This window comes from Argentina anserina, chromosome 4 (genome assembly GCF_933775445.1).
Source record: "Argentina anserina chromosome 4, drPotAnse1.1, whole genome shotgun sequence".
Classification (NCBI taxonomy): Eukaryota; Viridiplantae; Streptophyta; class Magnoliopsida; order Rosales; family Rosaceae; genus Argentina; species Argentina anserina.
Window position 1 is genome coordinate 17,650,538 of NC_065875.1, and position 55,236 is coordinate 17,705,773.

Consider the following 55,236-nt stretch of genomic DNA (forward strand, 5'->3'; position numbering starts at 1 on the left):
CATGGAAGTTGTAGAGCTCGTCGATACGAGTTTGAGGACATGTCACGCGTTCAAAACGGACGTCGGACGTGAAAGTTATTAACGACGGAAGTTAGTTTCCGATTTAGAAAAGAGTATAAAAGGAAACATTTCTCAAGTAGGGTTTCTATTTTCGGAAACCCACTTCTTCCCTCGCCCCCCGCGCCTCCCTCTTTCCCTCTTTCTCCCCCGAGCCTCTCTCCCTCCGAAAGACCCTCCACCGGCGATCTCGCCGTTCAGCCCTTCGTAGCTTGCACCGCCTCGCTCTACGGCTTCGCGAGGCCCTCCTCACCAAACCCCAAGCTCGACGCACCTCCCCTCGCCGCCGGGAAACTTGCGTGACGATCCGAAGCTCGTGCGTTCCTCCGTTGTGCTCCTCCACCAACTCGGTGCTCAAGGCGAGCTCACCTCCGCCTCCTCTCACCTTTGGAGCCCCCCACGACGAGGGTTGAGCCTCGATTCACCGCACACGCTCGCCACTGCTCGAATCGACGTCGCCGGCCTCTCAAACATCACCGACGACGAATCGAAGCCTCCACCGTTCGATCTAGGTATGAATTGATGAAATTGAATGTTTATGTGTGATTGTGTGGTGTTTTTGGATCGATTGGGAGAAATTTGGAGGAGAATCGATGGTGTAGGTGGAGTGTTGAACACCGTCGCCTTAGGCGGCGCGTGTGAGTGCATGAGGTGGTCTAGAGGCGGCCTTGGGCCGTGCAGGGGTAGAGGAGAGGGAGAGAAATGGGGCGGCGGTGGCGTGCTACGCGCCGAGCCTAAAGCTCGGCGCGTGGGCCCCACGCACTGCCACAGTGAGTGGCGCGTGAGCGTCACGCGCGGTCGCCGGCGAGTAGTGCGTGTACTCCACGCGCCGCCACGTGCGACGGCGCGTGAACAGTGATTTCAAACAGTAAATTGTAAAAATTTATTTTTACGACGGTGAATGTAAAAAGGTGATTTACGTACGGTAAATGTAAATTTATTTTACATACGGTAAATGTAAATGTAAATTACTTTCAGTAAATATAAAAAGTAATTTCAGAAGGGTAATTCAGTAATTATTATTTACTGAGACAGTATTTACATTTGAATAGTATTCATACGTACAGAAATACGTAAACAGTATGTACATGTACATGAATACGTAATTTATGTGTATTTATATAGGAATACGTGAATAGTAAATACATGAATAGTAAATTCGTAAAACAAGAAATTGCTGAACAATAACATATTATTACTTTTTTGGCATTTAAAGGTTTATGTAACGATTCTAAATTCTTTTCTTATCTGTTCAAAGTGATCGATAAATCAAGGAAAAGAATTACTTTCGGAAATTGTGGAATTACGCACGAGATTATAAGGTGAGTAAAATTTCACATATTTACGAATCTACCCTTCCGGAGATTCAAGATTATGCAAAAGTTAAAAAAATGAAATATGACATGTATTTGATATAGTGGAATATATATATTCGTATTAATGGTAAATACGTACATATATATAGTTTGCTATATTATTTACTGTCATGATTCTGTTGTAAATATATTCATTTTGATGATGAGATTATATATTGAGCATGTCGATTTAATGGTACAATATGAGGCGATGATTATTGTATGTGGTTTTAACATGGAGTTGTTAAAACGTTTTGTCTTCGGACGTGATTGATGTCTTCGGATGAGTTTTTGTCTTCAGACGTGTTTGATGTCTTCGGACGAGTTTTGTCTTCGGACCAGTTTGGCATGTCGGAACCTAGCCTTTAACCGGGCGAAAGTTACGTTATATTTAGAACTCTAGTCTGTCTGCCGGGATACTGCATATGAGGTAACAGATGAGTTATCGGCTTATTTACTATTTAGAAAAATAGACCGAGTCGTTCGACCCAGCCTTTGTCAATCCGAGCACTGCGCGCGACGCCGCATCATTCCGCCGCCGTCAGAGCAGCTCCGGCCAGCGCACCAGCCCCGTCATGATCGCCACCTCATCGCCGTCCTCCCTGCGGCTATAGTTATTCCTATCTGCAACGGAGGAGAGAGAATCGAGGGAGAGAAAGGCCGACTGTTCCAAATTCCCTTCCGACGAGTTGCAGCGTTTGCCGGCGTCTCCGGCCACCGATTGGACTACCTTTGGTATCAATCTTCGTCTCCTCTTCATGATCTACAAGTCTATGTAATAGGTTTTTGGATTTGATTGAGTTTTGAAAATTTCCAATTATTGGGTTCATGCTGTTCTTCGTCGTTTTATGAGGATGGAGTCGATTCCGACATTTCTGGGTTTGGAGGAGGCTTGGGATTCAACTTGGTGAAGCTTCAAGTTGATTAGGAAGATTTCTAGATTGAGTTTATTATCAACTTTGATTTGGTGAATTCTGCTGCATTGCTTGTGAGAAAGCTTGTGCTAGTTTGGATTAAAAGGTGAGTTGCAGCTTTGAATTCAAAATATGGTTCGATTATAGTACTGCTGTAGTTTGTTTTGGTGATGGAGTTCCTTGGTGCTTCAGAATCTTGAAGTCGATTTGAAGGAATTGAACAGGGGGCTGCCAGCTTAGAAGAATCATTCTTGGTGAGGCTAAATTGCAGAAAGGAGCAATTCTGCCTCCAAGGTAAATTGCAGCCTTGAATTCAAGTGATGTGATTGTAGGGTTGCAGTGATTTTCTATTTTTGTAGTGGATTCGGAAGTTGAGAATATGTGAAGATAAAATTGGTGGAGATAACTTATATTCTGTGAATTGGTTCAATTCTTAATCAAACTATGTAAAAGGAGTTCTCTTGGTTATAATCGTGGAATTGAAGTTGCAAGGAGAGCCCTACTGGACTATCGTGTATTCTTGTCTGTGTATGTCTGATCATTGATAATAGTCAAAGCTAGTTTTGGTAGCTTTGGAAACTAAGCGTAAATTGAACTGCAGTTTTGAGATTATGATCACAAAGGGAGTTATGGGTTTATTTGTATATATGGAGAGTTGGTATCATTACTGAGAATGGGACTTAATTATACAAGCTTGCTGTTTATTATGTGAATGGGTAGAGTTAACTTGATGGAAAATAAATGGATGCAAGCTTTGTACAAAGAAGTTAAAGAATTGATATTTTCTTGATTTAAAAGAATTGGTGGGTGCCCTTAGTAGTTTTGGGCACACCCTGTGTAATAAAAATGGCTGCTTGGTATTGATCAAATTTCCTTTGATTAAAGGATGGATATATGATTTAGTGTACTATTGTGTAAAAAAAAATGTGAGCAAGAATTATGGCTTGGGATCAAGTAAGATTCTTGTATGAAACCATGATTAGGGTTTAAGCACTTGAGTGGGTTCTTGCATACCTTGTTTGCTTATTTACCTTTAGGATGAAATGGTATAAATGAAAATGGGTGTCTATCTAAGTAGCACGGATATGGACACGAGTGTCCGTATTGGACACGTCAAATGAAAAACAATTTGGACACGCACACGTGATGGACATGTTAATTAAATATTAATTTTAATATTTATATATATTTAATAATTAAAAAAAGGAATTGTGTTACACTTATCAATATGTAGTAGACTAGTAGGTATATACAAGGAACCATTGCATATAATATTCTATTTATGTAAGAATGAAGCATATAAGTTGTAGTCAAACTTCAAAAATATTTTTACTAAAGTGAAAATTCATGGTAATTAATTGGTCAAACTTGAATCTCATGTCTTTGGTATAATTCCTCACTTGATGTTCACTTGCACGGTTGCACCCAATTATCTCCTCCTCCAAAACAAGAATTCCCAGATCGACGTTCTTATCTAACAAACCCCTTTTCGGCCTCATTATCCAGATCCCAAATCAACCTTACAGCCAAGATCACAGATAAACCTCACTGCCCGTTTCTTCATTCTTCAACACCGAATAAACCCTAAATCTAGAAATCGAGATATGATTTAAGTAAGGTAGAAATTAGAAAGAGAAATAGAAAGAGAAAGAGGAGAGAGACTTCACCTTGCTGACGAGATCGTCGTTGGCGGTAGTGACGACCTGGAGAAAAAGGCTCGGGGACGACGGCGGTACGGTCGAAGTTGGAGATCGGAGGTCAAAGGTCGAACTTGTCGGGGTTATGATGTAGGTTGCATAACGATTCTGATAGAGAAGACGCAAGGATAAACCATTGTGTCCCCTTTAATGGCGAGTCCTATGCGGATACGCCCGTGTCCAAAATTCAATTCGTGTATCCAAGGCGGGTCCGAAATTCAATTTGCGTGTCGGCCCGTATTTGATCATGTCATTGTCGGACACGCGATACGTGACCAAGGTAGCGTGTCCGTGCTACTTAGGTGTCTATAATAATTTTGTTTAATTACTATGCAACAAATATTGAAGTAAATGTAATATATGAGTATGGATTGATATTACATTATCGATTTGTATTCGTTAAAAGCATGTTTCTGCTTTGATTTGGTCAATGATGGTCAATTCTCGGATCAGACGATCTATTAGTCATCGTGTTGCATATGACTGTGGTTAAGTCATTAATGACTATTATGTCGGACTAGGGACTCCAGTTGCCCGGTGAACGGAAGTGGAAAGTTTGTGACTCACAGAGTTGGCGAAGGAAAACATTGGAATCCAGGTAGGGATTCATTATTTCTCTCAATTAGAGCTTTCCGTAATTTATTTATAAAATGGTGCATGTTGTGGTTTAGTTGTTTTAATACTTCATGTATTGACCAAACCGTGAGTGATTATGATGGCTTGAGAGCGAAAGTTGACACTGATTTCCTTGGGTTTGATCCCCTTAACCTCCAAAATGTTTAGTTACACTGGTCGTGTGAGTTCCGATCTTAAGGATGGGCTCGAAACGTGTGTGTCGCTTGGTAGTGGATGTTCTCGCTACACTTACATGTTTTTTATGGATTTGAGGTAAGGTCGTGTAGTGGGTCTATAGGAACGGCCATCAGGTAACATTTGGTTTTGGCTAGCCGTATTGAGAATCTATTCTCGAGTCTAGAGTTTTGCATTCATCATATATTCATTTATTTAAATTGGTTTGACACTAGCATGCCAAACAATATTTTTAAAGCTAATCGAAAAACCCTACACAAGTGTGTCTGCAGGTACTGTGCACTGATATGGGATAGTGGAGAATGAGGCAGGGTAGGTTATTCAGGTTCTATTAACTGTTTCTCGGTTTTCGTTGTAAATTATATTTACTTGTTTGTAGTCTTCAGAACTTAATTAAAGCTACTTTCTTGTGTTAGCTTTGTTGGTATTCATTTCTTCTAGTTTATTATTCCGGAATATCAATTGTATGAAGTTCTAGACGGACAAATGAATTTTGAGAATAATTATTTTCACCTCAAAATTATATTAAGCTTTCGTTGTGTTACTCGAAAATTTTCTTATACAAATTGTCTTGCGTTTCTTAAAAATATAAATCAGGTTTTCGGTTTACGTTTTATCGACTAGCAGCACTGTAACGTGCTTAAGCTGGTGAGTCGCAGTTTGGGGCGAATTCCTTGATAGCAAGAGTCATATCCTGACCACTGACAGACCAAGCCTTTTGGAAAATATAACCATCAAGACCATCAGGACCTGGGGCTTTGTTGGGATTCAAAGAGAAGCAAGCTGATTTGATTTCATCAGTAAAGAAGTCTTTGCTCAAATCCGCAGCTTGAATATCATCAATAGGATTCTGCACTAAAGTACTGATGTTGAGAAAAGAGGAATCCAGAGGCGTAGAAGAGTTGCACAATAAGGACTGGAAGAACCTTATTGCTTCTACTTTGATCTCATCCTCAATTCAGTGATGGAACCATCAGCCTTTGAGATAGAAATAATTTTGTTCATGTTCTGTCTTTTAACTAACATCTTGAAGAAGAAAGATGAGTTCCGATCTCCATCCTTTAACCAGAGAAGTCTCAATTTTCGTCTGAGGGAGCCTTCCTCAATAACCAAAGCAGAGGTGTAGTCTTTGAGAAGGTTGTGTTCAAGCTTTTGCATATTGCTATCAAAAGGATTGGAATCTAATTGACGATGACAATCATCCAAAAGCTTTTTAGCCTTACTCACAGCATCAAAAACATCAGTACCCTTCGGAACCATCTTCTTGAGCCCAATTTTAACCATTTTTAACTTGCAACAAACTTGGTATTGAAAAGAACCACGAACCTGAGTCTTCCAAATATTAGATACCATATGGAGAAAATCCTCTCTATCAGCAACATAATTGAATAACTTAAAGGGATACTTTTTATTCTTTTGGGAAAAACCTGACTGAATAACACCAGGAGAGTGGTCGGACAAATCAGGAGGGAGGAACTCAACATTGCTTCTAGGAAAAACATACATCCAACTAGCATTCACCATCGCACGATCCAACTTCCGAGAAATGCGATAGCTTCCTTCTTGTTTATTACACCAAGTATAAAACAACCATGTGCTCCTTAGATCTTCCAATTCAATATAATAAAGGCAATCAACAAACTCATCCATAGCCAAAATACTAGAAGGACAACCATCAACATCTTCAGAAGGAACTTTAATAACATTGAAATCCCCTGAAATCATCCAGGAAAAAGAATTGATAGGGTGAGAGATAGAAACTAGATCTACATAAAGCCTTCTCCTTGCGATATCATCATTGGAAGCATAAAACAAAAGTAACAAAGAAGTCTCTTTTAAGTGATGTGCTCATATTATCCTATATTTCTATACATCATATCCTTAGTTTATTTGTTTAGTTCTTTAATTTATGATTGATTTATGTTATTTTAGTGTGTTTATAAGTTTGTGTAAAACAGAGAAGAAAATAGGCTAAAATAAGCTAATAAAGATTAAATGGCAATCATGTTCTTTATTGTCGGAATCTGCATGTGCACAATGTCCAACGTTACCGAGCTATTGTGAGAGTTCCAGATCGAATCAGACCATAATCCGTGGGTGGCGTTGGCGCGTGAGCCCCACGCGCAGCCTGCCGGCGGGTGGCGCGTGTAACCCACGCGCCGCCACGTGCGGCGGCGCGTGAACAGTGATTCCGAGAAGGGTATTTTGGTAATTTACTTAAGTACGGTAAATGTAAATGTAAATTTTATTTACGTACGGTAAATGTAATTAAATTTTACCTACGGTAAAATGTAAATATAAATTACTTTCAGTAAATGTAAAAAGTGATTTGTAAAAGGGTAATTTAGTAAATTGTATTTACTGAGATTGTATTTACATTTAAACAGTACGTATACGTACAGAAATACGTATATAGTATTTATACGTACAGAAATACGTATATAGTATTTATACGTACATAAATACGTATTAATTATATATTGTACAGTAACCGTGAATAGTAATAGTGAACAGTAACTTCGTAAAACCGAAAATTGCTGAACAGTAACCGATTATTACTGTTTCGGCATTTAAAGGTTTACGAAACGATTCTAAATTCTTTTCTTATCTTTTCAAGGTGATCGTTAATTCGAGGAAATTAATTCTCTTCGGGAATTGTGGAATTACGCTCGACTCGATAAGGTGAGTAAAATCTCACATAATTACGACCCTTGCGGTGATTCTAAGATATTTGCAAGAGTTTTTAATATTGAAATACGACATGTATACAATATAGTGGATTCTATATATATTGTATAAATGGTAATAAGTACATATATGTATAATTTGCAATATTATATACTGTTATGAATTCATCTGGATTTGGTTAATTCGATGACAAGCATGTGAGCTTAATATGGAGTTTGTTTAACGTTTTGTCTTTGGACATGTTTTTAAATTATGACACGTATAAGATATAATGGATTATATATATATCGTATAAATGGTAAATAAATACATATATATATAGTTTGCTATATAATATACTGTTATGATTGTATTGTGATGATGTCATTTTGATGACAAGATATATCAAGCCTGTGATTTTGATTGGTACAATATGATGTGAGATTATTGTACGTGATTTTAACATTGAGATTGTTAAAATGTTGATTTGTCTTCGGCCGTGATTTGGTACAATATGATGTGAGATTATTGTACGTATTTGGCAAGTCGGAACCTAGCCTTTGGCCGGACGAAAGTTACGATACAGTTAGAGCTCTAGTCTGTCTGCCTTAGTACTGCATGTGAGGTAACGGGTGGTTATCTGCTCATGGGTACTCAGATTGTTTTGGATGTTGGGTAGCGGGTGGCTACCCAATATCGGCGGTGTATTACGAGAGGGGTAACAGATGTGTACCAGCGTTCTTGGTACCCGTATTATAAATGCATTTGGGTAACCAGAAGGGTTACTTAATATCTCATGAGCGTTTCATTTCATATTTCTTTGGGACAACCAGATGGGCCGTCCATTGTCTCATGAGGGCATTTATATTTGTTGATTTGTGATTTTTCGTATATATTGATATGCGAATTATATTTTCATTTTACTCATACGAGCTGTAAAGCTTACCGGGTTTGTGTTTACAATCCCGGTGCACCAATCCGATGGTGTAGGGGATAACTCTGCAGGTGCTGATTAGTGGAGATTGAGCGACGACTCCGGAGGCTCGAAGTCGTTCGTATCTTACTTGTGGTGAGGTTTTAGCGTGGATTTGTGTGTGAGAATTGGTGTGACTTTATTTGTGAGATTTGTGAGTGATTTGTGAGGATTATTACATTTCCATTTTATGTATGGATTATAAATTTGGGTTGTAATAATTGGTTTGTCTGAGTTGTATTGAGAACTCAGAATTGATCCGCTGTGACACTTTAATGATTTCGATTTTATTGAGATTATTTTGTGTTTAACGACTTTAGAATTTTGAGTTTTTAAACTCGAAATTTTGGGGTCGTTACACTCAAGAGAGAATGATGGTTTGTTTGATTTCCTTGTTTTCTAGAACGTAATGAGTCATGCATGTTAAATTTACACATGAGAATGATAGACTGCATAGCTATGATATATGACTTTTACCTGAGAGGGAGAGCATCATACGCTTAAGGAAAACTATGGTCTAGAGTACCTGAGAATGACATAGATATGAGAATTGTCATCTAGAGAGACGAAAGAATCTATTAGTTGCATTGATATATAAAATATGATTGTTATTAGTTGATTATGATATCCTAGGTTCTATCTTGTTTGTTTATTTTATAATTTGTTATTTGAAAATTTAAAATCTATGTTCTTAGTTTGGATCAATTAAGTTAGGATTAAATCAATTCTCAATACCTAGTTGGAACGACCTCGTACTTGCACTACTAACGATGATTCGTGCGCTTGCGAGTTTTAAATAAAATTTCACAACAAGTTTTTGACGCCGCTGTCGGGGATCGACAATTGATTTTAATTCTAATTTGATTGCTTTGATTTTTTATTTTTCTAACTTTTTTTTTCCATATCTTTTTTTGCAGCCGGTTTTGGACATCTTTATGGATGATTTTATGGCTTTATTACATATCACTGGAAAGCTCTGCGAGTCTATTTTCCAACGCAATTGACATATCGTCATTCCAAGCTTTGAGCTAAGAGATATTCGCGAAATACTAACCAATGCTCAATCTGCATGGAAATCATACAGCTTTTATTTTGCTTCCAACTCGACTTCAAATTGACTCCGTGCTACTCTTCATTCATTCTCAGGGAGCTATAAACTCTTCTATTTATATTTTTATTTTTGTTTTTTTATCTCCATGCTTTTATTTGCATTGCTTGCTTTAATTCTTTCAACATTGGGAACAATGTTAGATTTAAGTGTGGGGGAAGTGATTTTGATTTTGTTTTCTAGGTTGTTACTTTTGTGTGTTTTTTTTCTTGAGTCTTAACTAGGATGCCTTTCAACAATTATATCTAAGATGATTATATATATCTAAATTCATGTTTAAAAGTTGTTCATGCTATTGAGACTTGTTCGATATTATTCTTTAGTTAAATAGAATATATATATGTAGCATTTGATGTGTAGTAGATATGGTCTTGTTAACATGATACATAATATGAGTATGTTAGGATGAGTTGTGAGAGGTCAGAGCTGAAACATACCTGAGTTTGTTAGCATTCATGGAGAACTCAAGTTGTGTTGCCAAGTGCATTCAATTTTAATACAACAACGTCAATGATCCAGATGAAGATGCAAAAAGTACATGGATTTCTACTTTTACATTAGATATTTCAAGGTTTTCTCATTCCATATCAAGTTAGAGTCTTAAACTAAGTCTTACAAGGAAACTGAAGTCAAAGATGAGCAAGAATCTTTCCTATATAAAGGAGCACGAATTTCATATGAGAGGAGGTCTCGAGAGCACAATGTAGATACCAGAGGAGCAGAGACCATCCATCCATCTTCACCATTCTATTCTTTTATGTTTTTCTTAGTCGTATATTTTTCTAGGATTATGATGATGTCTTATCATGGCTGTTTATGTAGTTCAATGTTTTATTAATAGATTTATAATTTTTTATAATGAATGTTTAGTCACTATTTGAGTTGATGCTTTATGTTTAAGTTATTGATTGATCACCTTAAGGCTTTGCATATAGTAATTCGAAGATAAATTTGAAGCAGAGATGCAATACAATTTTGAAGCTTCATGTGATTAAGTATGGTGAATTACATTGTTACTTGAGAGAGAATGATGGTTTGCTTGATTTTCTTGTTTTCTAGAACGTAATGAGTCTTGAATGTTAAATTTATACATGAAAATGATAGATTGCATAACTAGGGTATACGACATTTACCCGAGAGGGAGAGCATCATACACTTAAGGAAAACTATAGTTTAGAGTACCTGAGAGTGTCATAGATACGAGAATTGTCATATAGATAGACGAAAGAATCTATACATAAATATGATTGTTAGTAGTTGATTTTAATACCCTAGGTTTTATCTTCTTTGTTTCTTTTATAATTTGTTATTTGAAAACCTAAAATATATGTTCTTAGTTTAAATTAATTAAGTTAAGATGAAATCGATTCTCAATCCCTAGTTAGAACGACCTCGTACTTATACACTATTATAACGAGGATTCGTGCGCTTGAGAGTTTTAAATAAAATTTCACAACATTAAACTTAAGAGAAGAAATTCTACAATGACAAAAGTGGTCAGATTCCACCAACAAAGTAACATTGAGAGTATTTGAATTCCAATCAATCCAAATTCTTCCAAAGTCACTGTAAGAGTAATTATTTACAGTATCCCAATTACCAAAGACAGCTCTAGAGATAACATCCCAATTAGTCTACTTCACTTTAATTGGTTTCCACAGTACACAACAAGTCTAGTCTCGTTTTGGAAATAAAATTCTTACAGCCAATTGATTGCTCCCTGAGTTTAGGCCGCGAAGATTCCAAAAGCCAACATTAAACATGATTAATGGAGTGTAAAGATTGTACCTGGGAATGAGAAGAAATGCCCTTCCCCATTCTGAATATCAAAGACATGTAAACTCCCAATTGTGAACTTAGGGACATATAAGTGTCCCAATTGATATTAAATAGTAGAAATAAAAGATACTAACATATTTTCTACGGTATTGTACCCAATTGCATACATGATATACTACCAAATTCACTCCCACTCTCTCTCTCTCTCTCTCTCTCTCTCTCTCTCTCTCCTGAGGTTTCAGCTTCCTCCACAACCCTAATTCTCCGACCTTCCCCACTCCAATCTCTCCACCTCCTTGCGGCCTTACACTTTGATTTCCTCCTCCAATCTATCAAATAGTTGCCGATCAATGACGCTCCGTCCAGTTGCCTATCTTCGTCTTTGGCTTTCAACGTTGCGGCATCATAGCAGAGCTCGCTCTCTCTCGAATCTTCTTCTCTACGAATCTCTAAGACTGGGCTTCACTTTCTGGGAGATTTGGTGAAGGTGATCTCTCTTCTTCCTTTAATTTGTCTTCTACATAGATTAATCTCGTTGATTCTCAGTCTCCATGCTTCAATTCTACATAGATTAATCTATTACCATGTCCCAAAATCTATTACCATAGTAGTACGTATTATTTTCACTTCCACGCAAACTTTTGGAGCGCTATCACTTCAGTAATATAATTTTTTGGAGTGTTGTGAACTAAGAATACATATGGATTTTTCGTGATTATTGGAGATCCAATAGGTTGGACGTCATCCAATATATTTTGAGAAACTAAGGTAAGAACCTATGATACAGAATTTACAGTTTCATATCTGAACTCATTGAATTCATATGCATGTATTGCCGGAAAACTTAGTTGTTTGGTGCGCATATGTTGCTCGAAGAATTACCTTTCTTTTTAGGTGGTTAGTTTAAGCATCTAGTGATGTGTATCTTTATGCTTGTAGAGATTTAGTGCATGGTTGCACTGATTTGTATGTATGAAACCTAGATGATGAAAATTTTATTGCTAATTTGATTGAAATTTCTGTGATAGTGAGAAAAAATGGGCCTCACGTTCACGAAGCTCTTAAGTTGGCTTTTCTCCAACAAAACTACGAAATCTCATGGTCTGTCTTGACACCGCAGTAAGACCACCATCTTGTACAATCTCAAGCTGGGAGAATTGTCTACACCATCCCTACCATCAGTGAGGTCTCCAAATCCCTTAGCTTTATATCAGTTAATTAAATCTCTGCAAAAGTCCGTTTGTAACTTGTAAGGCTAGATAAGTATATGTTGCTTGATCGATTTCTTGAATGGCAACTCTAGTTGCTTCTAACTTGTGATGGTATGTTTACAGTTACTAAATTCCTAAAGCATGCACCTCAAACTTTTGTTGATATATTGGTGAATATTATATTTCAATGACAAAATTTTGTTTATTATTATGATATTTTATATATTTTCTTGGGACTGTTTTGCAATTACTTCTCATTATAAGGACTAGGAGCTAAAAACAAAGTTATGTTAATGGGAACATATAAGTGTCCTTAATTAGTGTAGTGTATCTATACACATGTATGGTATTTATACTCTAGTTTGTGTTTATGATACCATGGGACCCACTCTTATATTTGGGGACACATGAATTAAGTGTCCAAGTTAGCAATAGGAACACTTTCAAAAGACACATTTGTGCTAAATGTCCCTATAGCTCAATAGAGACATATATATATGTCCCTAAAGGTATCAATGGGACACTTAAAAAATGTCCCCTTAAGCCATATTTCTAGTAGTGTGAAGTAATAAGAGAATTATCAAGGACAAAGAAATTGTTGGTCACAGCCGTAGATGAATCCAGTAAACCAGATTCACCGCCTTTAGCCAAAGACTTCTCTCGCCACATCGTTGCTCTTTAGGACACTTTCCACCACTTTTTGACCAACTCCATTTTGCACTTGCTGCTTACCCATGAGAGTCACTGAGGTATCCATGACCACATGATTAAGAGGGCAAAAGGAATTAGTGTGACCAAAAACTTTGCAACGAGAACAAAGTTTAGGCTTCCATTGATACTCCACCCTAACTTCCGCCAAAGTAGGCTCCCCAGAAGTAGAATCACCCATCATACAAAGATCAAAGGAATCCACAAGGTCTGTGGCAGCATCGATCTCAACACAAATCCTAGCAAAAGAAACCCTCTTTTGAGCTTCAGTTAGAGAATCTGCATATAAGGGTCTCCCACTTGCACTAGCAACATAACTTAAGCCCTCCGCGTTCCAATACTCTTGAGGAACATTGAAGAATTTAACCCAAATTGGAATTTTCGAGAAAGAATCCTTGGATAAAATCATTCTAGGTTGCCACCGCTTGAGAATCATGGTTTTACCAGAAAAATGCCAAGGACCACTCTCAATAACTCGCTTACAAGAAAACTCATCTTTAAATTTGAAGTAGAAACCCCTATCATTGGCCAAGGTGTCTAGAAGGCCGGAAGATCCCCAAAGTCTACGAGCAAATGAGCTGATAGCAGAGAAGGAAAGAGGTTTGTCTAGCACAGCCAACTAGACAATTTTGCCACTCTTGGCTCCCTCAATAGCAGCTTCAATAGGAGGAGTAACCACTCTCCGCGACCCTACGATACACGTGAATGGTAACGTAATTGAAAAGGCCTACGGTAACAGCGTGTCCAGCTTGTTCCTAAGGCCCAACCCAATATCACAATGTTTCTGCAATTGTACGTTTCAGAACCTCATCCAAAAGCATTTCCAAAAAAAAAAACCTCATCCAAAAGCGTGACCATGTCAAATTGTCAATAATGAAATGAAGCTATTGAGTATTGACCTATATCTTGTTGTGCCATGAGCCAATCTGCAAGTTTTACATCTGATTTGTGGAATTTGCAGGTGCCTCTGTAAATGCGAGCTTGACATCTAGTATGTTCATACCGATGATGAGGCTGCTCCAACCAATATACAAATTTCTAGTTCTAGCAATGTTTTAGGCCATTTATGTATGGATGACATACCCCTTTCTTGTATAAAAAAAATAAAAAATAAAAACCTCAGTTTCCGATTTTAATTAATTGTAACGGACTAAAGTAATGCCGGCAAGTCTGCGACTGCAAGAAAAAATGTGTGCTACTCTAAGGGGTAAAATAACCCAAAAGATATTAATGTAACACTGCAGGACATGAAATAATTATATGATGTTATCTACATAAGGAAGCCTATCAGCCTATGTTCATTTCAAGCTTCATCTGAAGAGTAGTATTGTTTTTGAGAAATTTGAGCTACCCTTTTACAAGATTTTTGAGATGGGTGGCCTATTTTCAGATGGAAAATTCGTTCTTAACATTACTAGTATTATTGTACTGTGGAGAATGTGTTCAGCAAATGAAACTCCTGCTTTTTTTGTGTTTGGCGATTCTCTTGTTGAAGCCGGGAACAACAACTATATTGTGACACTCTCCAAGGCGAATTATCTTACCAACGGAATTGATTTCGGAAAGCCTACCGGGAGATTCACAAATGGAAGAACCATCATTGACATTCTAGGCAAGTAACAAGTCAATTCTAATCCTACATTCTTGTCATCCTTCATCTCTAGTCCTTGATCTTTTTTTTTGAATTGACACATTCTAATCAACAGGGCAGGATCTGGGGTTTCAGGGATTCACTCCTCCATACTTAGCTCCCACAAAAACTGGACCAGTAATCCTGAGGGGTGTCAACTATGCATCAGGGGGAGGTGGAATTCTCAATCGAACAGGCAAAGTATTCGTAAGGATTCTACTCTACTTCTCAATTTCAGTTTCATATGAACAAATTAAAAGTATACATTAATCTAATAAGTATAAATCTTATGTAATACTGGTAGGTTGGCATAATAAACTTGGATGCACAGATAGATAACTTTGCAAATACCAGGCAAGACATTATCTCAAGCATTGGTTGTTAGCGTGATTCAAGGAGTAATTAAGGAGAAAATTAAGGGCGTGATTCAAGGAGCAAATTAAGGAGTGATTTGTGGTAGGTTAGATTATTTATAGAACATTTTTGTGAAAGCAATAATCATTCAATATATACAAATAGCATTCAGTCCTTTCTACTTGGTATCAGAGCCAATTTTTTCATGCTCTGTTTTTTTCTAAGTTTGTGTTTTTAGCGTAGTCGCCTCTCACCTGCGCATCACACGGCCTGGCAGTGGTCTTGCAGAAGCTTTTCTTGGACCCATCTAAGCTCGCTATCACCTTGGACCCGAACTCGGGCAAAGGACGGAGCTGTGCGAGCCCGGCCGATGAGGTCTGATCAGTCCAGAATTTGGTGCGAGCCCGGCCGACGAACTCGCCGTCACCTTGAACCTTCAGCACGATGCCTCTTCCGACATTCTCCTCCAAATCGGAGTAGTCCTCCTCGTAGTCGTCGCCTTCCTCTTCATCCACAACATCCCCCAGCGCCTCTTTGCCTCAAATCTAACATCCGATCCAAGCGCCACTTCGTCCTCGGCGCCCAGCTCCTCTACCAAGCCAGATCTTCCTCACTCCTCCGCCGCCGCCGTCGCATCGAGCTCTCTACCACGCCGTTGGATTTGCGATTGACGGGTTCGCCGAGCTCCGAGCTGGTGTCGACCATTTTCAGCGATTTCGGCTCCAAATTCGACCTGACCCGACCCGGACCAGATTCGACCCGCCCCGGCCCGACCCAAATTTGATAGTCTTGGTTGTCAGTGTAGGTTCACCGACACTGCACGTGCACCCAAGACATGTTCATATCAGTTTTTTTTGGTGTTTTCGCTGTATAATTTCTGATTTTTTCATTTGATTTTCAATGGGTTCTGGAGATGAAGCTGAGAGTTCTTAGATCAATGATGTTCTGAAATTTGAAGTATTTGTCAAGAGTTCTGACAGTGGTTCCTTTGGGGGAACCAAACTCAATGAGACCAGTTTCCGTAAATGGAAGAGAATTATGGCAGCTCATCTTCGAGGAATGCACAAGATGAGGTATGTAACCGGAGTAACTAAGGCTCCTAGTGAAGATGATATTGTTGCCTACACTAAGTGAGACGACGATGATGGTCTTGTAATGTCAGTCTTGTGAAAAGCTATGAATGAAGAGATAGTTGATCTGATAGAGGCATGTGACAATGCGCAGGCAATATGGAAGACATTGGAAGGCTTATATACTAATGACTCTGATTTCATATAGGTTCATGAGTTAATGTGTACAGCTTTGGCGATGCAACAGGATGGGCAACCGGTGGCGCAATATTTCACCAAACTAAAAAATATTTGGGCTAAGATTGATGTGAAACGTCCTTGCATGATCAAGAATCATGAGGATATTGTTTGGTACCAACAAGAGAAGAAGCTTGAGCGCGTTCACCATTTTCCTGAAAGATCTTGATGCAAAGCATAACAGTGCGAAAGGGAAATTGCTCAGAAAGACCGAACCCCCTAGCCTGATTACAGCTTTCACATATATCCGTAAGGATGAGTCTCAACAGGAGAGTCTTCATCACACACAAGTTGAAGTTTCCAGCCTTACTGTTCGTGCTAGATCTCCAGCACCACCCCTTCAGCAGGTAACTTTAGCTCCACTTCATCAACTAGGACCACCACCAGGCTTCGGGAATCAGCCCCGCCCTCCTTGCTCTTATTGTCATGATACTAACCATGCTCGTGCGACCTGTTGGAAACTGTATTCACACCTTAGGCTTAAGAGGCCTAATTATCGTCGCAAGGCGAAAGCAACTATTCAATTTATCTAGGAACCAAATATCTATGGTGTGGTTGGACATGATCATCATACATCAGGAGGAGTAATACCTACCGCATCCATAACTGGTCGTGGTAAAATTGGTATGGCTTTAAATATTTCTAACTTTGTTGGTTTTGATACATGGATTATTGATTCTGGTGCGTCTGATAATATGACTTATGACAAATCTTATTTAACCGTATTGTCTCCTCCACCAGTACCCTATATTACTAATGTTAATGGTGAGGCCTTCCCCGTATTAGGGAAATGGTCAGTTCGTATTACTCCCATAATAGAGCTTCATAATGTGATATATGTACATGTTTTATCTCATCATTTGATATATGTTCCTCAATTGAACACTGACGCGAAGTGTAATGTGACATTTTTTCCCATGTATGTGATTATTTCAGGATCTTCTCACCGGGGATTTAATTGGTCGGGGGTATCTGAGGGGCAGGTTGTTTCATCTGAATCAGACATATGCAGGGAAGAAACCAGGGGCACAGTCTCGGACCGCTTTAATCTCCACTTCTGATAAGTTATGTGAAGCTTGGTTATGGCATCGTCGCTTAGGGCAACCATCTTTTAGTGTTATGAAAAAATCCAAGCCTACTTTGTTTATTAGTGTGGCTGAGTCATTTTTACGTTGTGAGACATGTGTTTTGGGTAAGAGTCATCGATCTATTTATTCCCTTAGTACTTCTAATAAACGTATTCTTCCTTTCGAATTAATTAATTCTGATGTTTGGGGACCCTCCAAAGAGTCTACTATGTCAGGAATGCAGTATTATGTGTCATTTATTGATGATTACACCCGTCTTTCATGGATTGTTCTCCTCAAAACTAAAAATGAAGTTTTTCCGGCTTTTCAAGCCTTCTATACCACTGTCCAAACACAATATAATGCCACAATTAGAGTTCTTCGTTCTGATAATAGGGGGAATATGTGAATCGTGTCTTTTAGGAGTTCTTTAACACACACAGAATTGTTTATCAAACAACATGTCCTTACATACCTAAGCAGAATGGAGTTTCTGAAAGGAAAAATTGTCATTTACTTGATATGGCTCGGTGTATTCTTTTTAGTGCTCGTATGCCTAAATACCTTTGGGGTGATGCTGTCATAACTTCCGCTCACCTCATTAATCGTCTTCCCTTTCGTGTCCTTTAGGAAAAAGTTCCATATGAAGTGCTTGCATCTCGTGTCTCATTACCCTCTTTTCATAATCTTCATGCTCGTGTTTTCGGTTGTGTTGCTTTTGTCCATCTTCTAAAATATCAGAGGTCTAAGTTGGATGTCCAGGCAGTTAAATGTGTGTTTGTTGGGTATGAAGGACATCAGAAAGGGTACCGGTGCTATCATCCACCTACCAGGAAGTACTATGTCACTACGAATGTTACTTTCTTTGAGGATATGAGCTATTTTACCTCTTCTGATAATGTTCTTCAAGGAGAGAACTCATATTTTGAAGAGCTGTATCATGGAGAAGGAGAGACAAGTAAGCCAGTAGATATGGTGACAGGTTCAATTGAGATTACCAATGTGTCAGCTACACAGGCACCACCAGATGATTCCGGTGTAGTCACTCCAGAGATTTAGGTACTAGAAGATGACAACACAATTGCCCCTCATGTCTCCCGTACTATTGTTTATACACATGACCAATGATCTCCTGGTACGAAATATCAGTCATATGAGGTTAGTCATTCTATTGGGGATAATAATAGTGAGGCTAATAGTAGACAATATGTCTTGCCAAATAGGTCTACTCGGGGTCAGCTAACAAAAAAAAATGAACCTACCCTTCAAGCTAAAGCTAAGTATCCTGTGGCAAATTTTATTTCTACCAAAAAATTTTCTAAGTTAGATTAATCATTTGTGAATCAAATATATACTGTATCAGTACCTAACAAAGTGCATGATGCATTGGGAGATCCAAAATGGAGGAAAACAATGGAGGAAAAGATGGAAGCATTACAAAAGAACAATACTTGGGAGCTTGTATCTCCACCACATGGCAAGAAGACTATGGGATGTCATTGGGTGTTTACGGTGAAGCATAATCCAGATGAGTCAGTGAGTCGGTATAAAACACGCCTAGTAGCAAAGGGGTTCACCCAGACATATGGCATAGCCTATGATGAGACATTTGCACATGTTGCAAAGATAAACACTATTCGGGTATTGCTCTCTTTTGCTGCTCGCTTAAACTGGCCAGTTAGACAGTTTGATGTTAAAAATGCATTCTTTCATGGAGAACTTACAGAGGAAGTGTACATGGATCTTCCGTTTGGATATGTGACCGCCTCTCCAAGTAACTTTGTATGCAGATTGAAAAAATCTTTGTATGGTCTTAAACAGTCATCTCGTGCTTAGTTTGGAAGATTCTCACAATTCATGAGAAAAATTAGCTACAGACAGAGTAATTCAGACCACACATTATTTCTCAGACATCAACATGTATGATGGTATCTATATGTGTCAGAGGAAGTACATCCTTGATCTACTAACATAGACATATATGTTGGATTGCACTCCCATTGATACTCCTATTGAGCAGAACCATCGGTTACCAGAGTATCCAGATCAAGTGCCTACTGAAAAACCTCGTTATCAGAGGCTAGTTAGATGCCTGATTTATTTATCACATACCAGACCAGATGTTGCGTATGTAGTAAGTGTAGTGAGTCAGTTCATGCATAATCCCAGTGTGGACCACATGGAAGCTGTTATAAAGAATTTGATGTACTTGAAGTCAGCTACAGGGAGAAGAGTAATGTTTTCTAATCACAATAATATCCTTGAGGTTTGTGGCTTCACAGATGCAGACTGAGCTGAAAATATTACGGATCATAGATCTACATCAGGGTACTTTACCTTTCTTGGGGGTAATCTTGTTACATGGAAGAGTAAGAAACAAAAAGTAGTAGCTCGATCTAGTGCTGAAGCAGAGTACAGAGGTATGGCTCAGAGAGTGTGCGAATTGTTATGGCTTAGAAATTTGCTAAAATATTTGGGTATTAATGTCACGACCCCAAAATTTCGAATATGAAACTCAAATTTCGAAGTCATGAAAAACTCTAAAACAATCTCAAAAAATCGAAAATCATTTTAATGTCACAACGGATCATTACTGAGTTCAAAGTACAACTCAGTCAAATTGATTATTACAAACCAAATTTATAATTCAACATTATATCAAATGGAAATGTAAAAATCCTCTCAAATCCTCACCACAAGATAGAATAAAAACAACTTCAAGTCTTCAGAGTTGTCCGTCGATTTTTGCTAATCCATACCTGCGGAATTATCCCATACACCATCGAATAGGTGCACCAGGATTGTAAACACAAACCCGGTAAGCTTTGTAGCTCGTATGAGTAAAACAACAATGTAACTCGCGTAAAAATATATACGAAAAACCACAAATCATCCATCATAAATGCACTCATGAGTCATTAGACGGCCCATCTGGTTGTCTAATAATATGAAAATGTATGTGCTCATGAGAAATTGGGCAACCCTTCCGTTGACCCAAATGCATTTATAATACGGGTACTCATGAGCGCTGGTACACCTCTGTTACCCCTCATGTTAGTACGCCGCCGATATTGGGCAACCACATGTCACCAAATATCCAAAATATGAGTACTCATAAGCCGATAACCCATCTGTTACCTCTCATGCAGTACACCGGCAGACAGACTAGAGCTCTAACTGTAGCGTAACTGTCGCCCAACCAAGCCTAGGTTCCGACATGCCAACACGTCTGAAGACAGAAAAACACGTCCGAAGACATAACACACGTCCGAAGACAAAAAAAAATACATCCGAAGACAGAAAGACACGTCCGAAGACAGAAAATGTTTTAACAAACTCAATGTTAAAACCACGTACAATAATCATCACATGATATTGTACAAATCAAATCGACATGCTCAAATAAATAAATATCAACGCTAAAATGAACTCATTCGCAAACGGAAATTATGACAGTATATAATATAGCAAACTATATATATGTACCTATTTTACCAATTATACACATACACAATCCACTATATCATATACATATCATAGTTCATTCTTTTTAATAAAGCGTAATCATGAATCTCCGCAAGGGTAGATTCGTCACTGTGAGATTTTTAATCACCTTACAATCCTGAGCGTAATTTCCACGATTCTGAAAGTGAATCATTTACTCGATTTATCGATCACCTAGAATAGATAAGAAGTGAATTTAGAATCGTTACGTAAAACTTTAAATGCCGAAACAGTAATAATGTTTTACTGTTCAGTAATTTCTAGTTTTTACGAAATTACTGTTCACGTAATTACTATTCACGTATTAATGTACAAATACATAATAATTATGTATTCATGTACGAGTACATACTGTTTACGTATTTCTGTACGTATGCATGATATTTACGTATTCATGTACATCAAGTACTATTCAATCATAAATACTATCTCATTAAATAATAATTACTTATTTACCCTTCAGAATTTATTTTTATAATTACTGTACGTAAAAATTATTTTACATTCACTGTACGTAAATTACTTTTTACATTCACAGTACGTAAAAATAAATTTTACAAAATTACTGTTTCAAAATCACTATTCACGCACCGCCGCACGTGGCGGCGCGTGGGGTACACGCGCCACCTCCTGCGACCGCGCCGCTCACTGTGACAGTGCGTGGGGTCCACACACCTCTCCTAAAATCGGTGCGTGGCACGCCAGCGCCGCTCCCAAACCAAACGTTTCCCCTCCTCCTCCCTTCCCACGGCCTCACGCCGCCTCTAGCCCCCTTCACGCTACCTCACGCGCCGCCTAAGGTGGTGGTATCGTCACCACCCCCCTCCTCCTCCGATCATCCACCAATTCGAATCAAATCAACCAAAAATTCACAACAATCACGATAAGCTAACCCTCTCCTCAATCGGACCTTGGGACTGTCGGATCGTCGCCGGAGAAGGTCGTCGGCGTTCGATTTCAGGGTGGATTTGAATCGCGATGTGATTTGGCCCCCAATTCAATTGCAGATGGTACCAAGGGTAAGGATCGGCGTCGAGATGCTCTCCTCCGAGGTCTTGCGTCGCCGGAGACAGAGGGTTGGGTGGCGATGAGTTGTAGGAGCTTGGAATTGTCGGAGGAGCTTCGGTGCGCGAACGACGGCGTGTCACGTCCAAGGGTGGATGCTGGAGGTCGCGCGGCGCCTTTGGGATAGGTGGTGAGACCCACGGTGGCCGGTGAGGTGAGATCGCCGACATAGAGAGGGAAGGAGAGAGATCGGGGAGAGAGAAAGAGAAGAGGGAGGCGGGTGAGAGAAGGGTTTCCGAAAATGGAAACCATACTTCTAAAAAATTTCCTTTTATACCCACTTCCAAAATCGGCAACTGATTTCCGTCGTTAATAACTTTCACGTACGACGTCCGATTAGAACGTGTGACGTGTCCACGAACTCTACAACTTTCGTGAAGGAAGTTTTCACAAACGAGCAACGAAGTAAATGTCGATTCTCGCATCGCGGAAACGTAACGTTTTTCTAATTAACATTTCTGATATCGGTTCCGTTTTCAATTTACAACATCGCGAGGCAAAATATTACGGTTTATTAATCATACAAGTTTATAAAAATTCTATCAATTCAATTAAATCGATCCCGAAAAATCGGGTCATTACAATTAAGCCTAAGTGTGCTATGCAGCTATATTGTGACAACAAGGCATCTATTGATATTTCACATAATCATGTGCAACATGATTGTACAAAATATGTGGAGGTTGATCGTCACTTTATAAAGGAGAAATTAGACGAGAAGATCATTAGTTTTCCTTTTGTTCATATAGAAGAGCAACTTGCAGATATGCTCATAAAATGAGTGTTTAAGAAGGCCTTTTACGACTCACTTAGCAAGTTTGGCATGATTGATGTGTATGCGCCAACTTAAGGGGGAGTGTTAGCTTGATTCAAGGAGTAAATTAAGGGCGTGATTCAATGAGCAAATTAAGGAGTGATTTGTGGTGGTTAGATTATTTATAGAACATTTATGTGTAAGCAATAATCATTCAATATATACAAATAGCATTCAGTCCTTTCTACTTTGGTCTTCCTGCAGCTCTAGATCTACTTAGAAGATCTCTTTTCTCAGTAACAATCGGCTCGAATCATTTCCTCACTAATTACTTGACGCCAGTCATTTCCGAGGCTGAGAGGAAGTTGATACCTCCGGAAACCTTTGTTGGGATTTTGATTGCAAGACTCAAACTCCAAATCACAGTAACCATTTTTCCTTTCTAGCTATAACTTCAATATATCGCTTTCCCACATAGGACTTGAAGTTTAGTCCTTGACTCCTTGGAATTTAGCTGTATTAAGTTATTCATTTAGTGTTACATATGATGAGATATACACAGTCATTCATACTGACTACGGTTCAGTTTTATAAACAAAACATATATGGATTTGTTATGAAATGCAGAGACTGTACATTTTGGGTGCAAGGCAGATGGTTGTGGCAAATGTAGGACCAATTGGGGGCGTACCTTATCAAAGAGACCTATATCATGTTGCTGATCCAGATAGCTATGCAGAAGTACCGAATCAATTAGCACAGTCATACAATGCCAAGCTAAGAACCCTTGTCACCGACCTAAACAAGAATTTTCCGGGGGCCAAATTTGTGTATGCCGATGTTTATAGAATTGTGGACGACATAATTCAGAACTACAACTCATATGGTGAGTTGACATACAGTGTTTCGAGTTTCCACGTACTATTAATTTGCTCAAAAATTATGATACTTATCAGTCTTGTTCTATTAACAGGTTTCGAGAATACAAACTCTGCATGCCGCAGATTAGCAGGGCTCTACGGGTGGTTTTATTCTGGGATCGTTCCAAGTATGTGTTCTGGGATGCTTACCATCCTTCTGATGCGTCTAATATGATCATAGCAAGGCGTCTCTTGTATGGCGACTCCAGTAGTATTTCACCCATGAATGTTGTGCAACTCCTCCAAGCTTCTTGATCAGCACGGAAATGGAGCTCGAGGTTGTTGAGTAGTCTATCGCCGGCAAAGTTGCAGACCGAGAGAATGAAACGTTGCAAGTGTAAGAAAACCCTAAAGGCTAGGGTCTAATATTCTAATTATTGTTCAAGTATTTGTTGCATCTTGCAGCAGCTTCATTATTATCTCTATGTTTCATTTTTTTTTTTTGGGTTAGAAGTTTTAGTTGAACTTGCATGTACCAAGTTCTAAACCGAAATAAATGAGCCTGAAGTCCTAAACTAAATCAGCAACATAGTGGGAAAATTATGTTATTTGTTATGATGCATCTTTGTTATAGCGTTTTCTTTCACTAAAAACAACTATTGAAGGTAAGTACAGAAAAAAAAAAGGCTAATATAGGACTCCCATACCATTGTTCGTCCTACCTATCACTGTACTCATTAAGTGCTATAGGTTCCTTAAAAAAAAAATTAAGTGCAATAGGTGAAACTTAACTCAAAGGCTCAAAGGCTCCATGCTGATGAGGACAATAAGATGTTAGATGTGATTAAACCATGCTGCAGCAGAGCCACCATCATGCACCACCATGCTATTCCAACATGCCATGCTTGTTTCACAAGCTAGTTAACCGCATACAACTTTACCTTGTGCTTCAATATCAACCTTTCATACAATGAGCCTGCAACTGTCCCTCTGTTTTTGAATATATGTGTTTGGTAGCTAGGAATAGATAATGCAGCTAGCTCATGCCTGCTTTCCTTTATCCTAGGGGAACTCATGATCGCATGTTCTTCTGGCGCGCAAGAGAGTGTTCTGGCATGCAAAAGCAATGCAAATAATGAAGCAAATGACCTATATCTTGTGATCATGCAAAAGCAAATCTGCGGCTTTCACCGAATTCAGATACAGTTGATTTGTGGGATTTGAGCTGCCTCTATAAATGTGAGCCTGACATTTAGTCGGTCTTCACCTTATTTTAGCTAGATCGTTTTTCTTATTGATTGGAGTATAGTTCACAAGTTCATATTGATGATGAGATTGTTCCCAAGTCCCAACCAGTATACAAATTTAGAGCCATGATCTTAAACCATTTGTATATGCATGGATGATTCACCTCAGTTTCTTATTTTTGAATAAATTTTACAGGCTAATGAATCCCTGCATGAAAAAATGGATAAGAATAAACCAAACTATATATATTACTTACTACTGCAGAATCTGGATTACTGTTTAAGAATTTCACATGGGATATCCACCTTTTAGAATTCTTCTTTGAAACTTTTATACAGATACACTCACGGACTTCAGTGTGGGTTTGCAACTAGAATATGCTTCCTTTTTCACTTCGGGACTCTAAGAACAGTTCTCTTCTCACTGGGTAATTACGTTGCTAAGTTCAGCATTCAATTCTATGCTTCTGCTAAGTTTTAAGTTCTCAATCTCACCATGTTACGCCTAGCTATGACTGTAGATATTGACAAAAACTTGTTGCACAACAGAGACCTAAAGTTCAACTGTTTTTTCATGCTACCAATAACGTGTTTAATGAAATATTTGTTTGATTTTATCTACATAAATAGGCCTGCATATTGCACCTTCCAAGCTTTATCTGAAGAATAGTATTGGTTTTGAGAAATCTGAGCTACCCTGAGTTTTTACAAGTCTTTGTAATGGGAGGCCTATTTTCAGATGGAAAATTCTTACTTGGCATTATGTTTGCACTCTGGAGAATGTGTTCAGCAAAAGAAACTCCAGCTAATTTTGTGTTTGGGGATTCTCTAGTTGAAGTAGGGAACAATAACTATATTGTGACACTCTCTAAGGCTAATTATCTTCCCAATGGAATCGATTTCGGAATGCCTACTGGGAGATTCACAAATGGAAGAACCATCATTGACATTCTAGGCAAGTAACAAGTTCTAATCCTACATTCATCTCATCCTTCATCTCTAGTCCTTGATCAATTTTTGACTTGACAGATTCTAATCAACAGGTCAGAATCTGGGGTTCGAGGGATTCACTCCTCCTTACTTAGCTCCCACAACAACAGGACCCGTAATTCTGAGGGGTGTCAACTATGCTTCAGGTGGAGGTGGCATTCTTAATGAAACAGGAGAAATATTTGTAAGGATTCCTCTCTGCTTTTCAATCAATTTCATTTGATCAAGTATAACGTATACATTAAGCTAATGAAATGGAAATCGTCGGTAATCTTTGATAGGTTGGTAGACTTAACATGGATGCACAGATAGATTACTTTGCAAATACCGGGGAAGACATCATCTCAAGCATTGGTCTTCCTGCGGCTGTGAATTTACTTAGAAGAGCTCTCTTCACAGTATCAATTGGCTCTAATGACTTCATCAACAACTACTTGGCGCCTGTTATTCTGAGCCTGTGAGGAAGTCAATACCTCCGGAAACCTTTGTTGGCATTTTGATTGCAAGATTCAGACTACAACTTACAGTATATATTTTCCTTTGTTATAACTCTTTTATCTCTTTCCTATGTATTAATAAATTAGAGATATACCCAATATTCGAGCCCCTCTTTTAAATCAAACTCACACCCAAATGTTTTTTTCAATCTAAACCCAAATTCTTTTTCTACAAGCCTATTTTGTCGTTTTGTTCATTTTGGTTTCCTTAATCGTATCAACTATTTATTGTACATGTTTAATTCAATCCTATCATTGATTTTTCATTACTTTAAATTGCTTAAAGATTTGATTTCAAATTTTTCTTGAGAAAAAATTCTTTATATAGCTCATGTTAGAGTTTCAGAATACAAACATTGATCAAGCTTTTATAGATCGTACGAGAGAAAACAAAGGTTGTTGTGTACTTGTATCATTCATCGTTTTTTTCAATTTTTAAATCTACTAATAAGGTATGTATGTTATCTATGATATATATATATATATTTTTTTTCTCAAATCTTTTCTTTTCGTATCATTGTACCATGAATTTTTGTGTGATAAACCTTTTGTTCTAGGTTTCAACTTTAATATTTTTTCACTCTCTACAGTTACCTAATAGATAGAAACATGCATATTGATATAAATGTTCAACATATCGAAGAGATCTTTAAAATTAGAGAATCACTAACAAGCAGGTTGATGTAAAAATTACCTAATAGATAGATACATGCAGATTAGTATAAATTTAAAATTCAACCTATGAATGAGATTTTTGGAATGATAAAATACCTAACAAACGGGTTGATATAAAATTTTATATAAGAGATGTTAGCTTTAAAAATAAATACCTAAGTTTTAGGTTGTAATTAAAAATAAAAACCTACTAAATAGGAATAAAAAAAATTATATCTCTACTTCAAACTAAGGTTGTAAATAAATAGCTAAAATGAAAAAAATTACCTATGAAATTATAAATTATAAATTATTCAACAAAAGGAAAAAAAGAAGAAGAAAAAGGAAAGTTCAAATCACCATAAAGTGATTTCGACTTTGAATTGATTTTAATTTAAAAACTTCTGAATTCTAAATATGTAATTAAGGAAATTATCTATTATTTCTAAATTTGTGATGAGTAAAAGAAAATCTATAATTAAGGTAGTTAATGAGAGATAATTTACTGATTCACTAATCATTTTTATATTATATTTTAATAGTGACATTTTGTAATTTAGATTTAAACAAATGGTTATAATTCAGTGCATAATGAAGAAAAAAATATGTGAGTTTCTCTTAAAAGAGCTTCTGAAAATTGGGTATATATTAAAATACCTCATAATACTTTGAGTTTGGTCTAGGGAATTTAGGTACATTAAGTTATTCATTGACTATTATGATGAGAATTGCATACTGATTCAACATAGTTTTGTCAAGTTAAGCTATACTGAACTATGGTTCAGTTTTATCAACATTGTTTTGATATGACATGCAGAGACTGTACAATTTGGGTGCAAGGAAGATGGTTATAGTAAATATAGGACCTATTGGCTGTATACCATATCAGAGGGAAGTAAATCTGTTATCTGATCCAGATAGATGTGCTGAATTTTCGAATCAATTAGCACGTTCATTCAACACAAAGCTAAGAACCCTTGTCACCGAGCTAAACATGAATCTTCCAGCTGCCGAGTTTGTGTATGCAGATGTCTATAGAATTGTGGAATACATAACTGAGAACTACAACTCATATGGTGAGACATAATTGTGAGCTTTCACTGTTAACTTGGTCGAATAGTAATGAAACTAATTAGTTTTGTTCCATTGATAGGTTTTGAGAATTCCAACTCTGCATGCTGCAGAGTCGCAGGGCGCTACGGGGATAAATTCCATGCGGTCCTCAGCCATCGAAAGTTTGCGAAGACAGATCAAAGTATGTGTTTTGGGACGCTTACCATCCTTCTGATGCTTCAAATGTGATCATATCAAGGTGTCTTCTGTATGGGAACTCCAGAGATATTTCACCAATAAATATAGTGCAACTCCTGCAAGCTTCTTAAACTGCACTCAATTGGAGGTTACTGGTTCATTAAGCATTAGAAACTAGTAGTGAGGTTGCAGCCGGAGGGAATGGAATGTTTTTAGTGTAAGAAATGCTTAGAAGTGTCCTATTATGGTTTGATTAATTTGTCTGTAATAAGCTTCATTATCTCCTAATTGAACTTTTTTTTCATTTATTTATCAACAGAACATGAACGAAACGTTGAAAGAGACGCCTAAAATTGACTAAAATAAAATAAAAATTAGGGTGTGTTCTTTAACATTTTTTAAAACTATTTTTGTAAAACTATTTTGCAAAATGAAAACGGATGATTAAATTGCAAATTTTTAAGATCATAGTATTTGTTCGGTTGGAGTATTCTAAAATCTGAATCTCTAGTTCAAAAAGACACTTCACCTCCAAATCTCCAGATCTCCCAATTCAGTTGTTAATTCATCTAGCCGATAAGAAAATTCAGCTGTAACTAAGCAGAAATGCAGAAGCTTTCACCCCAGATCATTTCAACTTGCAAGTTCTTCATGATATTGCAAGTTTCAATTGATTGAAAAATATGAGGATCTTTTAAGCTACAGTAGATGATATAGATTTAAAGAGAAGACCTCTCTAAGTACCAGTTGAAATTATGGGCCTTGTAGCGCACAGAGAAAGACGAAGGAGAGGGGAGAAGAGTCTCGACTGTGGTGTTGTTTTCAAAAACAAGGAAAATGACAAATAATCGTTTCTCATATTCATTCAGAATTTCTGAGTTGTATCTTGGAATTCATTTTTGTGGTTCATTGTTTTTAAATTTGAAAAACAGAAAAAACGGTATTGCTGTATTTTATAGAGGAATGATACCGGATGACACCTTAGCATCTAAGTCCCCCAAAATTTGAAGCTCAAAGGCTTCAACCTACGTCGCCTAATCTCATAGAGGATAATGATTGGATTTTTCAAAGCCTTGAGCTATATATACATGTATTTTATCCATAATCAACAACATAAATCCTGTCATTAACAAGTAAAACATAGCTTGCATTTACTTTTTGGTTAACACAAGCAGAATTTTAATGTTCGGTGTGACATAACTCTATTAGCTCTCGCCTCTCAGTGTGATGAGGGTGACGCGACCTTAGAAGATGAAAGTCTTCTTTGAGCTCTACTTAATACTCATAAGGATCACTATCCTATGTGCAACCAGGCACCAACTAGACGCACTTGATTCAATTTTATGCAATTTGATATCATCCTTCTTTTTACTTTTTGCAATTTGTTTTATGCAACATCAAATCATCAATATGAAGGGCCGTTGGCATAGGCTTATGACCAGCCATAATCAGCGTGACTATTAGCACACTTAGGCTCAAAAGCAACCCAACCCCGCAATACAGGCATGAAGCCCGCCACACCAGCTGTGTAACGAGCCACCCCGCGTCTCGAACCGACTATAGAGGCGCCCTCACACGTATCTCAAATGAAGCTCCAGAAAAACCTCAACTGCAGTTAGTTCCACATCGGATGATGAGTGAATGATCTACCTCAACTCAACCATAAAAGGTCAAACCCTTGACCTCATAAGGTAAGCAAACTAAACCACTTACTGTTACTCTATAGAAATTACTATCTATCTGACTTAAGCATCAAAGAATTAAAGACAACACCGCCGTGGTCTCCACTCTAACGAGTTGTGCTACTTGTGACAAGAATAAGAGTAAAGAGCACAGCGTAGTCAATGCATGAGTAGTGGAGTGTATTGCCATAGCACATTATACTACATTAACATTGGCACCGTCTGTGAGAAACCGTAACAAAAGGTTCCCGTGATACACATGCAACACCTCGCAAAGCAATTGTATTTCCAAATGAGCACCCCCAACTCCCCGCCACCCACCCCGGCCGATGGTCATGTGGAGGACATCACAGACCTTAACTTAAACCATCTCCTACCCTCCACGAACGATCTCATAATCCTCACCCCCACCCTTGGGACTGTTGCGAGCACTAGCGCGACGCCTGACCCTGTGGCCGCTGCAAGGTTAGCAAACATGGAAAATGACCTCGCAGAAAGTAAGCAGAGAAAGGCGATCGAGAGCGAGAAGGCTGCAGCTTTGCGGGCCGAACTTGACAAGATGTGTAACGACCCCAAAATTTCAAGCTTAAAAACTCAAAATTTCAAAGTCGTTAAACACCAAACAATCTCGATGAAATCGAAATCATTTAAAATGCCACAGCGGATCATATCTGAGTTCAAAATACAACTCAGTCAAACCGATTATTACAAACCAAATTATAATTCAACATTATAACAAATGGAAATGTATAATCCTCACAACAACCTCACAAGATAGTCACACAAAATCCTCACACAAGCTGGAGATAAATAACTTCAAGTCCTCTGAGCGGTCCGTCAATTCCTGCTAATCCACACTTGCGGAGTTGTCCACTACACCATCGAATTGGTGCACCGGGATTGTAAACACAAACCCGGTAAGCTTTACAGCTCGTATGAGTAAAATGAAAATATAACTCGCATATTAATATATATACGAAAATCCACAAATCAAACAAATATAAATGCACTCATGAGTCAATGGACGGCCCATCTGGTTGTCCCAAAGAAATATGAAAAGAAGCGCTCATGAGAAATTAAGTAACCCTTCTGGTTACCCAAATGCATTTATAATACGGGTACCAAGAACGCTGGTACACATCTGTTACCCCTCTCGTAATACACCACCGATATTGGGCAACCACCCGCTACCCAATATCCAAAAATATGAGTACTCATGAGCAGATAACCACCTGTTACCTCACATGCAGGACTCTGGCAGACAGACTAGAGCTCTAACTGTATCGTAACTTTCGCCCGGCCAAAAGCTAGGTTCCGACTTGCCAAACACGTACAATAATCTCACATCATATTGTACCAAATCAAGTCTGAAGACAAATCAACATTTTAACAATCTCAATGTTAAAATCACGTACAATAATCTCACATCATATTGTACCAAAAATCAAGTCCGAAGACAAATCAACATTTTAATAATCTCCATGTTAAAATTACGTACAATAATCTCACATCATATTGTACAAATCAAAATCACATGCTCAATATATAAATCTCGTCATTAAAATGACATAAATCACGATAAAATCATAGCAGTATATTATATAGCAAACTATATATATATATATATGTACATATTTACCATTTATACAATATATATATAATCCATTATATCATATACATGTCATATTTCATAAACACGTCCAAAGACAAAAACTCGTCCGAAGACAAAACTCATTCGAAAACAAAACTCGTCCGAAGACAAAACGTTTTAACAAGCACCATGTTAAAACCACGTACAATAATCACACCTCATATTGTTCAAATTAAATCACATGCTCACTATTTAATTCTCGTCATCGAAATGACCAATTCCAATGAATTTATAACAGTATATAATATAGCAAACTATATATATATGTACTTATTACCATTTATACAATATATATGTAATCCATTATATCGTATACATGTCGTAATTCAATATTAAAAACTCTTGTAAAATCTTGAATCTCCGCAAGGGTAGATTCGTAAATATGTGAGATTTTACTCACCTTCTTTCCTGCGTGCAACTTCCACGACCCTGAAAGTAATTTCCTCACTCGTTTCATCAATCACCTAATAGCACGATAAATGCTTAGAAAATGATACTTAAAATATCAGGTGACGAGTTCAGCACAGCGAAATGTTGTTCATAAAACATTGTTCACAGAACACTGTTCGTGTTTACTAATCACTGTTTTTACTAAACCACTGTTCACAGTTACAGTTTTGCTAAAACAATGTTCACATTTACTGTTGCAGTTCACTATTCACAGTTACTGTTACAGATCAATATTCACAGTTACTGTTACAGATCACTATTTATAGTTACTATTCATGCGTCGTTACTATTCGCATTTACTATTCATGTGTCGTTACTGTTCGCCGACCGCCACCAATCATCACCAAATTTGACCACCATAACCTAAACAACATTTCTAACAATTTTCTAGTTGACGCCAAGGTCTAAATCCGAGCCTAAACAGTCCAAACAACGAAGAACATAAATTCGGCACTATTCACAAACCCTAGAAATTGAAATTTTAATTCGGGTACTTACACTTCGATTTGGCTCGATTCTTTTTGTGGGAATGTTGCTGGGACTGAGACAAGCAAAACCCACCAAGAATCTCGAGCTATGGTGGCCGGAGGAGGCGGCGCCGACACAGCAGTAACTTCCGGCGGTTGATACACTGTGTGTGGTTGTCGCCGGAGTGCAAGGCGTAGCCCAAAAGATGGAGATCGTCGAGCCTGTCAGTTTGATAGGTGGCACGACACGAGGCGACGTCGGATGGTGGAGAAATCGACCAGAGAAGGTTTTTTGATCGGGTGAACAGTACCCGAGCTGATTTTTAGAAAAAAATCTGATTTTTAAGCTCCTCTCCTTCCTTTTATACTATTTCCAAAATCGGAAACGAACTTCCGACGTTAATAACTTTCGCGTCCGACGTCCGATTTGAACGCGTGACGTGTCTACGAACTCGTATCAATGAGCTCTACGACTTTTGTGAAGGACGTTTTCGCAACCGAGCGACGGAATAAAAGTCGATCTATATGTTGCGGTAACGTTACGTTTTCTAATTAAACGATCCGAGAACGTTTCCGTTTTCGTTTCGAAATGTCGCAAACCTCCAATTGTCGTCTTGAATTAATTTCACAAATTTAATATTTTGAAAATACTCGACATTTAGTTTCTAAAAATTAGGGTTATTACAAGATGAGAGTGCAGTTAGCAAGGGCTGAACGCAGTCGATAGTAAGAGGTGTCACAGGGCAAAGGCAGCGCACAATCAAAAGGGCGAGAACAAGTTAATCTAAGCTCTAGCTTAACCCCCTTCGAGCTTGCTAGGAAACGACATACATCCCTCAAGTGCATTCGTAACCACGAGGAACAAAGTATGAGCGTAACTTCCCGCTCACGACCCCACACTGCTGGCAACAGTCCGGACCCCACACTGGCCTTAATATTACAGCGGCTAACTGCCATAGACCAGCGAGACGCCAATCCACGCTGCCAACCAGTATATGCAGCCAGGCCAGGTCCATTTACCACGTGCATCATGAACACTGTGCGCCCGCCACAGTCAAAGAGCCCGAAAATAACGTCGTACACGGATGATGGAGACCTATTCCGGCATATCGACAATTTCAAGAAAGTCACTGCTAGTGGAGAATTCAATGACACCACACTCTGCCACATGTTCAACGAGACATTGGATGGTGATGCCATGAATTGGTTTTTCGAGCAGCTAGCAAATTCCATGGACTCATTCGCACAGTTGACCACGGCGTTCCTTAACCGGTTCATCCTCATGGCTGGCGCAGCGCACATCACAGACGGCTTGTTCCAGATGAAACATGAAAGTAAAGACTCTGGGTGCCTTTGTCATGAGATAACAGATAGCCGCATCCAAATGCCGCAACCTCAACAAAACACTTGCTCTGGCTGCATTCAAGGAGGGACCCACGGATTCGTGACGCCACCTATGATGAAATTATGATAGAGGCGGTACGGTATGCTCAAGCAAAGTATGTGACATAAACGGAAAAGAGAACGCCCGTGCCATCGGATAAGAATAATGTGACGCATTCGTCCGCACCTCCTGGTACGGTCCCTATACAACGCGAGTTTTTCCCTGGCATTGAGGACCACAGTAAAGGAAGGAAGAGGGACTGACAACAATCAAATCACCATGACTGACGTACTCATGATCGGCAAGGCGGCCGGGATAAACACAGAAGGTCGGGCGGCGAGCGCCGCGACAACAGAGACTTTCGTCAAGTTAACGCAACGGGTCGCCGCGGTGACCGAAAACCGCTGAGAGAAGAAACCCTTGAAGACTTCTTCCACAAACACAAGGAGACATTGAGAAAGTTAGGGAGATCACAACACCCTCAAGCCGTGGCAGATACTGGTAAGTGGTGCAAGTTCCATCAGAATGGGAGCCATAACACAAATGATTGTAGAACCCTCTGCGTAATGAGAGCCAACGGTGATATGAGAGCTAGGGAGGTGCATTCAAGAGCACAACATAACGTGGTGGCAGCGGTTAAGAACTTGCGCCGCATCAACATAATTGAGGATGGTGACAAGCATGTCCAATTGTGTGAAAAAGTGCTTCGCCTGCAACCATCACCTGAGACAAGTGTGCACCATTGCAGGGGGAAACACCAAAAGGCAGAATGAAAGATGCAAACAGATCAACTTCACTGAAGAGGAGGAAATTGGCATCTCCCTACCAACGACGACGCATTCCTCATAGATGCAGTCTTGGGTGGACAGTGGGACGTGGGCAAAATAATGATCGATACAGGATCCGCAGTGTTCTCCACAAGGGATGCTACGAATAGATGAAGCGTAGTTGTAAGAAGTTAGTACAGGACCACGAACCATTGCTCAGCTTTTTCGGATACATAAACCAACCTCTAGGCTCGGACTACATTACAGTTTGCATTGGAACTGCGCCATGCACAATCTCCGCCGAATTTGAGTTCATCATAGTCGATGCCTACAGTTCTTACAATGGGATAATCGGTCGGCCTACTTTCAACCGAATACGAACCTTCATCGTGGGATACATGATTCTGATCAAGTTCCAAACCCCAAATAGAATAGGGTAGGTCTGTGGATCACAGTTCGTGGCGAAGGAGTGTCAAGCACGCACAATCAAGCACACACGCAACATGCATGAAATCTTAGTGGTACATGCCGCAGCAAACTTAACCAACAAAGTCGCAAAGAGTAAAAGCAAGAAAAAGACTACGCCTTACGAAGCCAAGACATCGGCGAATCCCGAATCTTTCTTGAAGAGCATCACACCCTTCCCACACCACCCAAAGCGAAAGATCAAGATCGAGGTTACCCTTAGCCCCGAGTAGAAGTGGATCTAACCAACTTCTTGGGAGAGAGCATGGAAGTATTTGCATGGTCATATGAGGATATGCTTGGCATCTCGCCTGACATCAACATGCACGAACTTCACATCAAACCTTCCGCATATCCATTCAATTAGAAGCGCCGCAATTTTGATGACGAAAAAAGTATCGCAATACGACAAGAGGTCGATAAGTTGAAGGGCATGAAGTTAATTAGGGAGGCCCAATACCCAGAGTGGATTTCAAACTATGCCATGGTCCATAAAGCCAACGGAAAATGGCAGATGTGTGTGGATTACAACAATGTGAACAAGGCATGTCCTAAAGACAGCTTCCCTCTACCCAAAATTGACCAACTAATTGACACAACAACAGGTCATGATTTGCTAAGCATGATGGACGCCTACTCTAGGTACAACCAGATACGCATAAACCCTGCGGACCAAGAAGCTACGAGCTTCGTTACGAACATAGACCATTATTGCTACCATGTCATACTCTTTGGGTTAAAGAATGCAGGGGCTACATACGTACGTTATATTACGCATATGTTCGATAAGCACATCAGCAGTGAGATCGAAGTCTATGTAGACGATATGTTGGCCAAAAGCGTCAAAGCTGAGGACCATGTGGCCAATCTCAGAATCATTTTCAACGTGCTTAAACAGTACAAGATGCGGCTGAATCTAGAAAAGTATTTTTTTCAGCATAACGACAAGCAAGTTCCTGGGCTACATCGTTAGCCAACGCATTATAAAGGCAAACTTGGAAAAAGTGCAGGCCATTCTGGACATGGCGTAGGCAGTGCTTAAGAAGGATGTGGAGGTCCTTCAGGGGAGACTTGTGGCGTTATCATGATTTATCTCGAGACTGACCGACAAATACGAACCATTCTTCAAACTATTAAAGCGTTCCAAGAGCAATTTGATTGAGTGGACACCTGACTGCCAGGAAGCCTTTCAGGGGCTAAAAGACTACCTCATCGTTGTTCATTGTTGTCAACCCCGCAGCCAGGTGAACCACTATATCTTTAACTTGCAGTATCCACAACCGCGATTAGTAGTGCACTAGTCTACCGGGGCGGAACAAAAGAACTTCCAGTCTTTTATGCCAGCAAGGCCATGAACGATCCAGAGACAAGATACCCGACAATGGAACAGTTAGCCCTCGCACTCATCGTTGCAGCTAGACGGCTGTGCCATTACTTTCAAGCTCACAGTATCCACGTGCTTTCAAACCAGTCTCTTAAACAAGTACTGCAGAATCCAGAGCACTCAGAGCGACTCAGCAAGTGGGCTATTGAGTTAACAGAATTTGACATTAAGTACAAGCCCCGACCCGCAATAAAGGGTTAGGCCGTAGAAAATTTTATTGCAGAAATGATTCCCCGAGATGAGACCGATAAAGTTAATTCTGGTTTAGCACCAAGCGGTGCCATGACGAACACCACAATTTCCCCATGGAGCTTACATGTGGACGGTTCCAGCTGCGCCAAGTCTAGCAGTGCAGGTATCATTCTGAGCAGACCGGGGGGACTAGAGCTGGAGTACGCTCTCAAGTTCAACTTCTCCGCATCTAATAATGAAGCAGAGTACGAGGCACTGATCGCAGAACTACAGTTGGCCCTAAGCACTGGCGCAACGAGTATCAACGTATTCAGTGACTCTCAGCTGGTAGTCAATCAAGTCATCGGGTCTTTCACGCCAAAAATAAGCAATTAGCGGCTTACTTAACATACGTCACGGCACTATTGAAACAATTCGAATTCTATCACATCACCCAGATCCCGAGGGCCAGTAACACAAGGGCGGACTCCTTAGCAAGACTTGCCATGACGCATCCACATCAGTGCCATAAAGATACCAGGGTCGAAGTGCTCCACCATCATTCCATCTCTAAGACCTTAAAAGAGATATGTCAAATAGAACAACAACAAGGCTCGTGGATGGATGAGATCGTAGCCTTTAAACGCGATGGTAAGCTACCCGAGGACAAGGATACTGCAAGACAGCTAATGAGGCACGCAGTGATATACCACTTGCAAAACGGCATACTATATCGCCAAAGCCTACTAAACGCCAGCTTGAGATATGTCACAATTGAAGAAGGCAAACAGATCTTGCAAGAGATTCACAGTGGCGACTGCGGTAATCACTATGGCAGTAATCACTAGCCGGAAAGACACTGCGGACAGGCTATTACTAGCCCACACTTATTGCTGACGCACATGAGTTAGCTAGATCTTGTCACAAATTTCAGATACATAGACCTATGCCGCGACAACCCTCAGAACCACTATCAGCGCATTGATCAACTACCTCTAGGGCATGGATTTGATCGGCCCACTTCCCGTCGGAAAAGGTCAGTTCAAGTGGGTCATCGTGTGCATCGACTATCACTCCAAGTGGATTGAAGCTGCACCCTTGGCCGCAATAACAACTAAGAAGGTCCCACATTTCCTACAACGCAATATCTTTTACAGCCATGGTACGCCGGAGTCCATCACGGACAATGCCACGCAATTTAATAATGACCTCCTAATCACGTGGTGCAAAGAAAGGGGGACTACGCTCAAATTTGACTCGGTCGCGCACCCCAAAACTAATGGGCAAGTAGAGGCTGCCAACAAACTAACCAAAGGTATCCTAAGGAAGAAGTTGGATGGTGCAAAGGGGTTTTGGCCCGAGAAGCTTGATGAGGCATTATGGGCAATCCGAACCACGCCAATAGAGGCCATAGGCGAGACATCCTTTTGTCTAATGTATGGCACAGAGGCAGTACTCCTTATTGAAATGATCCAACCAATACAACGGGTTATACTGTTTGAACCCGAGACTAATTCGGAGAACATGCAACTAGACAAAGACCTCTTGGAAGAGAAACGCATTGCAGCGCACCACCGCAACATCCTGAACAAGCAGTACATGACACGCTTCTACAATTTTCGGGTGAAGAGCAGAACACTTCAACTCGGGAACTGGGTCCTAAAGAAAGTTCAAACAAAGGTTACCGAACTATGCCCGAGATGGGAAGGACCATATAAGGATGTGGAGATCATTGCGCCCAACACGTACTATCTGGAAGACAAGTACGGAGAAAGACTAGCCCACCCTCGGAACATGAAACAACTTAAGTACTACTACAAGTAAAGGTCCACGCGTAGCGCAACACTTAGGGACTTGGACTGTTTTAAGTACTTATGACACACTGCCAAAGCTATCTTTGTAAATATTCAGCTACGGCCAAGCTATTAATTAAATGAGGAATTTTTCAAACCATTGATTCTTACTATGACAGTGCACACTAGTGCATTATGACAATTAAATTCCTTATGCAGACTATTTCATTGTGCACATAACAAAGTTAGTATTGAGCATGTAACCAAAAGTATAAAGCACAATCACATAATGTTTGCTACGGCAAAAAAACACATGGGAAACGGGAAACTTTGAAGGCCCAAGAGCTTTAGTTCATTAAATTGATCAATAGAATGGCACAAGTCCCACTACAGATAAAGCTAAATAAATACAAGGAAAAACACTTAAAAAGGGCATATCGAGTACAAAGGGAGTTCTTCCATTTCGCCGCCTCATTCTTCCCCATGCACCATATATTCAGATGTACTCCCTTCCCGCTCCTCTCCCACAGCTTGGACTACCCCGTATTGCTCAGGCGTCGTATGCTCGCGCAGTGTTCGAGGCCGCCGTTTGGCCCGGTTCGCCTTGCGACGACTGTGCATCTTGGTGCTCTGCGAGGGAAGAGTAGGAGAAAGCGTCTCCAGATTAGAATCAGACATGTGATTATCACAAGATAAACCAGTAGAAGACGAGTAAGAAAATTCCTTACTACGTCGTCGTCGTAAGGAAATGAGGAGTATGAGAAGGAGTCTCCATATTAGAATTTACCTATCATTATCACAAGATAAACCAGTAGAAGAAGAGTCAGACCTGCCGTTCCTTACTGCGTCATCATCGTCCGCAGTAGAGGGCAGCTGCGAGAAGGGTGGCACTAACTGATGCGGCATGGTTGGCACCTCCAATCCTTTCTCCTTCAGCCGCACCTCATAGTCTGCTGGGTCCAACAACTCCAGCTCTTAGAGCTGAGCCAACATGACGCCTACAACCGCAACATAATACCCTTCTAGGTACTCCATCATATCTGGTGACGTCTTGAACGCTTCAACTGTGTTGGCCGAAGCCTCTTCAACTGCGCACATTTTCTCGGTCGTCGCTTCCTCCGTTTTTGCTAAGGCTGACCTCGCCGCATCCATCTCTGCAGTCAACTACTGCGCCAGAGATTCAGTTACCTCTCGTCGGGCAACCTCTTAACGCAGATCTTCTTGCATATTCATTGCATTATCTAGCTTCGCTCGGGCATTAGCCAAGTCATTCTCTAGCAGCAGAACCTTTGTAGCGTGCCCGCTATCCTGCTCCGTCACTTCAGTGAGCAAGTGCCGCTCCTCCATGACTTCCTGTTTCATGTCAAGCAGGTTAAACACCAGCTTCGCCGCCCTGGTCGCAGCCAGACCTAAGGGACTGCACACATCCACACCTGATCCCTCAGGCCGCCGCAGTCCCCCGATACTGGCACGTTGGTCTATTAGCATCAACTTCTCCAGGTCTACCTCATCGAGTTGGCTGAGAGGACTACGGTCGAGGGCTGAGAGGTCCCCATACACCCAGGAGTCGGTAAAAGTCAAGGGGCCCTTATGAGTGGTTTTTTGCCTCATGGCCTGCAGCGCTGCGACCGTCATACCGACCACATTCTCAGACACAAGTGCGGCTTGCGAGCCTGAGGCACCAGCCTTTGCCTTGCGCTATGTGGCGACCACCTTCTGCGCCTTCTTCCTCTTCCCCTCCAACGACTCTGCCGGCGCTGCCAACCGCGAATCGAAGTCTATCCGCCCCATCCACTCCGCATCACTGCGGCGGGGCATGCCTTCCTCGTTCGGCAATGACGCGTGCGTCGGCACCGCCAAGTCTATGGCATGTGGCGCATCTTCGACCCACTTGGTGGCAACGTTCACTTTCTTGCTTGCCGCCACCGACTGCATGGTCATCACTCACTACAGCATGGTTAAGGCTATCATTCGGTGTCCGCAGTCACGTGGGAATCTTCTTGCTGCATGAACCTCGCGTAGCAAACGCACTCTGACTTCTCGAAATTCTTATTGACCGAAAGCGTCATAGCTGCGCACAGAATCACAGATATATAAACCAAATAAAAAAAAGAGCGTAGTTGCAGCACTTACGGTGGCGGCGCAACAATCCTTGCTCAAACAGCAAGTAGGGGTTGGTTAACACCTTCAAATCATGGATCAAGTCCTGTCCCTGGCACCTCCATAAGTACGTCACGCGATTGACACGCTCGACTTCACATTCTGATAACGCCAACTTTCTCCCCGCTGCACAAAATAATCAACCGTACATTAGTACACAACCATTACATAGCAAACAATCAACAAACTTATGACACCTACAGTTAATAGCTTGAAAATGTAAGGGGATGCGCTTTTTCAAGAGATACTCATTCCTGTGGATACGTCTGTACTCTTACCCACTCTCTGCGATGATGTTATTCTTTCGCCAGCCCGTCTCCGTGGAGGGCCAGTTCTCCAACACTTGGAACTCGCCACGCTCATCTCGCTTGACGAATCGCATAGTCCCTCCATTCCTGTTACGCTGGTTGTAGTCTATCCTAAAGAAGTGGAGTACCTCCGCCGCAGTAGGAAACCAACACCTCGACAGTTGGAAGAGTGAGCAGAGGCTGAGAATCACTCTCCACATGTTGTAGCTTACCTGGCCAAAGGCTAAACCAAACTCTGCCACCAAGTACTGCAGCTGTGGGTCTAATAGTAACTCCACTCCCAGCTGCAACGGGGAAGGGCTGACCAGCGCGTACCCCTCATGCAGCATCGAGTCATACTCATCCGCCTTAATGGTCCGCGCTACGACCGTATTTAGCAGCTTAAGCTCCTCCATATATCCCACCACTGCGGCGCGGTCTGCCCCATGCGGATCCTCCACTTCCGACTTTTTCACCCAGCCATTGAGCCAGCGTCGTACATGCACTAGACCTAACGCCTGACTCGACGTAGACATTCCAGACGCGCTCGTAATACGCTTGCGTATGCCTGGATCTTGGCCCGGCACTAGATGCACTTCGCTCTCCCCGGTTTCCTCATGGCCTGACTCCATTGAAATCGATGACTCACTACTATCCTAATTGGCTAACACCTCCGCAAAGACTGTGGCGCGACTACTACTACGCAAGGGACTGCCTCTGCTACGCCACAATAGATTCAAGTAGTTAACCTCCAACTCACTCGTCCAATAATCGGATGATGTCGACGCGAACCAAATTCCCTCTACATGAGCGGAAATTGTCAGTTATTACATTTATCCTAGGCATTACGCCGCAACAAGAAACACCACAGTCAAACACGAACAACCTAAATTAAGAAGTTAGAGAGTCAATCAGATCTAGCCTAGAGTACCGCAATGACGAACATGAAGAACACGAAGAACAGGACGAACACCAAACCCAAATTCAGGCGACATTCATCGACAACCACCCACACAAAACATCTTAACTAGCCGGAAAACACATCCCCACATATCAAACAAATCTAAAACCATAAATTTTGATGGAAAACCAAAGGCCAAAACCCACTGCATCACCCCACAACCCAAATCCTACCAAAATCTACCAAAACATGCAAACAAGGATAAGGGGTTTCGACAAATACATACCTTGGAGAACAATTTGCACACCAACTCTAGCAAGATTTCGATTGAGGATGAAGAATGTGGTCGAGAGCAAAGGAGGGAACGAGAACTTTCGGGAATTCGAAAAACTTGAAACTGTTGATAATGACTCTCTCTCTCTCTCTCTCTCTCTCTCTTTTATATTAACCATAAACTTGATCATACCCGTCGATCTCTCACAAGAAATTGCCAGTCGTTGATGTTGAAAGGCACAAATCGGATCGTAGTCGTTGACCCAAAAGTCGTCATTTCAGATCTCGCCACGTGGCATGAGTCACTGAGGCGACGCCTCAAAAATATACGCAATAACTGCTTTAGTCACTAAAGTCATCTCCCCGAAATTGAACCGTCCAGGGCACGTTCACCCAATGCATGTACGCCACATGCAACCTACAGCGTGAATAACGCCTCTTCCAGGTCACGTCACTACGCTCAAAGACAGCGTCCAAAGACATCCTACGCGTAAAGATTCACTACGCTATGGCGGACGCACTACGCTCAAAGACAACGTTCAAATATGTCCTACGCGAACGAGAGCAAGGAGTTGTGCTACTTTTGACGAGAACGAGAGCAAGGAGCACAGCGTAGTCATTGCGTGAGTAGTGGAGTGTATTGCCATAGCGCAGTATACTACATTAACAAGGACTATTCTCCGATCAGCAACAAATTAGAAGACCTTGAAGTAGATAACGATGCACTAGGTGTTTGTGAGCTTAGCGTTACAGAGGCACAACTGCAAACTCAATACAGAGGCTCTCAAAAATGTACCATGCTGAAATGAACATGTCTACATAAGACCCTCGTTACTCCTTTCAAGCTTCATCCTACCGGAATTGATATCGGAAAGCCGACCGGCCGATACGTCAATGACATTATCGGAAAGTTTAACAAGTTTGGATAGGACTAGATCAACCCAAATAAATAAATAAACAAAACAAACTTTGGCGGGTAACTGACGTCACCGATTAGGCATCGAGGCACGCAATTCAAAGCTCCGAAGATAACTAATAAAAACGACCCTCTCACAGCAAATCGTCATTTTCCAAACAAAAACAAAATGGACCGAAATCAATCCCCGCCGGAAAATCTCATCCTCGTCGACCGCGGACTGGACGGGATCGCCTACGTCACCATCAACCGTCCCAAGCTGCTCAACTCCCTCACCAAGCCTATGATCACGGATCTCGCCCGGGCCATCAAGTCCCTCAACCAAGACGACTCGGTCCGGGTCATCATCCTCTCGGGTACGGGTCGGTCCTTCTGCTCCGGCGTTGATCTCACCGCCGCCGAGGACGTCTTCAAGGGCGACGTCAAGGACGTCGAGACCGACCCCGTCGCCCAAATGGAGCGCTGCAAGAAGCCCATCATAGCCGCCGTCAACGGCTTCGCCGTCACCGCCGGATTCGAGATCACTCTCGCCTGTGACGTCGTCGTCGCCGCGAAAGGAGCCAAGTTCATCGACACTCATGCCAGGTGAGAGAGCTTGGATGCTGAAAAATCCTTCCTTTTCAATCCGGGTCCGACCCGACCCGGATTTAGTTGACGGAAGTTTACGTTTTGAATGCAGATTTGGGATTTTTCCGTCGTGGGGGTTGTCGCAGAAGCTGTCGAGGATTATAGGGGCGAACAAAGCGCGTGAGGTGTCGCTGACGGCGGCGGCATTGACGGCGGAGGTGGGTGAGAGGCTGGGGTTTGTGAACCATGTGGTGGAGGAGGGTGAGTTGATGAAGAAAGCGCGGGAACTAGGTGAGGCGATTGTGAGGAACAACCAGGACCTGGTGGTGAGGTACAAGGCTGTTATTAATGATGGGCTTAAGCTGGACTTGGGTCATGCTCTTGCATTAGAGAAGGTATGTAAAATTTCGACTTCTCGCGTACTGTATATCTGAGTGTAGTTGAGTGTTGTAGGAAGTGTTTTGAGATTAGTTTCGAGTATGATTTACTTGTAGTGAAGTTGTTAGTTTGGAATTGTGCAAATCATGAGATAATAGGAGATGACGTGATGATGAGTTGGAGCTGTCACTGTGGAGATGGTGTTTCGCGATTATCTGGAAGACGAGTGATGTTTAGCTATGATTAAGGTTGGTTTGATTGGTTTGAGTGAGCCAAGGAAGGAGAATGGTGATGGAATGAGAACGGTAAAATGGAATAAGCACCATGTTTTGGTTGTGAACAAAAAGAACATAGAAATACGATTGGATTTATGCTCTCGTGTTTTACAGTTGCTCGTTTGCTTGATCATTGTTTCACTGTGTCATTTTAAAGCTACTCTGTTCAATTTATCCAATCAAACAGCACCTTCTTGTAGCCATTGTGATAGTTCATCGTCTTTCCAAGCTGAATGAGTTCTCTTTTTTGTAGGCTTTAATTAAAGTAAATGGAAACATTGCTGAGAGTCTAACAAAAGAATTTGTTATATGAAATTTTTGGCATAAACTTTGCACTCTTACTATGCTTGCATTTGTTCCTGTATAGCAAATTTTGGAAGCTGCATCAAAAAAAACTATGTGTAGTGTTTTTGTATGCCCTTGTTGCTCTACCAGTGCCTGTCTTAGTGTATTTCTTCATGGCAATATGAAATACTAATGCATATTGCATTTGGTGCCTGTAATTTTCAGGAAAGGGCTCATGAATATTACAATGGAATGACCAAGGATCAGTTTAAGAAGATGCAAGAGTTTATAGCTGGCCGGAGTTCCAAAAAGCCTTCTTCCAAGCTGTAGAAGTTCTAATAGTCTTGTTATTCACTGTAAGTATAAAAACATTGAGGGAGCATATTGCTGGGAATCATTCAGTCTGTCCTAATAGATCACAAGTCAATAGACAGTTCAATGTTATTGGGTATCTGGTGTTTGTTAATTGCAACCCTGCTACCCTATTCTCCTCTCTTCATTTGACGTCCAAAAGCATGCCTTTTGAATCAACCTTGTGTTGTTAAAGTCTTTGCATTTTTTTGATAAACTACGCCCAATAGTAAATTAGTAACACTGATGCAAAGGAATGGTTATTTGTAGAACTTTATGTTATATCTGGACTTAGTTTAGCCTAACGAAAATTGGTATCACTCAAATTCAGGACAGCCATCAAGCTTCTTCCAATTTTCTGTAGGAATCCATTGGCAATTATATCTGGAGATCTGGACCAAAACAAAGTGCCCTCAAGCCCATTAATTGATTATATGTAGTACTAGTCTTTATCGTTTATATACGACATGTTGCTTTAGAGTTAGGTCGAACCTAAATCCCATCGTCCGTCAAAAATAAAATCCTTTTCCCCTCCGGATCCAAGCAAGTAACCATGGCCGTCACCGGCGACACCAAACCCTTATTCAAGCAGTTCGATGTCGTTTCGGACCACTCAGACCACCATTACTCCGACCAAAGTTGCTTCATCAACAGTACGGCCAACAAGAAGATCATGGCGGAGTGGAGAATTCTGAAGAAGGATCTCCCGGAAGCCATTTATGTAAGAATGTACGAGACTCGTCTGGACCTCTTCAGGGCTGTGATCGTCGGAGCGGAAGGCACACCCTACGAGGATGGACTCTTCTTCTTCGACATCAAGTTCCCGGAAAACTACCCGAACGAACCACCCAAGGTCTATTATCGCTCGCACGGATTGGGGGTTAACCCTAATCTCCACATGGATGGAAAAGTCTGCTTGAGCTACTCAATACGTGGCCTGGCCGGGGCAGTGAGAACTGGGACTCAACTCAATCCACCCTCCTCCAAGTTTTGGTGTCGATTCAGGCGCTTGTTCTCAATGAGAAGCCCTTTTATAACGAACCGGTTATTGGGTTCTTGAACCGGTGGTTTGGCATGAAGAGTTTGTCGCAAAATTACAACGACGATGCTTTTATTGCGACATGCAGGTCAATGTTGTATTTGCTCCAAAATCCACCCAAAAACTTTGAAGCTTTCACCGCTGAGCATTTTCGTGGAAGAGCGAGTCGGATTCTGAGAGCCTGCAACGTTTATGCGAGACAAGGCTATTACAACAAGGATAGTGAGGCATGCCGATCTTCGGATTCTAGGAAGTTCAGGGAATCAATGGTGCAGTTGTACCCACAACTGGTTAAGGCTTTCGAAAAGAATGAGGCATCCGTGAAGAAGAAGGATCCGGTCAAGGCTTTTGAGAAGAATGAGGCATCTCTGAAGAAGAAGAATCCGGTGAAGGCTTTCGAAAAAAATAAGGTATCTCTGAAGAACAATCCGGTCAAGGAATTGAAAACGTTCACATATCAAGTGAAGGAGAAAGTTGAGCTGGCTTGTACTCCGGGACGGTTGTTCTCCGCTGCAGTAATGGTGGGCTCTGTAGCTTTTGTAGTACTTTGCAAATGTAGCGTGAAGGGACAACCCGGCCGGAAGGCTGGTACGTAGTTCAGTAATTAGCTTAAATTGTCAAATTTTCTTCTTTCTTTCATGATCCAAATCGTTTCACAAATTTACCCACATAGAGTTACTCTAAGATAATTAAATCTACGTACGTACGTACGTAGATCTCTCTTTGTATTTTTTTTTGTTTCACTCTACGTACGTAGATCATAATCGAAGCTTAAGTACTCGATCTTGTACACTCTTTTAGTTGGAGATTGTATGAGCAAGTGCAAAGATTGAAGCCTCTGTGCTGTAGAGTCTCACTGATCTTTGTTTGCATTGGTAGAAGAATAATGTTCCAACTCAATCACGTACTCCGGCCCTCATTAAACGATATAGTTAATCCTTATCGTTTATTAAAACGTGGATCTACTGCTTTATACCATCGTAAAAACGAAACACATGGTTCTAGCAGATAGGAATGCAGTCCTGGTACAAATACTAGTTGCTTCCGGTAAAACAGAAGCTTCAACCTAAATTCAATTTATATAAACTTTCTTTTTTTTAAGAAAACTGTGAATCCACTATAAATTATCAAAAGGTCTACCTTAGTACCTTACCTTGGGCAAAACGTTTGTAATGGAGCGTATCCCCAGATTCGACGTCGCCTCAGACCTCTCAGACCACCACTACGCCCACCCTGATTGCACCATCGGTGGCCGAAACACAGCCTATAAGACGATCATGAGCGAGTGGAAATCTCTACGCAAGAACCTCCCGGACTCGATTTATGTGCGTGTGTACAGAAATCGCATCGACCTACTGAGGGCCGTGATTGTTGGAGCCGTCGGCAGGCCCTACCACGACGAGCTGTTCTTCTTCGACGTCAAGTTCCCAACTGACTATCCAAACCAACCACCACTTGTCTATTACCATTCCCACGGGTTGAGGCCCAACCCGAATATGTATGCAAACGGCAAGGTCTGTTTGAGCTTGCTTAACACCTGGGTCGGGAAAACGAACGAGAGGTGGAATCCAAACCAGTCAACCATCCTCCAAGTACTGGTCTCCATACAAGGACTTGTTCTTAACGAGAAGCCCTTCTATAATGAACCTTGTCGCCTTCGCATATTTCAGGAGGCGAAGTCCCGTCGTTACAACGAGGACGCGTAATGCGTTCATCACAACCTGCAAGATGACGATTTATCTGCTCCGGAAACCGCCCAACAATTTCGAGCTTTTCACTGTCGAGCACTTTAGACAGAGAGCAAATCGGATATTGAGAGCTTGTGATGCGTACGCTAACAGCCGTGTAGGAGTCAGTTACTACAGGGATCACAATGATGAAGACCCGAGGACAGAGTTTCAGTTTTTTTTTTTTGTAAGCGTAGAGAGGACCAACATCCTCTTATGAAAATTTATTAAAAGGAAAAAAGATACAAAGATGAATACAGAATAACAAATATAATTATCCATCAACCAACTAAGAAACAGTTAACAAAAACAAAAATTAGGAAATCATAATCGATCTCTATTATAGTGACTTACCAGAAAATCTAGAACTGAATCCCACTAAATAAACTATCTGAAGAAGCACTGAAATTAGCAAGAGCATCAGCAGTTTGATTGCCCTCACGAAAAATATGGCTCGATCTAAAATGCATTTGGGAGATTCGATGCAAGCAATTGGACCACTCCACCGAAGACTCCAAGGAACTAGATGAGGAAACTGTAGATAAAAAATAATAAGAGAAGAGTCTAACTCTAACTATATAAACTTCCAGTCTCTAACCCAAGTTAGTTCAATAGCCTTAATGACCGCCATGACTTTTGCATCAACTGAGCTAGGGGTATAATGATTGATGATTCATTTGATAATACAACTGATGATGAGGAAGAGGCACCAGGCCCTCGCAGATCAACCAGGGAACGCATAACCTTAGAGAGATACCCTCCAAATGAGTTCATTTCTCTCACAGATGGAGGAGAACCATAGTCTTATGAAGAAGCTCTAATTGATGACCACAATAGGGAGTGGTTGGAAGCCATGCAAGAAGAGATGCAATCCTTGCATCAGAACCAGACTTATGAGCTGGTGGGGTTACCAAAAGGTAAAAGAGCACTCAGAAACAAATGGGTGTACAGACTGAAGACTGAAGAGAATAGCTTACGACCTAGATCAAGACAAGACTGGTCGTTAAAGGTTTCAGTTAGAAGAAGGGAATTGACTTTGAATAAATTTTCTCGCCCGTGGTGAAGATGACATCTATCCGAGTGGTACTTGGTTTGGCTGCAAGTTTAAAGCTGGAGATTGAACAACTTGATGTGAAGACGACTTTCCTTCACGGTGACCTTGAAGAGGAAATTTGCATGGAGCAGCTAAAAAGATTCAAAGTCAAAAGCCAAAAAAATCTAATATGCAAACTGAAAAAGAGTTTGTATGGACTAAAGCAGGCGGCACGACGCTAGAGTTTCAGTTCATTATGTTTGAGTTCCGTTTATTGATTCGATGAAACAGTTGTACCCGGAACTTGTCAGAGCTTTTGAACAGAAGAATGCCGTAAATTTGGTGAAGCACTTTACGAATCCCTCAGGGGCGCACTTCTTGTCTTCGGTTCGGTTGGGCATTAGGAGCACTGATTTGTTTTTCTATTGGTTTTTATTTTATTTCTTTATAAAGGTAGGAGCACTTACATTTGAGCCCTAAAATTGAAGTAAGTTCATTCTTTCTTTCGATAACTAGGGATCAAGGATTCACTTCTCACAAGTCACAACCGTACCTTAAAAATATTTGAGAGTATATCCAACAACTTCTCTATATTATGTAGATTAGAGATAGATATTATCTCCGGGTATGCATGCATGTTGTCTGTGGACTTGTTACAATTTGTGGTAAACATCTCTAACGTTTTGTTCCCATGTGAATAATCTGAATAAGATTTTGTTTTAATACCTTTTGCCGTTTTACTTCCGGACAATCTTGATATAAACGAGCAGGAATGTTCTTCATGATAATAATTTAAAGGAACCACTGAGCTAAATCATAAATTTTGCTAACAAATTGAATGAGACTATTTCTCTAGATGGGATTTATTCAATTACTTTTGTTCCCAGATTGTAATAATGGCTAGGAGAAGTTTATTGACTATGTTTGTTGGATTCTCTGTGTGCAAGAAACGTTATTAGCGCTTCCTTTTCCTTGCCCTACTGTAAGCCTCTGCATATATATCGCACTTAACTTCATGTTGAATATGTAGAAAGCATATCAATTGCATTCTATAATTATGCACATGTGTTTGCTTTCTATTTCTTAGTGACTGAACCTTCCCGAGTATGAGCTGACTGATGGTAATTTGACTTCAAGTAGGAAATTCGCTGTGATTTTTGGGTGATTGACTTTAAATTTGCTATTCACATATTTCGTTCTGTATAGTGTTGTTGTTTGTTGCTTTGGGTAAGTACTTGCAATTGTTGCAGGACGCTTGGTGATCAATATTATGAAATTTCAGTTCAGGAGTTGAGGCATTTCTGCTATTGCATTTCTTTTTGTCTGTTTTTTTTTTTTACAGTACTACATGCTGCATCTGAAATGGTTTTCTTCTGTTTGGGTCTGTGCAGTGTTCTACATCTACTTAAATGAGTTTTTAGGATTAAAAGTGATCGAAAACACAAAGGAAAACAAAGTTGAGGCCAAGTTATTAGGATCGATGGATAGTAAGGAAGCTGGATGGTAAGAAAATTTTGTCATTTTTATAGTTAGTATTAAGAGACAATGACATATCCAAAGTTAGAGAGAACCCTATATATGCAGGTGTGAGCACAGTCCTTCCGTATGTGCATCACACATGCAGAAAAGTTAGTATATATTTAATGAGGTTAGAGTTGGACCACACGTACAATTTTGAATTTGTAAAAGAAATTTAAAAATTAACATATCTCAAAAATTATAATTAATATTTTAGGTATCTAAAAAATTCCACAAAAATACCTACGCATTGGTAGTATCACACTCTTTGAACACATACAAAAAACATTTCAATAATTATGTTTGTGTAACATAGTTTTCATTAGGAGGGTATGGGGTACACAAAACTAACCATGTGGATTGAGAACTAAACGTTACAGAAAATTAATGAATTTCCTACCACGGCCATAGTACACTATAGTGATGATATCATACGATTGATGTTTCCAAATTCTATTTTCTCAGTATAGTTAATTTATAAACAGATGCATTTACATATAACCTAACATGAATGTTATGCAACATTAGTATGCACGTTGTGATTCACATGAGTAAAAATTATAAAATAAATCTATGATCGTTGGATGTGATTAGGTTGCTAAGATATTAATACGGGACGAAATTCACCAAATTTTGTAATCGTTTGGGTCTCGATCTACGCGGTCAACTCTAATTTAAACATTATCTCCCTAAGGGCATCCATGTCATTCGATTAAAATTATTTTAAATTTTTTACATGGGTATATAGAGCTAACTATCATGATTGCGTGGTAAGTTTTGGAGAATTTTTAGAGTATCATAACTATTTTTTATGATTTTTGGAAGATGTTAGATCCTTCACAATTAACTAAAAGTCAAATAAAAATGAGATGTAGTGTAATTCTGGTCGCTTATTTGTTCATGTCATTTTATTTTGATTATTTTAAATAATTTTACAACTTCAATAAATATTTAAAAATATCATAGGTACTCGAAAAATTCCGCAAACATTCCTATACATTTCTAGTACTGTGCTCCATCAACTCATGCCAAACAATTTACATAATTATGCCAAAGAGCTAATTGTGTGGATCGAGAACCACGGACATAATACACTATAGCAACGATATCCTTCAGTCGATTTTTTTCAAATTTTATTTTCTCAAAATAGTTAGTTTATAAACAAACGTATTTACATATAATATAATATGAATGTTATGCAACATTAGTAGACACGTTGTGATTCACGTGAGTAAAATTTATAAAATAAAACTCTGACCGTTGGATGTGATCAGGTTACTGTGATATTAATACGGTATGAAATTCACCAAAATTTGTATTAGTTTGTGTCTCAATCTACGCAATCAACCCTAATTTAAACACTACCTCTCTAAGCGTAGCCGTGTCGCGCAATTTAAATTATTTTAAAGTTTTTCCATGGGTAGATATAGCTAACTATCCTGATTTTGTGGTAATTTTTAAAAATATTTTAGAGGATCGAAACTATTTTTTATGATTTTTAGAAGATGTTAGATCTTTCAAAATTAACTAAAGGTCAAATAAAGGCACACATGGCGCAATTATGGCTGCTTGTTTGTCCATGTCATTTTGTTTTTATTATTTTAAATGATTTTCAACTCAAAAAATATTTAAAAATATCATAGATGCCCGAAAAATTCCGCAAACCTACGTGTTTCCCGTGCTCTATCAACTCATGCAAAACATTTTAGATAATTATCTTTGTCTAACATAACTCTCCTTAGGTGGGTATGGGCTACAAAAAGCTAAACGTATGGATCGAGAACTAAACGTTGCCTAAAATTAGTAAATTTTATACCACGGTCATAGTACACTATAGCGACGATATCCTACCGTCGATTTTTTCAAATTTTATTTTATCAGTATAGTTAGTTTATAAATTGACGCATTTACATATAACATAATATGAATGTTATGCAACATTAGTAGACACGTTGTGATTCACGTGAGTAAAATTTATAAATAAAACTCTGACCATTGGATGTGATCGGGTTACTGTGATATTGATACGGTACGAAATTCACCAAATTTTATAATGGTTTGGGTCTCGATCTACGCAGTCAATCCTAATGTAAACATTACCTCCATAAGGGTTGCCGTGTCACACAATTACAATTATTTAAAATTTTTTAAATGGGTAAATAGAGCTAACTATCTTGATTACGCGGTAATATTTGGAGAATTTTAGAGCGTTTGAACTATTTTTTATGATTTTTAGAAGATATTAGATCCTTTAAAATTAACTAAAAGTCAAATAAATGGACACACGGCGCAATTTTGGCCGCTTGTTTGTCCAAATCATTTTGTTTTGATTTTAAATGATCTAGAATTTCAAGAAAAAAAGTAAAAATATCATATGGTCCTCACCTCATGTTGAAGGTTCATGCTGGTAATCATGTAATAAATCACAACCACATATATTATTTAAGATTTTATGGTTCATGATAAATCTTATGTGGCAAAGTATCAATACTATGAACAATAAAGACGTTGCCGAATAAAAGATCGAATAACCTCACCAATATCAATATGCATGAGTGTGAATCGATCCGTTCATTGAAGTGTAACTAAGAGTTGTAACAACCGAGGGAGAACAATTTAAGAAAAAAATGTATATATATGACTGAAATTCACACCAAAAAAAGAATAAGCTCATGTCTCTTTTCATAAATACAGTACTTGGCACCAGTTACCAGGTGCAGACCTCCTCTCCATCTCTCTCTCTCTCTCTCTCTCTCTCTCTCTCTCTCTCTCTCTCTCTCCCGGAAGCCGACGCCGACTCGACGAAGAGAACGACGATGACACCTTTACGCCGATGCCACAAGGAAGATCACACCCCGAGATGTCCGGTCTCTTTTGCAGCAGGCGAGGAAGAAGAGCTCGTTGGGGATCCGACGCCGGCCGCCGCTCTTAAAGAAGACTCAGAGTCTCTTGCACTTCCGATGAGCCGTTAGCGGTGTGTCTAGGTGTGCGTCGGAGGAAGAGCAACTCGACCAAGGTGGCGGCGACTAGATTTTCTCATGATAATCTCTCTCCAAGACGCCACTGCCTTATGCACATCGTCTGCCTCAACTACGACGCCAACCTGCCTTGACAACATTGTCCTACTTCGACTCCGCCTTAGTTTTGATTTTCAACTGTCTGCTACAACGCTTTTACCCAAAATCTAAAATATGGAGTTCACCAAACACCCCCAACAAGCACCCAAAGCACTTTTGGACCAAAAGCAAGTGCCAAAAGCTACGCCAAACTAGTCCTAAGTTTGAGAGTATTCTAGACTTAACAAGTTGTTGAAGACATCTTTTGGATATGTGTCCTAGATTTTTGTGCGATAGGAAAATGGAATTTTCATTGAGATAGACTCTTTGGAAGCTGTAGATTGGTCTACAAGATAAGAATCAACAAAATAAGAACACCTCAAACGCCACATGTCATCCTGAAGAAAAGCACTGCCAACACAATTTGAATTAATTTCTTGAGATTCACTAAAATAAAAACCATCCTTAACAAGTGTGACAGGGGAAACTAAATTCCTTCTCATCGAAGGAATAAACAAAACATCCTTTAAACTCAAAACAAAACCGAATTCTAACTTAAGGTGAACAGTTCCTATGGCTTCAACAACAACTTTGACTCCATTCCCTACAATAATTTTGACTTCATCTCTACTTGGAGTTTTCCGGGTTACAAAGCCCTGTAAAGAATTTGAGATGTGAATAGGAGAACCAGTGTCATACCACCAGGAATTTGAAGGAACAAAAATAACATTGGACTCAATTATTGTGAAAACATGAGATGAACGTACACAAGGACCTGAGAGAGTGAAAACACTATATGTACCCTTTTTATCTAGCCACTATTTATACTTGCCACAGTTTCTCTTCATGTGACCAGAACTTTTGCAAAAAAAAAAAAACATTTAAAAAAAGTTGTTTGTTTTTGGCTTAAAGCTCTGAGATCCTTTGGAGGAGGAGGAGTTTTGTTTCGAAAGAGCTTTTTTGGCATGATGAAATAAACGTTTGCTAGGTCCAACAGCCTTCCCTTGAGTTCCAAATTGAGTAACCAAATGGATGAATTTCTCCTTATTCCTTTTCAGCCTAGCTTCTTCCTGCACACAGTGTGCAATAAGCTCATCCATGGTCCCACTTATCTTTCTGAGTATTGTAATTGACCCTCAACTGACTATAAGCAGGTGGAAGAGATTCAAGAGCAGAATAGATAAGGAAAGTATCATGAATAGAGACTTCTAGGGCAAAAAGACTCTTCCCTATATCAATCAGCTCAAAGCTACCTCGAACTTTCCTTGTCAAGTATTTTTGCATGAACAACTTCGCCACCACGTTGGATCTCTCCCATTTTTCATCTTTTTGCTTCTGAGCATTAGTACTGGTCTGAGTGATCAGAGGCCGATCCTCCCTTAAGGCCATGTTGAGGTCCATAATCCCTAGGTTTATAATTATGTCTTGCTTCCACTCCTCAAATTTGGTTACACTCAGTTTGTTTATGGGTGCCATAAGTGCAGTATATGTTGTACAACTATTGTATAACATACATCAGGATCTAAAGGTGGAAAGAGGGAGAAGATGTTGATGCACATGAAGTGGTGGTGTGAATATGTGGTGGATGCAACTGTTGTATACCATACCACAACGCACCCTATAATTTTCCAAGAAATTCATCCTAAAACATGTCATACAATGAACAATAAAGGCAATCGAGAAAAAAAAACACATAATTGTTCAAAGTATATTGGATGTGGTCATGATGTTTCTTTTTTAGGCTAAAGCTTGCTTTAGTGGGTAGAGCGTTGGGCTTAGTTTAGAGGTGTGAAACAC

The 55,236-nt window shown here is 40.0% G+C and overlaps 5 protein-coding genes and 2 pseudogenes across 5 annotated transcripts; 6 read left to right on the forward strand and 1 right to left on the reverse strand.

Moving 5' to 3' along the window:
* Positions 1–5,473: 5,473 nt before the first annotated feature.
* Positions 5,474–6,357, reverse strand: LOC126792301 (uncharacterized). Its single transcript, XM_050518758.1, has 2 exons — positions 5,858–6,357; positions 5,474–5,696 (listed from the first exon to the last, which is right to left on the reverse strand). Exons 1-2 carry the CDS (start codon positions 6,355–6,357, stop codon positions 5,474–5,476), a joined length of 723 nt encoding a protein of 240 aa, XP_050374715.1.
* Positions 6,358–14,650: 8,293 nt separating this feature from the next.
* On the forward strand, positions 14,651–24,135 carry LOC126790385 (GDSL esterase/lipase At4g16230-like; annotated as a pseudogene).
* A 1,652-nt stretch (positions 24,136–25,787) lies between these two features.
* LOC126790382 (GDSL esterase/lipase At4g16230-like) lies at positions 25,788–28,590 on the forward strand. The gene is given in 7 exon segments (XM_050516597.1): positions 25,788–26,022; positions 26,111–26,241; positions 26,339–26,501; positions 26,504–26,583; positions 28,026–28,284; positions 28,362–28,412; positions 28,415–28,590. Coding segments are annotated over 7 exon segments (1,095 nt in total).
* A 9,292-nt stretch (positions 28,591–37,882) lies between these two features.
* LOC126792303 (uncharacterized) lies at positions 37,883–38,704 on the forward strand. The gene has a single exon (XM_050518759.1). The coding sequence runs from the start codon at positions 37,883–37,885 to the stop codon at positions 38,702–38,704; it is 822 nt and encodes a 273-aa protein (XP_050374716.1).
* A 4,661-nt stretch (positions 38,705–43,365) lies between these two features.
* Positions 43,366–45,214, forward strand: LOC126790392 (probable enoyl-CoA hydratase 1, peroxisomal). The gene is made up of 3 exons (XM_050516604.1): positions 43,366–43,795; positions 43,890–44,172; positions 44,941–45,214. The coding sequence occupies exons 1-3, from the start codon at positions 43,380–43,382 to the stop codon at positions 45,043–45,045; spliced, it is 804 nt and encodes a 267-aa protein (XP_050372561.1). The 5' UTR covers positions 43,366–43,379; the 3' UTR covers positions 45,046–45,214.
* Positions 45,215–45,429: 215 nt separating this feature from the next.
* LOC126790380 (putative ubiquitin-conjugating enzyme E2 38) lies at positions 45,430–46,764 on the forward strand (annotated as a pseudogene).
* A 513-nt stretch (positions 46,765–47,277) lies between these two features.
* On the forward strand, positions 47,278–48,052 carry LOC126792304 (probable ubiquitin-conjugating enzyme E2 25). Its single transcript, XM_050518760.1, is given in 2 exon segments — positions 47,278–47,805; positions 47,807–48,052. Coding segments are annotated over 2 exon segments (774 nt in total).
* The last annotated feature ends 7,184 nt before the right edge of the window (positions 48,053–55,236 follow it).

What these genes read in the sequence shown, in the direction of transcription:
- LOC126790392 (XM_050516604.1), top strand. Translation starts at nt 43,380, where the DNA reads ATGGACCGAAATCAATCCCCGCCGGAAAATCTCATCCTCGTCGACCGC. An exon ending in TTCATCGACACTCATGCCAG is followed by an intron (nt 43,796 to 43,889) that starts GTGAGAGAGCTT and finishes TTTTGAATGCAG; the next exon opens with ATTTGGGATTTTTCCGTCGT. An exon ending in ATGCTCTTGCATTAGAGAAG is followed by an intron (nt 44,173 to 44,940) that starts GTATGTAAAATT and finishes TGTAATTTTCAG; the next exon opens with GAAAGGGCTCATGAATATTA.
- LOC126792303 (XM_050518759.1), top strand. Translation starts at nt 37,883, where the DNA reads ATGGATTTGATCGGCCCACTTCCCGTCGGAAAAGGTCAGTTCAAGTGG.
- LOC126792301 (XM_050518758.1), bottom strand. Translation starts at nt 6,357, where the DNA reads ATGGTGAATGCTAGTTGGATGTATGTTTTTCCTAGAAGCAATGTTGAG. An exon ending in TCATCTTTCTTCTTCAAGAT is followed by an intron (nt 5,697 to 5,857) that starts GTTAGTTAAAAG and finishes TCTCAACATCAG; the next exon opens with TACTTTAGTGCAGAATCCTA.